Below are 65733 nucleotides of genomic sequence, written 5' to 3' on the forward strand. Positions count from 1 at the left end.
AAAACTTGATTAAGGAAAAAAGAGTACAGTGCACATATGTCCAATATAATAAACATTTCTAATCGATGCTCCTCTTGATCAATGCTCCCTCTCATAATTGTAAAATTTATTTAGTAACTTATTAAGCCATCGCATACCGATGTTATATACTAACTTTTCAAATGTTAATGTCGGTAAGGCCTTAGTGAATAAATCTGCAAGATTATCACCTGAGCGTATTTGTTTGACATCAAGTTCTCGATTTTGTTAGAGTTCGTGAGTGTAAAAGAACTTCAGTGAAATATGCTTGGTTCTGTCTCCTTTGAATCCTCCCCTGACTTAGGCAATACATGTTGCATTATCTTCATTTATAATTGTGGGAGCATCTGAGATACATGGCATTTCGCAAGTACTTTCAATATGATAGATGACAGATCTTAACCATATGTATTCTCGGCTAGCTTCATGAAGTGCAAGAATCTCGGAGTGATTGGAGGAAGTCGCAACCAATGTTTGTTTTGTAGAGCACCATGATATTGCAGTACCATTGTAAGTGAATACATATCCTATCTGCAAGTGAGCTTTATGAGGGTCAGAAAGGTACCCAGCATCTATAGAACCAACTAATTTAGGATCATTAACAAATTTCCTTGGATAAAATAATCTCAAGTCTTTTGCTCTACTAAGGTAACGAAAGACATGTTTGATGGTATAGAGTTAAATCTTGCCAATAGATTCATTGTAAATGTTATGTCTTGTTCATACATTGTGCCAAATATAATAATACACCTGTTGCATTTGGATACGATACTTCAAGACAAAGTATTTTTTTCGTCGTCTTCTTTTGGACGAAATGGATCCTTTCTAAGATTAAGAGACTGAACTACCACTGGAGTACTTAAAGTGAGATTTATCCATATTAAATTGCTTAAGGATCTTTTCAATATAATTTGATTGATGGAGCAAAATTACATCCGAACAATGCTCGATCTGCAGGCCGAGAAAATACTTTGTTTTCCTCATATCCTTCATTTCAAATTCTTTTTTTAAGTACTCAACAGCTTTTGTGAGCTCTTCAAGAGTCCTTATTAAGTTCATGTCATCGACATATATTGCCACAATAGCAAATCCTAATTCTGACCTTTTTATAAAGACACACGGGCATACAAGATCATTGATGTATCCTTCCTTCATCAGATATTCACTGAGACGATTATACCACATTCGTCATAATTGTTTCAACCCATATAACAATCTTTGCAATTTTATTGAATACGTGTTCCTTTTATATGTTTCTGACACTTAGAATCCTTCAGGGATTTTCATATAGATATCAGTATCCAATGTACCATACAAATACGTAGTGACAACGTCCATGAGATGCATATCAAGTCTTTCTGAGATTAATAAAGTAATCAAGTATCGAAATGTGATCGCATCCGTCACTGGTGAATAAGTCTCGTCGAAATCAATTTCAGGTCTTTGCAAGAAACCTTGGGCCACTAATCTGGCCTTATATCTAGCAATCTCATTTTTCTTATTTTGTTTCCTTATGAATACCCACTTGTACCTTGCAAATTTCACCTTTTCAAGCATTTGGACTACAAGTCCAAATACATTACGTTTAGCTAGAGAGATTAATTTTGTTTGAATTGTCTCTTCCCATTTTGGCCAATCATGCCTCTTTCGACATTCATCAACAAAACGTGACTCAAACTCATAATTCATAATTTCAGTAGCTATTGCGTGTGACAATATGTTATCGATAATAGTTGTTTCATAATTCCACATTTCTTTAATATGAGCATAGTTTATAGAAATTTCTTCATTTCTATGTTCTTACATTCCCTCAGGGATTTGTTCCTCTTTAGGGGTTCATGTCCTTTCAAGGACTATTAACTCTTTTGAAGTTAGTTGAGAAGATGTGGAATTATCTAATATTCTAGTATTTTCAACATTGGCACCTATTTGGTTTTGTCCCTTTCGTTTCCTAGGAACGGTGTCCTTGGCTCCAAATAGCCTCCCACACTTCTAGCGTACAACAGATGAATCAATCACTACCTATATGGATTGTTCATTGGTAAAATCAATCCTTGCTGGTGTGTTAACAGTAGGAATGTATGATCTAGTTATTTTTGTTGCATTTGTAAATGCACCAGGCATTGGTTGGCAATATTTTGCAAATGTGTTATTCTTTGCATTTCAATTTCAAATTGAGATGTGCAAGGATTTAAATGAGACATAGAATTTACTTTCTAAGAAAGTTCAAGCCTTACTTTAGGAGGCTTTACCTTTTCTCCTAAAGGAGGAAATATTGCCTCTTTAAAATGGCAATCCGCAAAACATGCAGTAAATAGGGCTCTAAATATATGATTATGGATGGTAAGTCATATCTAACATATATTCCTAAACAACGTTAGGGTCTCATTTTGGTGTGTTGAGTAGGTGCAATTAAAACTTGCACAGCACAACCAAAAGTTATTAATTGGGATATATTAGGCTGATTTCTAAATACAAGTTGTTTTGGAGAGTATTGATAATATGCAATGGGTCTTAGGCGAATTAATGCTGCAGCATGTAAAACAACATGAGCCCAAGCAGAAGTCGGTAACTGCATACGTAATAGCAAAGTTCTTGCAATTAATTGGATACACTTTATAAATGACTTCGCCATACCATTCTTGGTATGTACATGTGATACTGGGTGCTTAACATCTATTCCCATTGATGTACAATAATCATCAAATGTCTTTGAGGTAACCTCACTAGCATTGTCCAAACGGATTGTTTTAATTGGGTAATTTGTAAAGTGTGCTTGCAATCTGATAATTTGAGTCATCAATCTAACAAAGGCAATACTATAGGTATGTAGTAGACAAACATGTGACCATCGTGCTGATGCGTCAATCAATACCATAAAGTAGCAGAAAGGTCCACTTGATGGATGAAGAGATCCACATATGTCCCCATGAATTCTTTGCAAAAATGATGGGGATTCTAGACCAACTTTAGTGATGGATGGCTTAAGTGCCAATTTGTCTTGTGAGCAAGAATGCAAGCGCTCTCATTAGGTGACAGAATCTTCAAGTTTTTTAAGGGGTGCCAATGTGAGTTTTCTATGATCCTACATATCATGGTAAATCCTGGATGACCAAGGAGGTCATGCCAAATTTTATAAAGTTCAGGATCATTGAACTTCTGGTTCATAATTGCATAGATTTCAATATTCTTCAAGAATGTATAATATAACCCTAATGCGAAAGCAAGGAGTTTTTCCACAACATGCTTTTGGCATGAAATATTAGCAGTGATACATAGAAACTCTCCATCCTTTTCACTTAAAGTTTCAATTTGGTATCCATTGAGTAGTATATCTCTGAAACTAAGCAAATTTCTTCTGGATTTGCTAGATTATAAAGCTTCATGGATACTTAATTTAGTTCTTCTTGGTAACAATAGCGTTGCTCTTCTGGAGGCCTCAATTATGTTTGGAGATCTTGATATGGTATTTATTTTAGCCTCAGTAAAGGTCAAACCTGAGAAATATTTTCTATCCCGAAGGATGGTGTGTGTTGCACTATCTACAATACAAATGTCTTCATCATTATTGGATATCGATGTATCAGTTTCGAAGTCCGTCCTTAAAAAAAAAAAAAAAAAATTATTAAGGAGGTTTATAGAACTTCATCTTCATGATATGGAACTTCAGGTTCATTCTTTGTCTCTATTTTACAAACTTCATGTTTGTAATCTATACTTGGAACTTCGAGTTTTAAAACGATATTTATTTATGGAACTTCAAGTTCATTTATCATATATAAGATGGAAGCACAATTACTAACATTGGTTATCAAAAATATAATAAAATCAGATCCAACTATAAATGTTGTATTCAACAAGAATAAACAGATCTGACTATGAAGGCAGTATTCAAAAATAATAAATAGATCCAGCCATAGAGGTGAAATTTAACAATAATGAATAGATCCGATCATAGAGGCAGAATTTAAAAAAAATAAATAGATCCGACCATAGAGGCGGAATTTAACAATAATAAATATATTCGACCATGAAGGCGGAATTTAACAATAATAAATAAATTTTACCATAAAGGCGAAAACAGAGATTAAAGAATGCATGCAGGATTGAAAATATGTACTTTCAATAAGGGTACACACTTGTTAAACTCTTCGTGCTAATAACGTATTATAATTCTAGTGATGTTATTTAGTAATAACTCAAGAAAGGTAAAGTAAATAGAGTAAATAATAAGGACAAAAATGAAAGAATGAGAGGTTCCTCAAAGTTTTGGATTGATTTCAAATGAAAGGGATAGGGGGTTATTTATAGCCATCACACAGCCCCACTCGCAACGCCTCAATCTTACCTCCACCACTAGGTAAATGGTGGAGGTTCACTATTCACAATAAGTTTTGATTAACTGCTACAATTTGATTCGCACTATAAAAATTTCAAATATCCATGCCTAATAATTTTCACACCAGGATAATCAATCTAGCCTAATGCCCAATTCATGTATATATATATATCATTCTCAATTTGAAAGTTTGATTGATCCTATATATATTGTTCTATTTCCCATAGAGAGCAAAACTATTCTAATTAAGTTGAATTAGGGCTATTAACTGAACCGAGTCGCTCGCGAGTAGCTCGAGTGTCGATTTGAGTTGAGCCCGAGCCTCTACGAGCTCAAAAGAGCATATGCTTGTTTTACAAGTATGAGGGGGGCTTATATGATTTATCATTTTGCATATTAAATTGAAAACTTTCCAGATTCGCAAACTTCTTCTTCTTCTTCATCCGTCAACTCACTTATGCTTCTCAATCCTTCTTCTTCACTTTCTTCTTTCTTCTCTTTCTATTTCTCTCCCACTTCGAGCCGACTTACATGCTCTTTCTCTTTTCTTCTTCTATTTCCTTCTTCTTCACCTTTCTTCTTTCTTCTCCTTCTCTCTTTTTCTCCAATAGAGATCCATCACTAGAGAAAGATCCTAGAGGCATAGGTCTTCGCTAAGCTCTACTCAATACTGTTTTGTTCAAAGTGAATTGTTGAAGTTAGTGATAGGTCATTTTAGCTCTACATAGTTAAGTGCCGGTCTTTGTTTTAAAACCCAGACTGGACCAATTGGTCGGACTGATGTTAGAGTCATGAAAGTGACTCTATTTTGGTGATAAAAATACCTCATGTGTGATTAAATTGAAGTATATTGAGACAATTAAAGAATTTATGAATTTATTCACGAAAATCGCTTCCTAATATTTTTCTTATGAATTTAACGTGTTTGGAATGATTTTGAAAAGTATATGAGTTGATATTAGGTTATGGTTTATGGATTAAGGGTGATTTTGTCTCATTTATGTTGTTTAGGGGGGTCAAATGTCATGTTTTAAGGAGCTTATTTTGTCACTTTTCAATTGTACAGGGACCAAACTGATATTTTACCATATTTTGTATAAAACCACAGCTCAAAGATGCAGATTCGGTGGCTGCCGCCCACCAAAACTCTTCACCTTCTCCAATCAAGCTCCAGCGAGCCTCCATCTTCATTTTCGACGACGTTTCGGCTTCCCCTTGCTCTGGTCACCATCACTCCGTCATCACCACCGTGAAACACGCCTTCCATCGCGACGCTTCATCTTCCCACTGTGACGCTTCGCATTCTCGGCCAGTTTTGGCCATTTTTCGGCGACGGTTGGACTCCCCAGGACTTGATCTCACTTCCCCATGGCCGGATCTACACTTCCCTAGCTTCAGCCGCCGCGAAAACCGCCGGAATCCGCTACTTTGCTGTCGCGCCTGTTCATCTTCCAACCTAGATCTTGCTCATTTTTGGCTACTTCTCACCTCCCCAGGACCTGATCTAAACTCCCCATCACCAGAGCTTTCCATCGGTACCTTCAGATCCCATTTCTGCCACCGTTTTTCGAAAGACCCGCTGAAAAATTAACGTTTTCTGGTGAGTGCGGCTGTTCATATTCTGGGCTGTCCGTGGGTCGTTTTCGCCCCTTCTTCGCATCATATCGCTGTCGGTTACCTCCTCTCCACCATGATCAGCTCTGTTTCCACTATTTCAGCCTCCGTCATCACCACCATGAGCTGCTGAGTTCTCGGTTGTCTGTTACGGTGTAGGCGAGATCGAGATTGACTCCATTGATCTCCTCATCAGCTCTCGACTAGTTGGATGAGCCCAAATGTTGGATATTTAGTTAAGTTTCTTGTATTCATATTATATTTGTTTTCGTTTCAGTTTGTTTGCAATGCTTTAATATTATTTCGATGCTTGACGTGTTGAATTGATAATGTCCATTGAGAACGTTTATTGATATATAACTTTTTGTATAATTTAATGTCTTTTTGAGATTATTGAATGTTGATTATGACTTTAAATTGCTTCGGTACTGATTGCAATCAAGTTGTAGTAGCGTTTAATATCATTTCTACTAGGAATGCATTTATTGTGTAATTAGTTGATTGAATGATACAGGTTGATAGGTTGTACTTGTTAACGTTGTACCAACTAGTGGTATTTAAGGGTTTAGCATTTTTCAGTTAGTAGATGATAGTCTTAACCAATCGATCTGTAACTAAGACGATGGGGAGACAGGATAGATTATACCTAGATTGCCGAGAGATATTTTTATTGATTTGCCTAGCCTTGTAGGTTTAGGAAATTGAAGAGCGATGAGAGGAATTGTGAGAGTTGGTCTTGAGTCAAACCGAACCCGTAGCGACAACGCTTTTAATATTGTGTTTTAGTTAGCAATTTATTTAATGCTTTTTATTTTTTTGCAAGTAATTAGTTTCCTTAGTTTTAATCAATCATTTTGCCAATTTCTCTTTCGTTAACTCAAATATACATTAGGTCGTTAGTCTTGCTCTCTGTGGATTCGACCCTGCTTACCGCTAACTACGGTATTTAGGTTTAATTTTGTGACTGTGACGACCGGTCTGACAACTGATCCGACTGGGACCCGGTTGCCTCACCAGTCTAGGTTACCATTTTCCATTGTTCACAAAATCCTTAACTTGATTGTCGGGGTTAGAGGGGTTTTGTAAAGTGAAGGCTGATGGTTCAGGTAGTGGTGTTAAATAATTTTGGATGCCAAAATCAGCTAGAATTTGGCCAAAAAAATCAACCTTATCGCGGTGGTATACGTGAGTCACAGCTGGCAAACAGGGGGCTACCAAGTTTCGAGGTTAGACTTAGAGGGTTTTTGTAGAGTGGAGGACGGTGGTTTAGTTGGTGGTCTTGGATTGAATTTTGGCCACTGGAATCAGCCAAAATTTTGCCCAAAAAAAATCAAAACCCAATCATATCTCAAGGGCGTGTTTGCAAGATTTCAAACATTTTGGATCACCAGTCGGACCGCCGATTCAACCAGTCAGACCAATCAACCCGAGACCCGATAGTACCATGTCTCTTAAGGGGTCGAGTTTTAAAACAATGGTGCTAGGTAAAGACTCGAATTGATATGCAGGCTAAGAAATCTCACTCAGGCACTTCGTAATAGCATTGGTAAACTTGTTTTGATATATTTTTATTCAAGCTCGAGCTCGGCCTCTTTATGTGTGTGTACAATATGTGGGAGTTGTCAACCACTTCAGCTTTAATGGGTTCCAAGACATGCAAGATTGAATCTGTTTAAATGTTTGTAGATGATTTCAGAATGTCATCTCTCCTGAGTTTTTTTTTTTTTTTTTATAATTATTATTCTTTTTGGCCACGCACTCCTTGATCGAGAATGGATGCTGCTTACTTCTTTTATGGACAATACTCTTCCATGGAAAAAGATGTGTAAATTCTTGTTAGACCATATTATAAAGTAAAGAAACGGATCACCTGTTAACAAATAGTTTATAAGATTTGTGCAATGTGCAGTCATATTTTTTGTACATATTTTTTTGTTGGTTGCATTTGAAGCGGGTTTTTGTTTTTGTGCTCGGAAGAAGAATCTATAAAAATTAAATTCTTGAGTTTCCAAGGGATTACAAGACATGCAAAATTGACTTTTTTTTGTTGATGATTTCAACAATATCAAAAATGTATATATATGCTTATAAATTAGTTGTTAAGTATGATTAACAAGATTTATGTAATAAATATTACAATTTAATTTCTAAATATTCTTTGAAAGTTTAACAAATGTAATTGATTGTGCATATAATTATTTATATTCTTACGCCCGAAAAATCTTATTTGATTATGGCTAATACAATTTTAGATAATTTATATTAAGTAAATTTGAGATATTTTAATATATGTCCAATTTTATTTATTTTTTATTTTTTTGGGTTGAGTTGTCTATATTGTTACATCATCAAATTTAAAAAAGGAACAAAGTGACATGTAAAACTCTTAGTACGAATGTAACTATGCATTACGACACTTAATTTTGGTATGATATAAGTGGGATAAGGATATTAGGGCTTAAAAAATGTTTTTTATTTTTCTGTAAAATATAATGTTTGATTGTCTATTAATGCTCAGGAGAAAGCTTGTAAAATTTTACTTATTTTATATAATTACAAATGTATTCAAATAAGTATTATGATTATCAAAATCATGAGTTAAAATGTAATGTCTTTACATATGTGACAAACAATTGCTGGAAAACTTCTCCTCTTGTAGTCGGATGGCAAACCCTTTAGCCATTGGAGTTAGCTATACTTAAAGGGTCATGTGTTCGAGTCTTATGAGAAGTATCTATCACATATGTGCAATTATCTTGATCCATTAGGCTTGTCGGGTGTTCCATGGCTTTGAGAATTAGGCAAACTCCAATGTAAGCTTGGATACCTCAGATAACTAAAAAAAAAAAAAAAAAAAAACAATTACTAGAAACGAAATTATATATGAACCTTCCTTTTATAATCTTACTACATACATCAATAAATTTAATTCAATATATGCCATCCTTTTTCCATTCCTACTCTCACCATAACTTCACACCTTCAAACTAATCTAACATACCAACACTAAGAATAACAACATTATCTTGTTAGATTCAAAAATCTTTTTGCAACAAAAACTCTCCAAATTCCTTGAAGATCCCGAATTCGGGTAGTAACCTTAACTACTAATATTAGCTATATGCCAGTTAAGAAGTGCTTTTCTTAGTGTAAAAATAAATTTTAAATATTTAAGAATGCTATACTGATATTTTTCTTGTTATTGAAAGAACTTTAAGTAAGATTCCAACACACTAATATATTAGGAAATACAGATCTTTTTTTAACTATTTAAAACTCTTTGTATGAGCTCGGAGAGAAGAAAGTTATTAATGAAATTTAACTTCTCACAAGAGACATTCATATGATAACTAACAAAAACAGTAAAAAAAAAAAAAAAAAAAAAAAAAGCCAATTCACGTACATCAATATTGTTGTAAAAACACACACTAAGGCCTAATAAAACAAACTAATCAAGCAACCACACAAAACAACACCGCACTTTTACCGTGCTTCACCTTTCCAAGATTTGGAAAGATTACATTCACATTGAGCTCTAGAAATAGGAGAAGCTCACTGCACTATAAAGAATCAATATTTATAGATTACAGACTCCATATCAATTGATCTAAGAACCAACCCTTTAATCGAACCCAACTTGTAACTAATAACCTACAAAAGAAAATCCGAGATTCCCTAGCCCTTGAGAGACAAAACCCCTCACAGAATGACTAATCCTAATCACTCAAACACTAGTTACAAAGGTACCAATCAAGAACTCAAGAAACCTTAGCAGAGCTAATTTTTCTCTTTCTCTAAAACAGAATGAACTAAGAAGAAGAAAAACCCAATAACTTTTCTGCTTAAATACTGTTGACTAGGTCTGGAGTGAATTATAACCGTTGGATCTCATAACAACTAATGGCCTTGATTTATCTAGACACTTGAGACAACAGTGTATTACTCTCATGTATACGGCGTCGTTTCAGTCTTCACTCTTCTATCATCCTGATTCTCTACTAATGTTTTCCAAGTTTTAAATTTCGTCAAAGCCTCATCTCTGGATTTCAGTAGGTAGACCCAAACCTTCCTACTAAAGTCATCAACTATGGAGAGAAAATAGTTATTCCCTCCATGGGACCTATCCCTCTCGAGTCCCCAGAGATCTGCATGAAGGTAGTCTAAACAATTTAAGGATAGGTGTGTGCCTTTAATGAAGCTACCTCTATGTTGCTTGTCTAATACACATGTTTCAAAAAATCCAATGAGTTAATCCTGTCCTTACCAAACAACCCCTATTGGTTAAGGATATCCATACCCTTTTAACTCATGTGCCCTAGGCTCAAATGCCACTTATCAGTTACACAAAGATTGGAGGAGACCAAGGCATTGTCCCTCTTCTCAGGATGATAACTACCACACAGTAAGTACAATCCATTTTCCTTCAACCCTCTTAATACTATGTGATTATTCTTGAACACATTAATGCACTCCCTTTCAGCTTTATAGTTGCACCCTGATTCATCTAAGGTGCCTAAAGATATCAGATTTCTTTTTAATTCAGGAATGTACCTTACATTAGACAGTACTACCAGTTTTCCATCTTGTAATCTCAGAGTTATATTTCCTATTCCTAATACTTTACAAGTATTATTATTTCCCATGAACATTGTTTCATGTTCACCACTCCTAAAGTCTTGGAACCACTCTCTATTAGGGCTCATGTAAAATGACCAATTTGAGTCTAACACCCAATCTTGGATTTGATCAGTCCTAGAATCAGTAAGCACTTCAGGGTCAGTAGTACTATCCTCTGTACAGACTACATTACTCTCAGTATTCCCTGATTTTTGCTTTCTAATCCAGTCATAGCAATTCTTTTTTAGGTGACCTGCTTATTACAGTGGAAACACTTTCTGGTTTCCCCTTTCTTATTAGAACCCTTTCCTTTCTTCTTAATTTTTGACCTAGTGTTTCATTGCATGCCATTGAAAGAGTGTCCTGGTTCTATTTTACCCTTTACAAATAAATTGTTCCCATTTCTTTTCTGAACCTTCAACCCTAATTCCCTAGCTTTCAGTCCTGCTATGATTAGATCTATGTTACGGATAGTACCAGAGTATTTTAAGGCATTCTTGACTACCTGGTAGTCTTCAATCAATCAGTTTAAAAGGATCATGGCTTGTGTCTCCTAATTCTTGGTCAGTTCATTTCAAGATTATAGTCATTTTTAAGAATTCATCTAGATTCTCATCTATAGACCTACTATTATCCATTCTATATGAAAACATGGCACCTTTTAAGAAAGCAAGATTGGGTGCAGTTTGTAAAGCATACAGTGATTTGAGCTTACCCCACAGTGAGAGAGGAATCTCCGATCCATCCACTTTCCTCGGGACGTTATCAGCAAGGTTCATCACGATCAAGTTGTAAGCCTCCTCGTCGATTTCTGCCTTCTTCTTCAACTTATCCTCTGGCCACTTCTCAGTGTTCTTTTCCAGTGCAATTCCTACTTTATTGTGTGACAATAGGGCCTTCATCTTCTTTTTCCAAGAATTGAAGTCAATCTTCCCATCTTACTGGAAGATTTCCATGCGGGTTGAACTTATGATGATAGAACTCGAAATTGCTTTTCATTCTTGAGAACTAACAGTTTGTTGGTGATCTATAGACTCTTAAGGACCCTAGAACCCAACAACTCTAAAAACCCCCAAATTTTTCGAAACCCTACAAATCAAAATTTTCTAGATTAGGGAACCTAGAGTCACGACAAGCCTCAATGTAACCCGCTCTAATACCACTGTTGTAAAAACACCACTAAGGCCTAATAAAACAAACTAATCAAACAACCACACAAAACAACACCACACTTTTATCGTGGTTCACCTTTCCAAGAATTGGAAAGATTACATCCACGTTGAGCTCCAGAAACAAGAGAAGCTCACTGCACAGATTACAGACTCCAGATCAATTGATCTAAGAACCAACCCTTTAATCGAACCCAACTTGTAACTAATAACCTACAGAAGCAAATCCGAGATTCCCTAGCCCTTGAGAGAGAAAACCCCTCACAGAATGGCTAATCCTAATCACTCAAACACTAGTTACAAAGGTACCAATCAAGAACTCAAGAAACCCTATCAGAGCTAATTTTTCCCTTTCTCTAAGACAGAATCAGCTAAGAAGAAGAAAAACCCAATAACTTTTCTGCTTAAATATCGTTGACTAGGTCTGGTGTGAATTGTAGCCATTGGATCTCATAACAACTGATGGCCTTGATTTATCCTAGACCCATTTGAGACGACAGTGTATTGCTCTCATGTATATGACACCGTTTCAGTCTTCACATTTACAAATATTTTAAATTATAAATATGTACTCACGAACACTTCATTTTAAATATTGTCACAAAAAAAAAAAAAAAAAAAACATACAACTTCACATTCACTATTACTTCATATTTACAAATACCCAATTAAACTTCATTTTGTATATCATAAAAGAGAAATCAATAATGTTTCAAGAAACAAAACAATTCACCATTATTGTGAACGTCTTAACGATATTTTTGTTTTCCTTTCAGCTTTTTCCAATTGTAATTTACGTCACCAGACCTAATTCCTCAAATGATTTGAAACTCAAAAAATGGATTGACTATAATGTCAAAAAATTCAAGGAAGGAAAAAGTAAGTTAAATCATACAGGCTATAAGTCAACTCAGATGAACTCTAACTTGGACGGAGTTCAGATGAACTCTAACTTGGATGAAGTTTTGGTTGTGGCAGAGGCTGGTGTTAAGGTTATAACTGTAAAGAAAGATGGAAATGGAAATTTTTGGACGGTGATATATGCAATAAATAGCATTCCAAAGGGGAACACTAATAGGGTGATTATTAAAATCGGTAGAGGTTGGTATTGGGAGAAGGTCACCATTTACAAGTCAAAGAGATTCATAACGTTGTACAGGGAAGACCCCAAAGACATGCCGAAGATCTTTTTTAATGGGACAGCGGCTCAGTATGGCACGATGAATAGTGCTACAGTTGCTGTAGAGAGCGATTATTTTTGTGGCCACCAATATTATATATATTTCTAGTACGCACTTTTGTTAATTTATGCATCATATTTTTAACTTTATCTTCTATTTTTTAAATATATTCGAGAGACACATTACGATTTTAATCATTATAATTGACACAAAGCAAGTGATAAATAAGGTAAAGTGCATGGGTTGCATTGGAGAGTTCATCAATAATTAGCTTCATCCGTCTATATTGTGGTTACCTTTAATTTAGATATTTCTTCTTCTTCTTGATCTTTTCTTGTAGAATTCGGCTCCAATTCCAGATGAAAAGGAGTTGGTGCACAAGCAATCGCCATGAGAATATCAGGAGATAAAGCAGCGTTCAATAATTGCAAGTTTATAGGTTATCAAGACACATTGTGTGATGATAGAGGCAAACATATCTTCAAAAACTGTTATATCGAAGGGACCTTCAATTTCATTTGTCGAAATGGCCAATCCCAATACTTGGTATTTCCACATCTCTTATTATTATTAATACATTCTGAATTATGTTCATAGGTACATAGCAGATAATCATAAGTTTTATAACCAAATTGAAATAAGAACACATGCTTTTATGAAAAAAAAAAATCTAAGATCTAGTTAACCATATTTGTTGTAGTAAAATGCTTATTAATACATGTGAACTAAACATGATACGTTTTGCTGTGAATGAGACATTAAAATTTCAAATGGCATTGGATTTATTACAGCACACGCCAGACAAAATGAGACTAAAGAAAGTGGATTCGTATTTGTCCAGTGTAGCATAATCGGTACAGGTAAGGCTAAACTTGTCGAGCATGGAAGCAGAGTTCTAGGGTGATTGATGCTTAAACATACATGGATAGTCTCATCCTTGGCAAAGGATGGTCTGATGGCATGACTGACTGTTGAGTGAAGCTTCAAACGGTGTCGTATTGGAGTAATCTATACGCTATCGTTTTGAAGTTATATTAAGTGACAAATCTCAGCCATTGATTCCAGCTTAATCCAACGGTGCAAAATTGCCAAAGGGTCAACCTATTTAAAGTTGAGTTTCACAGAGAAAGCAACAGTGGAAATACACTCTCTCTCTCTCGTTCTTTGACTATGCTAGGGTTTGTTCTTAGTGTCATTAATCTTCAGTTTGTAATCGAGTCACAGTTTATTTGGTAAAATTGTGAGTAGAAGGAGCATTAGATTCTTCTGGTAGAGATTTGTATAGTCGCCTTGGTGTAGTGATTACAGGTGATTTGAAAGTTGTGTGAGTGAGAGAATTTGGGTTATTGCTATTGATTGAGTTGTAATCTATAACAAATTGATCCTTATAGTACAGTGAGCCTCAATTTACTTGGAGCTCAACATAGATGTAGTTTATTCCTTTGGGATAAATAAACCACGGTAAAATCTTGGCTGTGTTCTTGTTTTTACTTTCTTGGTGATTCATGTTAATTCTTGTTTGTATGTTGGTTGTGATTGGTAGAGGAACAGGTTAGGTTTGTGTTTGAGTGATTCTTAACAGTGGTATCAGAGCGAGTATTAGGTTTTCATGGTTTGTCTTGATTGTTTGTGTAACCTTGGGTTATACAAGTTGGAGGTTTCTTGAAAATCAGTCAAATTAGGATCCTATGGCTAGGAAAACCTTAGATTGTCTTGTCAATTTCTTGTAATTGACTCCAATTTGATCCTAAACAGATTAGGGTTTCTTTTGTGTCAACCCTAAATCCAAACACTATGACTACTACACGAGTTGAAATCACCCAATTTGATGGGAAAATTGATTTCAATAGTTGGAAAAAAAAAATGAAAGCGTTATTATCACATAATAAGGTAGTCATCACACTGGAAAAGGATGTAACCAAATGGTTAGAGGAGAAACTAAAAAAGAAAGCTGAGTTGGAGGAAGAGGTGTACAACCTGATCATTATGAATCTCTCCGACGGTTTCCTGCGGAAAGTAGATGGTTATGAAACTCTGACTACGGTATGGGGTAAACTCGAATCCCTCTATGCTTTACAGTCTGCTCCAAATCTAGCTTACTTAAAAGGTGTTTTGTTTGCATATAAAATGGATACTCTAGGACCATTGATGAAAATCTTGACGAGTTCTTGAAAATGACCCAAGTGTTGAAGGGTACAAATCAAGAACTCAGGGACTCTAGTTTAGCTATGATTTTATTGAACTCCCTCTCTGAGGATTACCAGGTTGTAAAAAATGCCCTACAATATACTGGTACTGTCCCAAGCTTGGACTTAATAGTTTCAGGATTAAAAGCTAGAGAGTTAGAGCTTAAGGTACAAAGGTGAACTGGTAGTAATCTGTTTGTTAAGGGAAAGGGTGAATCAAGCCATTTAGGCAATATTGTTATGTCTGACAGTGGCCCTAGGAACAAGAAAAAGGGAAAAATGAACCGTAAAACCAGAGAAGAAACTAGGAAGTGTTTCTTCTGTAACAAAACTGGCCATTTAAAAAAGAACTGCTATGCCTAGCTTAAGAAACAGAAACACAGGAACACTGAAAGCAACCTAACAACCTCTAAGTCTAACATTGAAGAATCTGAAGTATTAACAGTGTCCAAAACTGACAGTATAAATGACTGGGTAATGGATTCTGGGTGCTCATTTCATATGAGTCCCAATAAAGATTGGTTCAGGACTTTGAGGAGAATAGGTCAGAAACAGTGTACATAGAGAATAACAATGCGCGTAAAGTTGAAGGGATAGGTAAAATAACCTTAAGACTAAACATTGGAAAAATTGTCAAGTTAACTAAAGTAAGAAATATTCCAGAATTAAAAAGAAACCTAATTTCATTAGGCACTTTAGATGAATCTAGATGTAGTTACAAAGCTAAAAATGGGTGCCTTAATGTCTATAAGAATAACAATGTTTTGCTTAAAGGGGTAAAAAAGAATGGTTTGTATATCTTGTGTGGAACCTACTACTCTGATTGTTTAAATTTTGCACTGCTTTCCACTAACCTGGCTTCTACAGAAAAATGGCACTTAAGGCTAGGCCATATGAGTCAGAAGGGCCTTGAAATCCTCCACAAGCAGGGCGTATTTTGTAAGGATCCCATTGAACCCCTTGAGTTTTGTGAGACTTGCATCATGGGTAAGCAAAACAGGCTGAGTTTCCAAAAAGGAACTCACCTGGCTGCCAATTGTTTAGAATATTTATATGCTGACTTGTGGGGACTTGAAAGGGTAAAATCACATGGGGGGAGTAGCTACTTTCTGTCCATAGTAGATGATTATAGTAGGAAGGTATGGGTTTTCTTACTTAGGACTAAGGATGGAGCATTGGGTAAGTTTAAGAGTTGAAAGGTTCTTGTAGAGAACCAAACTGATAGAAAGGTTAAAACCTTAAGGACAGACAATGGCTTAGAGTTCTATAACCTGGAATTTGACTCCTATTGCACTGAACATGATATCCTAAGACATAGAACAGTTAGGAAAACCCCTCAGCAAAATGGGGTTGTCGAAAGGATGAATAGGACCCCCTTAGAGAAGGTGAGATGCATTCTCTTTATATCTAACCTACCAAAGTCCTTTTGGGGAGAATCCCTTAACATCGCTGCCTACCTTATTAACAGAAGTCTCTCAAGTACCATCAGTTTTATGTGTCCTGAGGAAAAGTGGAGTAATAGGAAACCTAGCCTAGGACACGTGAGGACCTTTGGATGTGTTGCATATGTCCATAACAGTGAAGGGATGTTAGAGCCTAGGTCCCTTAGGTATGTCTTCTTAGGTTATCAAGAGGGAACCAAAGGGTATAGACTTTGGGAGAAGAGTGCCCCTGGAGTTAGAATAATAATCAGTAGGGATGTAATCTTTAATGAAAATATATTCTTTTGCAAAATTACTAACCGTGATGCAGGATCAACTAGCAACAAATCCATAAATCAAGATCAACCTGAGAGAGTCCAAATTGAGGTGGAGCCTGCTGTAACTTAACCTGATTTGGAGCAAAAAGAAGCTGAAATCAATGGTTCAGACTTGGATCCTGAGTTGGAAGATAAACATGCTACAAAACCTGATGAACCCCATCCTGATCCCTTAGCACAATACCAGCTGGCCAGGGATAGAAGTAGGAGCGAAATCAGGCCACCAACAAGATATTCCTAAGCTAATCTAATCTATACAGCCCTGGTAGCAGGGGCTCAAGTCCAGAGGATAGAACCAGACTGCTATGAAGAAGCAGTCAGATCCAAAGACATAGAAAAATGGCAAGCTACAATGGAGGAAGAGATGTTGTCCCTAAAGGTAAATGGAACCTGGTCTTTGGTTCCAAATCCCAAAGACCAAAAATTGATTGAATGCAGATGGCTATTCAAGCTTAAAGAAGGTATGAACTCATTTGACCCTCCTAGGTACAGGGCTAGGTTGGCGACCAAAGGCTACGCACAGTAGGAGGGAATAGACTTTAATGAGATATTCTTCCCTGTTGTGAAATACAAGACCATTATGATCATGTTGGCCGTTGTTGCCCATAAGGATTTAGAATTAGAACAACTGGACGTTAAGACTGCATTCTTACATGGGAACTTAGAAGAAAGGATTTACATGAGACAGCCCATAGGTTTTGTAGATAGAAACCTGCCCAACCATGTATGCCTACTTCACAAATCCTTATATGGACTGAAACAGTCCCCTAGGCAGTGGTATAAGCGTTTTGATGCTTTTATTCTTAGCATTGGCTTCAATAGAAGCAAATATGATAGTTGTTTTTATTATGCTCTATATGATGACATGTCTTTATATTTACTACTGTATGTTGACAACATGCTTTTAATTTGCAAGTCTAAGCCTAGGATAGAAGAGTTAAAGAAAAAATTAAACTCTGAATTTGATATGAAGGATTTAGGAAGTGCTAAACGGATTCTAGGCATGGTAATAGATAGAAATAGAAAGAACTATGAGTTAAAAGTCCATCAGAGGTCTTACCTGCAAAAATTAGTGTCTAGATTTGGCATGGTAGGATCCAAAACTGTGAATGTACCCTTGGCTGGACACTTTATGCTAAGTAAATCACAATGCCCCAAAGCTGATGTTGATTTAATCAAAGTGGAAAATATCCCTTATGCAAATGTAGTTGGGTCAGTAATGTATGTCATGACTAGACCAGACATTTCCTTTGCAATTTCCCTCGTAAGCATGTCAAACCCTGGTTTTGAACATTGGCTTGCTCTTAGATGGCTTCTTAGATACATTAATAGTTCTGTGAATGTAGTCTTGGAATATGAAAAAAGATATGACTCACTTGATCTTGTAGGATTCGTAGATTCTGACTTTGCAGGTGACAAGGATTCAAGGAGATCAACCACTGCATATGTGTTTGCCTTGGAAAGAAACTGTGTGAGCTGGAAATCCCAGCTCCAGCCAATCGTTGGTCAATCCACAACTGAGGCAGAGTATGTGGCTATAACAAATGTTTTCAAAGAAGCTCTCTGGCTCCAAGGGTTACTGTCAGAAGTTAAACTACTTGAGGGTGTTGTCATTGTCTATTCTGACAGCCAAAGTGCCATACATTTGAGCAAGAATCCTGCATACCACGAGAGGACCAAACATGTTGATGTTAAATACCATTTTGTGAGGGAGCTGGTGGTTAAAGGGGTGGTCATTCTGAAAAAAGTGCCAACCAAGGATAACCCCGCAGATATGGGAACAAAGGTGGTCTTTCCAACCAAGTTCAAGCACTGCTTGAACCTACTGCATATTCAGTGAGATGCAGCAATAGACCTATGATGAGTAATTAGTAGGTGAACTACATTGGTAAGGTATCTGATTCTGTGATGTGTTGAAGCTTCAAGGTGGAGATTGATTGTTGAGTGAAGCTTCAAACGGTGTTGTATTGGAGTAATCTATACGCTATCGTTTTGAAGTTATATTAAGTGACAGATCTCAGCCATTGATTCCAGCTTAATCCAATAGTGCAAAACAGTGAAAGGGTCAACCTATTTAAAGTTGAGTTTCACAAAGAAAGTAATAGTGGAAATACACACACTCTCTCTCATTCTTCGACTGTGCTAGGGTTTGTTCTTAGTATCATTAATCTTCAGTTTGTAATCGGGTCACAGTTTATTTGGTAAAATTGTGGGTAGAAGGAGCATTAGATTCTTCTGGTAGAGACACTTTGTACAGCTGTCTTGGTGTGGTGATTACTGGTGATTTGAAAGTTGTGTGAGTGAGAGAATTTGGGTTATTGATATTGATTGAGTTGTAATCTATAACGAATTGATCTTTATAGTACAGTGAGCCTCAATTTACTTGGAGCTCAACGCGGACATAGTTTATTCCTCTGGGATAAACGAACCACAGTAAATCTTGGCTGTGTTCTTGTTTTTCCTTTCTTGGTGATTCTTGTTGATTCTTGTTTGTATGTTGGTTGTGATTGGTAGAGGAATAGGTTAGGTTTGTGTTTGAGTGATTCTTAACACTCACAATGAACACAAGTATTTACCTATGTCATCATATTCCATAGTTAACAATAATATTAATTCTTAACAACTTGGTGACAAACTATGTGTTTTGTTAATTTGAATGTGTAGTAGACCTGTTTATTATGGAGAGTACAAGTGCTATGGACCAAGGGCAAGTTCTTCTGATCGAGCCAAATTCATCAAGATATTATCTGATGGAGAAGCGAAACCTTTTTTGAGCACAAGTTTCCTTGATGGAAATAAATGGATCCTTCCACCTCTTAAGATGTAACTTATTCATGAAAAATTCTACTAGAACAAATGGAATACCTAGTTTGATTCATTGTTGGTGACTTTAATAATTTCCTTGTTCTTATATCTTTGCTTTGTATGAATTCTTTCAAAATATTGTATCGCAATTCTGTCTTTGGATCAATAAAATCTATTACATGTCCAATTAAAATTCAACTAAATACAGTTAAACTTCGATAAATTAATATCCTTAGAACCATGAAAATTTATTAATTAATCATTATATTATTCAATCGTATAAATTAATAAATTATTAATTTATCGAGGAGAAAACGAGGTAGTTGTTCAGTGAGGAGCAAATTATTGAGAACATGATAGGAAATGACAAAGAAGATGAAGTTGAAGAAGATAGTTCTGTACTGGAGCCTATCTCGCGCAAAGATGCACCCAAAGTAACAATCACATTGCATACTTTTCTCTTGCAATACGAGAACACTACACTACAACTTCTTAATGCAGTAGGAAAAGTTAAAGATGAGGTCCAAGTACGGACGTAGCCAGAATTTTGAGTCAGTGGGTTCAAAATATCGAAGTTGATAAATTTATAATAAAATATATACTGAAGTAATAAGTATAAAAATGTAATTTTAAAAGTTATACATACCAAATTATCAATTCTACAATTGTTCTTGATGATTTTTTATATTCTAAAAACGTTGTATAATCCCCAAATCTCTACAACTTAGGGTTTCATCAATTCTTTAAACTATTCAAAATTAACTTAATAACTAACCAAAATTTATCAAACCCAACTTAAAACAACAATTAATTAACCCATATCTCAACATGAACAAGATTAAATCAAAACCCACATCAAAATATAATAATTTAATCTTTCAATTTCAAACTCATTTATTAAACTTAACAAAAACTTATGGCTCATGATCTTTCATCAATTAAGAAAGCTAAAAGAAAAGAATTTTAAGTAAAAATAAAAATAAAAATAAAATGAGTATCATTTTACCTTGTAATCCAAAAGAGTTGTCTTTCTTGAATATCCAACCAAAAGGAAAAATATAATTTGAGAGAAAATGAGAGGAAACGAAGAGAAGAGAAAAGTTAAAAAAGTATTAATTAATAATTTATTTTGTGGGGTTAACATGAAGTTAACTTGGGTTGAAATTGTAAAATCTATAAAACATTAATACTTTTTAAAAGTTGAGTGGGTTCAAGTCTCTATGTGTCTACATGCTTGGGTCTAAGAAGACATCAATTTTAAGAGGAAACAAGTAACATTGGAGTCATATTTTACAAAGACTTCCTAATTGAGTCATGTATATATATAATTTTGATGTATAAGTAGATTATTAATTTATATATCAAGTGGTATCTATGTGTGTGTGTTTTTTAATATATTATCTTATAAATTTGGCAAATTAATAAGTTATAAATTTATCGAGGTTTAACTATATTTAGAGTTTTACGAAGAGATATATTCAACATATTAACTTTTGAGCAAGATTAACCAACCAAGTAGTGGTAATGGTAATGTTTTTATAATATGTCATAGAACTTTCAATTTTAGATTTTTTGTTTATAGTAAAAATTTAGAATTGTGATATCATATTAGATATACAATAATGTTATACAAATAAATAAATCTTACAAATATTTTTATACAAAGTGATATGATAGAAAATGAATGAATGAATGAGTGAATACAAAAAGTCAAACTCATCATATTCGCTCTTCTATTCATTTCCTACTACATCATTTTGTACAAAAATCTTTGTGAGATTTCTTTGTATGTCTACTATTACTTTTTTTATGGAGTATGATCTCACCATTTTTTTTTAGAAAGCATAACAATTATAATTGATTATGTGTCATGATTATTTATATAATTACAAATAAAAATCTTGAGTTGCCCATATTCTTATATCATTAAATTTGAAAAAGACATAAAAAGGCACAAATAAAACACTTAGTATAAGTGTAACTATATAGAACTACATTTTGTAAACACAGTGATTGCTTTTCCCGCGATTCTATGACAAGACCTTCTAAGTCCTGAGTATAACTAACTCAGGTGGTTAAAGGGATCGTCATTCGGCCAAAAGGGGACAGGTTGGGATAAGGATATTAGGGCTTCAAAGACTAATAATTTTGGTATGATTTAATGTGAATTGTCCATTTTATTAATTAAGAACAGTCTTGTAATTTCATTTTTATATATAAATCGCAAATGTATTAAAACCTCTTTATAGTCATAATGGTGGAACTAACTAATTTTATTACTATGAGGAGGTTATAACTTAATAGAAATGTAGTTACAAAAAATTCATATTTTATAATTCATGTTTTAATAATACAATATTAGGATTTCAATTCATGTTTTAATAGGATTAGGGTTTCAATTCAGCGCTTCAATTGCCTACTTTTGAAACGGATAGAAGATCGTGTCTTGGAGCCAACAAATATAAGTGTCCTTGATGAAACTGTAAATGCAGTTGCTGCTAGTCAATTGATGTGAAGCCACGAACAATTGCCAATTGTTTTAAGCATTGCAAAATTAGGACCCCCGATGTCAATGAATTGCAAGTTATAGATGAAATGGATAAGGAGAATCAAAGAGTCATTATAGAATTGAGTAATTAGATTCGGCAACTTCACTATACTAATTGAATGGATATTAATGTCTTCCTCAATCATCCAAATAAGCAACAAGTCACGTATGTTTTAACTGAAGAAGAAATCATTGTTACAATTAGACAAGAAAAGAAAGGAAATAATACTGAGGATGATAGTACAGAAATATAAAACGTCTCATGCCAAGAAGCTCTAAACATGCTTGAGACGCTAGAAATGTTTTGGCTTTAACAAAAAATTGTTAATGCCAACGAGTAATGAACCTGCAAGTTAAAAGATGTAATAACAACTCTAAAGAATAAATCATTGTCTCAAACAACTTTAGATAAATATTTTTATTTTATCTTAAATCTTTAATGTAACATAACATTTTTTTTTTTTTTGCAATATACAGATAATTATTACTATGCGTAGGCAACTTTCCTTAAGACGGGAATTAAAAACATTATAACTTATTACAATATGGAGTTTATTCTTATCTATAACTATCCCAAATTGGGAATATAAGTTTTTATGACTATATGGAGTTTATTCCTATATAGGATATCACTATAGAGAGACTTTACTGTATTTGGAACACCTTTCACAAGAGACATTAATATGATAACTATTAGGAATAAAAGCAAGTAAGGGTGCCTTTGTAAACTTTGTAAGTTATACTTAGGGTGTGCTTTGTAAAGTCTACAAGTAAGTAAGATGTACCGTTTTGTAATATCTCAGTCTCTATATAAGAGGCTATTACTTTTCTGTTTTGCATTATTAAAAGAATTCAGTTAATAAAAAAAATCACACTTTCTCTCCCTCTTTAGCTCGAGTTCTACTCTTGATAGTTATCGCTACATTTTTCTGATTTTAATTCTTTCTTTCAAATCTGCTAAAGAATCTTCGTGGTATCAGAGCCACCGACACACGTCTATGGTTAATCTGAGTTCTGAGATCTTGAATTCTGGTTCAAAGATTGTCAAAGAGCAAACTGACAGTGCAAGCGCAATGAGTTCAGTAGCTCACTCGTCTCTTCCATCTCTTTCAGTCAAATTAGGGGAAAAGAACTACAATTACTGGAGGTCTCATATTCTAAATACACTTACGTCATACGAGCGTGACGACTTTGTAACAGGTGTGAATACATGTCCCTCTATGTTTATAGTTGAGAAAACGATAGATTCTAAATAAACTGTTAAGAAACCTAATCCAAAATACTTTGATTGGAAGAAAACTGATCAATTTTTAGTAAGTTGGTTAGTGTCTTCTATTTCCGAGTCCATGTTTAGACATGTAGCCAAATGCATAAGTGTGTATGAGATTTGGAATACATTAGAGCTATACTTTCAATCGTTCTCTAAGGCTAGGACTCTGCACTTATGAAATTTGTTGCAAAGTACTAAAAAGGAGTCCATGAGTGTCAATGAATACATTTTGAGAATGAAAGAAATAGGTGATGAGTTGGTAGCAAGTGGAGTTCAAATTGGAGAAGAAGAATTACTGTTATATATTATGGATGGTTTAGGTCCAAAATATGATGCCATGGTAGCAAATCTTATTGCCAACAGTAGTAATACCACTCTTCAGGAAGCACAACTACTTTTAAATAAGCATGAGATGTGCATTGAAAAACAGAATAGTGTAATGTCTAGCTTCCATGAGCAAATGACCTCTGCATTACTACCTGCTAAGCAAGTTTCAATTGATCCCAATAATGTGTCGCAAATTTAGAATTTCAATAGTACTTCACCAATTCGGAATTTTGGTCCTAGAAGAGGCATCTTTCAGAACCCTGGATCTGCTCCTTTGGTTCAACCAAATATGACCTATACACATAATGAAGGGTATCCTCAACAACCTCCTAATATGGCCACGTATACTGCTGTATCACCTCACCTTGTTACTTCCTAATACCCTCCCACTAATGCTTTTCAGTTTAATAATAGTGGAATGAGAGGCAGAGATCGTGGTAAAGGTTATTTTAGGCCTAGACTAGTCTGTCAAGTGTGTGGCAAACCTAGCCATTCAGCTCTGCAACGCTACCATTGGTTTGACTATGATTATCATGGTTTTCAACCTCACAACCCCTCTCCAATTCAACCAGTTAACCCGCCTATACCTTCTCCTGTTACCAACACTCGGCAATATTCTGGAAGCTCTCATGATCCTGCTGCTCAAGCTCAAGCTCTTTATGCAGCAAACTTCCTACAACCAAAGGTTTCTGTTAGTTCCTATGAAGGCTTTCATGATTTCTCAACTATTGGTGGTACCAGAGGTTCCCCACCAAGCTACACTACTCCAGGACATCACTCACAAGCACCTAAACTTCAGTCTTTCCCTCATCCTGTTCCTGTGACCTCTACCAACAACTCAACCATGGGATAGTTATCTACCACACCTGTGATGTCAACCCTCAATCCACAGGTTGTTGCCACACCACAAATAATTACTGATAAATCTTGGTATATGGACTTTAAGGCATCAAATCATATGACTGTAGATGCCTCTAACTTGTTGTTGAAGTCCACTTATGAAGGAGGATCTCAAGTCCAGGTTGGCAATGGTCAGTCTATTCCTATCACACACACAGGTATGCTACTACTGCCTTCTACTGATTCTAATAGGATTTTACAGCTTCAAAACATTTTGTGTGTGCCCTATATTGCAAAAAAAAACTGTTGAGCATATCTCAAATCACTAAGGACAATCATGTGATTGTTGAGTTTCATGCTGATTGTTGTTTAATAAAGGATAAACATAGCAAGGTTGTGCTCTTACAAGGGATAGTGAAGGATGGTCTCTACCAACTTACTTTGCCATCACTTGATAGCTGCACTACTGGTTCTACATTTCAGCCTGGATATTCTGGTTCCACAGCCTTTACTTCTCATGCAATTACTTCACCTATGTCCAATAAAGAGCAGTCCTCCGTCAATTATCACAGTTCTGGTGTTGATTGTTCTACTGCTAATAAGTCTGATAATATTGTTGTTGATAAGTTATTGAACACTGTTTCTCTTTGGCATGCAAGACTAGGTCATCTTAGTCATAAAATTCTGCATAATGTACTTGAAATACTACATGTAAGGCATTCTACTTCTAGAAATAAAAAGTTCTTTTGTGAAGCCTGTCAATATGGAAAGCTATAGTAGTGTCACTTTCCAATTTCTACTTCTAGGGCTCTTAGACCATTAGAAATAGTCTATTCTGACTTATTGGGGCCTGCACCTCTCCTGTCCATAGAAGGATATAGATAAAATTATGCATAATGTACTTGAAATACTACATGTAAGGCATTCTACTTCTGGAAATAAAAAGTTCTTTTGTGAAGCCTGTCAATATGGAAAGCTATAGTAGTGTCAGTTTCCAGTTTCTACTTCTAGGGCTCTTAGACCATTAGAAATAGTCTATTCTAACTTATGGGGGCCTGCACCTCTCTTGTCCATAGAAGGATATAGATACTATATTATATTTGTTAATGACTTTAGTAGGTACACTTGGATTTACCCCTTAAAACTAAAATCAGAAGCATTTAGTGCCTTTACTCAGTTTCACTGTTTTGTTGAGTAAGAATTGGATGCAAAACTGAAGTGTTTGCAAACAGATTGGGGAGGAGAATTTAGACCTTTTTCTAGTTACTTACGAAAACATGGCATTAGATTTAGACATCCCTGTCCACATCTTCATCAACAAAATGGAAGAGTAGAAAGAAAATATAGAACTATTACTAAATTTGGTTTATCTCTACTTGCTCATGTTGTCATGCCTTTGAAATTTTGGTGGTCTGCATTTAGTACAGCAGTATATCTTTTAAATAGGCTTCTTTCGACTGCTATAGAGTTGGCTTCACCCTATGAAACATTATTCCAACAGTCACCAAGGTATATAGATTTGAAAGTTTTTGGTTGCTCCTACTATCCATTTCTTCGGCCTTACCAAAAACATAAGCTATCTTTCCATACTGAGAAATGTGTGTTCTTAGGATACAGCCTTGATCATAAAGGGTATAGATGTATGAATTCCTCTGGCCAAGTGTTTATAGTGAAACAAGCGAAGTTCCAAGAGACAGATTTTCCATTTAAATCAGGATTTCAATCTGCAGAGCCTGCCACTTCCACTACTGTATCTTTTGGTTTCAATATTGTTTCTCAGTCCTAGCCTCTCCCACAATACTCCTTAATATCTAAGGCCTCACCTTCAGATTCTGTTCTGTGTCCGAATGAACCTATCAGACCTACAGATTCCACTACACCATCTGTTTAGGACTACGCCTTTTCTTCTCCAAAAGTAGCTTCTCTTAGTAATGATTCTCATAGATTTCCTTCTCCTATGAGCATCTCTGAAGTACCTGCTACAGCCAAAAACAACCCTAGAATTCAACTTGAAGTAGTACTTCCCATAGCACCTTCTACATCTTCTATTCAACCTCTTGTCAGAACTGGAAATGTTCACCCAATGATTACCAGGTCTAAGAGTTGTGGACTTATTAATTCACCTCAAGTCTTCTCTCTACCAACACTATATTATCTTAGCCAAAATCTATTATTAAAGCATTACAAACTCCTGAATGGAAAGCAGCCATGGAGGCTGAATATCAAGCCTTGTTAAAGAATTAAACCTAGACCCTTGTACCCTATGAAGCTAGAATGACTATTGTTGGTAGTAAATGGGTGTTTAAAACTAAACTTCACCTATAGTTAAGGCAGTAACTATTCGAATTGCTTTATCTCTGGCTGCGTATAATGAATAAGAAGTGAAGCAACTAGATGTTAATAATGTGTTTCTTAATGGGGAGTTGACTGAACAAGTCTTTATGACTCCATCAGAAGGCTTCACTGATTTATCTCAGCCTAGGTAGGTGTGCCGACTACATAAGGCCTTATATGGTCTTAAACAGGCTCCAAGAGCCTAGCTTGAGAAGTTAAAAACTGCTCTACTTCGTTGGGGGTTTCAGAATTCTATCTCTGATATTAGCTTGTTTTTTTATAAGAAGGATTCTCATATAGTCTATTTACTAGTCTATATGGATGACATTTTGGTGGCAGGTAATAATAAGCAATTGATTAATGACGTGGTGACAAATTTGAACAATAGTTTTGCTTTAAAAACACTTGGTCTTGTAAACCATTTCCTTGGTTTTGAAGTCAATAGAAATAGCAAGGGATTATTGTTGACACAAAGCAAATATGCTCAAGAGTTGTTAGTAAAGGCTAATATGCATGAATCAAAGCCCTGTAACACTCCTATGGCTACTGGAGTTCAACTAGGAAAGAAGACAATGATGTCTTTGATCAGCCTTCATTATTCAGAAGTATCATCGGGGGCCTGCAGTACTTAACTTTGTCCAGGCCTGATCTTGACTTTGTCATGAACAAATTAAGTCAGTTCCTACAACAACCTATTGTTAATCATTGGACAGCCAACAAGAGAGTACTAAGGTATATGAAAGGCACTCTAAATCATGGCCTCTTATTTACTAAGAATCAACATTTTATGGTGGAAGCATATGCTGATGTAGATTGGGCCAGTGATATGGATGATAGAAGGTCCACCAGTAGGTATGTTGTGTTCATTGGAGGTAATCTGGTTCAGTGGATTCAAAGAAACAGAAAACGGTTTCTTTATCATCCACAGAAGCAGAATACGAGTCTCTAAGCCAAGCATCTACATAACTTGTGTGGATTCGAAATTTACTTGAAGAAATAGGTATCTTGGTGAATGGTTGTCCAATTATTTAGTGTGACGACATGAGTGTTGGAACCTTGTCCTCAAATCCTGTATTCCATGCTAGAACCAAGCACATCAAAATTGATGTGCATTATGTGAGAGAATTGGTTGCTGAAAAGAAGCTAAGTGTTCAATATGTGGCCTCTGAATATTAAATGGCAGATATTTTAGCCAAAGCCTTTCCCTGCAATTAGTTTAATTATTTAAAAGAAAAACTCAATGTGGCTTTTATGCTACATGCTTAATGTTGTGAGTATATGTGATATATGATTACAGGTTATAATTGAATTGTTTGCTTTAGCTTGATGTTCTGGATGATCAGAGTGCTAAGGTGCTGATGTGATTTTCAGTTAAAGTGGTTAATTTCTATTTCTGGTGTGCTACTGATGGAAAAATGTTGCTGGCATTGATGTTCTGGATGATTAGAGTGTTGCGGTACTGATGTGATTTTTTGGTTAAAATGGTTAATTTCTGTTTTTGGTGTGCTACTGATGGAAAAATGTTGTTAGCATGGTATTGGAATGTTAGTGCAAATGTTTGTTCTATTTTTCTTATATGGAGTGTTACTAATAAAGAATGTTGCTAGAATGGTAATGTTGCTGGTATGGTACTAGAATGCTAGTGCAAATGATGGCTCTGCTTCCTCTGCTTCTGGTGTGCTGTGCTACTAATGCAGAATGTTGCTAGAATGGTAATGAAATGCTAATGTTGCTGGTATGGTACTGGAATGCTAGTGCAAATGATGGCTCTGCTTTTGATGTTAAGATGGCTCTGCTTCTGATGTTAATGAAATGCTGTTCTATTTTTATGTTTTCTGATATGCTATATAACTGGAAATGATTGCTGGAGCATTTACTGACTGTGTGGTTTATGGGGAAATATTAAGCATAAGGATGGTGAAGCAAAGGCAGACTTGTGTAGCAGTTCTTTGACAAATGCTGAGACACTTTAGTTTAAGGGGGAATATTAGGAATAAAAGCAAGTAAGTGTGTCTTTGTAAACTTTGTAAGTAATACTTGGGGTGTCCTTTGTAAAGTCCATAAGTAAGTAAGACGCACCGTTTTGTAACATCTCAGTCTCTATATAAGAGGCTGTTACTTTTTTGTTTTGCATTATTAAAAGATTTCAGTTAATAAAAAAATCACACTTTCTCTCCCTCTTTAGCTCGAGTTCTACTCTTGACAGTCATCGCAAAATTTTTCTGATTTTAATTCTTTCTTTCAAATCCGCTCAAGAATCTTCAATAACTAACCGGAAAAAAAAAAAAAAAAAAAAACAATTCTTCTTCACATACATTAGCACTTTAGATTATAAATACTCGATAAATCGTTTTGAATAATAACAAGAGAAAGCACAAACAACTTCACATACACTATTACTTCATAGTTAAAAATACCCAAAAAAAGAAAATCATTCTACATATCATCCAAAAAAAAAAAAAAAATCAATAATGATTCAAGAAACGAAACAATTCATCGTTTTTGCGACCTTGTTAATAATATTTTTGTTTTTTTCTCAACTTTTCCCCATTGCAATTTGCGACACAAGACTCATCCCTCAAGCGAATCGAAACTCGACAAATGGATTGCTTATAATATCAAAAAGTTCAATGAAAGGAAGAGTCAGTTCAACAACAGTGGCTATAGGGTAAATCAGATGGACTCTGATTTCGATGGAGTTTTGGCCATGGAGGAGGCTAGTGTTAAGGTTATAACTGTCAAGGAAGATGGTAGTGGAGATTTTTGCACAGTGACTGATACAATAAACAACATTCCAATGGGGAACATTAATAGGGTGATTATTAAAATTGGTAAAGGCTGGTATTGGGAGAAGATCACTATTGACATATCAAAACCATTTATAACATTCCATCGAGAGGACCCAAATGACATGCCAAAGATTTGTTTTAATGGGACAGCAGCTCAATACGGCACGTTTAATAACGTTACAGTTCCTATACAGAGCAATTATTTTGTGGCTGTTAATATTGAATTTGTGGTACGTACTTTTGTTTTTATCGTACTCTACTTTATAGTTTCAAAACTAAGTGAGAATATTTAGGGTTTTACATTGTTTCTCTTTTAATTTAATCTCTTCTTCAAAGGGACATGTTGCCATCTTTATAAGGTTTTAAAACTTGACCCAAAGAGTGACCTAGTCAGGTTACAGAGTCACCAGATTGACCAATCGAACAGATTCAACCATCGGGTCAAACCGTGATGTCATCATGATGATGTCATTCTGACATCAACATGACATATAAAAAAATAAATAAATCAATCGCTGAGTCAAATTGGTTGGACCAGCGGTTCGTAATAAAAAATCCAGTCTAATCGTGGTTCAAACTAGGTCATTTAAAAATTTTGGTTTTTTAGTCAAACCGACCCAACTTGATCATCGGTTCCTGGTTCAACCAGTTGAACCGGTCAGGCCAGGCCGAGTTTTAAAACCATGATTATAACTGACCTGGCCCGACTTTTAAAACCATGATTATAACTGACATGGAGTCAAAAGTGCATGCATTTCATTTCAAAGTTCTTTTTTTTTTTTTTTTTTTTTTTTGGTTAAAGGTAAGAATTTTATAAAAGAGACAAAAAAATGTACAAATATGAGGGGCATACCCCAAGAGAAAGACCGATAACTCTCAGTCAAAAAAGTACATGGAAGAAAACCACAAAGCCATAAATTGGCGTAAAAGAGCATGCAGGCTCCCCACAAAACTAATCAAGAAGATGCCATAAACCACAAAGCCACAAACTAGCATAAAAGAGCACACAGGCTTCCCACAAAGCTAATCAGGAAGATGTCATATCGCACGAAGCTGGGCCAAGATCTCATACTTGGGCGCTAAACCCAATATCTTAGCCTGGACTAAATCACAAATAGCTAAGATTGTATCTCTGCGAGAGCTACAATGCTGATGAAACACATGGTTATTCCGTTCAAACCATAGGAAATAAACTATAGCTGAAAGGACTAACTAGGAAAGAAGGTGCCTGAAGTCCCCTTTGCGTCTAAGATGCAAGCTAGCCTACTGGAGCAAAGGGAGCCAAGAGAGAGCAAGCCATGTAGAGAACTGTAATAACCCACTTGAGGTACGTATTTAAGATTTTCTGTATTAGTTAAAAGTTTCCTGTTTCAGTTTCAATTGAGGTTGTATGTTGAGTTGGTTGAATGGTTGCCTTGAAATTGGTTGAATTTTGGTGAAGTTTGGAAATCCAATCTTCGCCGAGGCGAAGAAGAAGCTTCGCCGCGGCGAGAAGGAGCTACACCCATGGGTAGGTTCTGCCCTGTTTCGTCGGGGCGACGGAAAGTTCTTCGCCGCGGCGACGAGCCTAATAAAAAGTTTCTTGAGTTTTCTAGAGAATTCTCCTTTTGGGGCACAATGACCATTCTACCCCTAATTAGTAGGAAAAGTGGGGAGTAAAATGAAAGGAAATTTAGTAGAAATTGTGTTTGGATGGGGGTGTATTTGTAAAGAATCAAAGGATATAGATGGAATTTCTAAGGAAGGACAAGGGCAAAATGGGAAATGATGCTTATAATATGAACTAAAAAGGGTTAAGTGTAGAGAAACCCTTTAGTCCATCCATTCCACCGCCTCTTCCATTTGCCTACTTTCTCTCAATTTCTCCATCCAATCTTCCAAGATTTCTAAGGGAATTAAGAGGGATTTTGAGTAGAGATTTCATCTAAAGCATCTTAAGGTAAGGATTCATGCTTTAGATGTGAGTTTTCTTATAGTTATAGTGAAGTCTTATTTGGTTGTTATTGTTCTTGTTGTGGTTTTGAGTTATAGAGAGGAGACAAGACAACAAAGGAAAGGAAAAGTGCTAAAGAAGTCATCTTTTTACAAGGTAAGTAAATCCAACCAACTTGAGTTTTGAATAAGTTTTTGAGTAGAGATCTAGAGATTGAGTAGAGATGTATGCTTGCATAAGTATGTTATGTTGTTGAGAATTGAGTTGAGTTGAATATGTATTATGAGAAGTGTTTTTGATGTGTGATGGGAGATGAAACTTGAGATGAAGTTTGAGAGATGTTGTGTGAACCTATTTGGAAGTGCTTTTCTTGATAGGGATTATGAGTATTTGAAGGAGTTTTCCCCCATTTTGGATGGCTAGAGAATGAAGTATAGTAGTAATTATAGTAGAGTGTTTATATGCACATGAGTTGTTTGATGAAATGCCTAAGTGAAATCTGCCTTGTCACTGCCGTAACTTTCTAAGTAATTTTTGGATATCTTACGGATTGAACTGGGCTGAAACCAAAACATAGAAGTTATAGCCCTGTTTCTAAGCTTTGAAACGAGACCAAAACCGTAGCAATCTGAGGTGTATAACGCAAGTTATGGCCTTTTTAGTGTGACTTATGCAGAATGCCTGTTTTGAGGAAATCTTGTATTTGGCATTTCATTAGTGCATTAGTGAGCATGAGCTAGCTATACACATTTGTTTATACACTTAAGAAGTAGCTTGAGACATAGTAGAGAACTTGAGTATAAGTTCTTTAAGAGTAAAGAGAAAGAGAGAATGAGCATTAGAGAGCTAAGAGAAAAGAGAATAAAGTAGGTTGTGCGATGGGGAACCCGTGAGTAATGGGTAGAGTATTCCCGCATGTACGCCGTATTGAGAGAGCGGCATGAGTATGAGATAGAGAAGTGGTGTAGCCCGTGAGAGTGCATGCGGATGAGGGCTATACCTGAGTACCCGAGAGAGAGATTATACACTCACATGGCCAAGGGTTCTGAATCCATGCATAACCGAGTCCGATCGGCTAGAATGAGTAGAGGTCACGTAGAGTGGGAGCGAGTCCCGGCCGTGCTCCCGATAAGATGGGGCCATGACTTACTAAAGAGAGTTACTAGAAAAGAGTTCTAAGAGAAAGAGAAATAGAGAGAAGTACCCAAGAGAGAGGTACTAAAGAGAAATTGAATGAGAATTTGTAAGGAAAGAATTACAGAGAGAGAGTTACGGGGATAGATGAGTAGAGGATTTACTTACTGAGCATTGTTTTAGTGCTCACCCGGTTGTTTTCCTATGTTTTACAGGATCCAGGTGAGGACGCAGTCGGATGGACGTCGACATGCGAGGGGAAGCGGTTACACTGTCCACCATGTTTTAATATCTTTTGTACACATTATAAGTTTGTGTAAAAATGTATATATTTGTAAAGAATATATGTATATATATTTAATGCAAAGAAAATTTTGGGCCCAATTTCTTTATATTATTTTATATATATTTTGTTATGAGAATTTGAGTAGTAGTGGCTATTACAAGAACGCCCTGGTAGTGACCTCCCGCCAAACATAACTAGAGAAGTCATAGCTGAAAAAACAAATGGTCATGGGTCTTTGTAGCTGACCTGCACAAAACACATAGGGAGGACATAATGACACCATGAGAGCTGAGCCGATCCATGGTATGAAGCCGACCAAGAGAAGCAAGCCACATAATGAAAAAGTGGCGTGGAATATGCCTTGGAAACCACAAGAGATGATGAATCGAGTTCACATCCCATTTGTCCCGCAACACATTCCAAGCTGAATCAATAGAGAATCGTCCAGACGAGTGACCCTTCCACACAAGATGATCAGGAAGACCCACTGAAGCTGCACTGTAATAGAGTCTCACATATGCTAAAGTTTTGTACTAACCGAAGGAAAATCCCACAAACCATCTCGAATAATATCTGAAACCCGAGCATCCCATGGCAAACCAATAGAAGTCAAAGTCCTAAAAGGGAGCAAGTCACACAAAGGTCCCTACAGTAGCCAGTGATCCCGCCATAACAAGGTGTCCCTACCATCACCAATACAAGTCAAAATAAGACCTCGGCGCTAATCCGTGCTAGTAAGATCTTCCTCTAAGCCCATAAGCCTCAGATGTAACTCGAATATGCCAAAAAGACTTACCATGAAGGAGAACCAAACGAGCCTAAGAGGACCATACAGAAGACCTATCATTAAGTAGTTGCCAGATGTGCTTAAGAATAGCTGCTCTATTCCAATCTTGGATCCCCTTAATCCCCAGACCACCCTCTCTCAATGGATAGCAAACAGAAACCCATGTAACCTTGGCAACCGAAGGGGATAGAGAAGTACCCTTCCAGAAAAACGAGGCCAAAATACTCTCAATCTATCTAACTGTAGCTATCAGCAAAAGAAACATGAATGACCAATAGACCTGTATGGAGAAAAGCACTGACTTGATCAGCCAAAGTTGGCCTGCATAAGTCAAAGATGCCGACGTCCATAGCCTAATCCAAGACAAAATTCACTCTAACAGAGGCCTATAATCAGAGTGCCAAAACCAGGTAGAGATTAGAGGAACCCCTAAATATCTGACCGGTAACACCCTCAACTGGAAACCCAAAATAGACTGCAAACCAACTTGCTCCTCATCTGTAACTCTAGAAAGAAACAATTGGCTCTTCTCTGCGTTAGTCACCAACCCAAAAACCTTGGCAAAAGAATCCAAGGTCGATTTTATTAGGCTAACAGAGGAAGCATCTGCTCAACAAAACACCATCAGATCATCTGCAAAACACAAATGAGTAATAGCTACCTGCCTATACCTCTAATGATAATGAAACCCAAGGCTTTGAGAGGTTTCCTGAAGGATACCAGCAAACATCTCCATAGCCAACACAAATAAGTAAGGAGAAAGAGGGTCCCCAGCTGAACACCTTGGGAGGACCTAAAAAAACCATGAAGCTCTCTGTTCAGGGCAATAGAGAAATACGGTGTAGAGATACATGTCATGATCCACCTCACCATACACTCGGGAATCCCAACAGTACACAGCCCCAAAAGGATGAAATGCCAACTCATAGTATCAAAAGTTTTCCAAATATCAACTTTAAGGGCACATCAAGGTGAAGTACTCCCAAGATAATTCCTCAAAAGCTCCTAAGTCAGCAGAATATTATTAGAAATCTTTCGACCTAAGACAAAAGTTGACTGAGAACTCCCAATAATATCCGGAAGCACTACTTTAAACTAATTCACTATCACCTTACTAATGCACTTATATAGTACATTACAACAAGATATCGGTCTAGAGTCAGTCATACGACTCAGGTTCTCCACCTTAGGGACCAAAGCAATCTTGGTAGCATTAACACATCTTAGCATTTCATTAGTAACAAAGAAATATCTCATCGCGTCTTTGAAATCTGTACTAATAATATCCCATGCCCCTTAAAAAACAAAGAAGTGTATCCATCCGGACCAATGGCTTTATCATCCAGGATAGAGAATAAAGCAATCTTAATCTCATCATCAATGATAGGAGCAGTCAGGAGAGAAATCATATCAGAAGAAATACGCCCAAAAAAATACTTGGAAGCCTCCGCGATCCGAGGTTGAGTAGGGGCAGCAAGAAGATCCTTAAAAAAACCTACTACCAGGCACCCTAAACCCTGACTGTCAGTAACATGAGTACCATTCCCATCAATCAGACTGTGGATGTGATTCCCAACTTCCCTGTGGATCAAAGACTTATGAAAGAACTTAGTACTCTAATCCCCTAAGTTCAGCCACTATACACGAGATTGTTACTTAAAAAAACCTCTTCATCTCGACAAAGACTGAAATACCGGTTGGCAAGGTTCCTCTCCTGAGAGATGCACTCAGTATAAAGGGGGGCTCGGTTCAAATTTACTTAGGTTGTCGCCCGCTGAGCACGAGCCTCAATCACCCTACTGGAGATATGGCTGGAATCCCTAACATGTAAAGATTTGAGCTTCCATTTCAATAACCCCAATTACTGCGTAAGAGGGAACATAGGATTGCCTACAATAGGCTCATCCCAAACTGTCTGAACAATATCCATAAAATATGCACAATCAGCCCAAAAATTTAGAAATTTAAAAGGGGATGGTACCTTACCACAGTGAGAACCAAACCGGACAACTATAAAGCTATGACCTAAGACATCCCGAGGTCAAAACTCTAAAACTGTGGTCGGCCGATCAATGAACCAAGAAAGCGATGCAAAGACCCAATCGAGCTTTCGTAGAATAATCTCATCACCCTGCTGACTGTTATGCCAAGTATACTGAAGCCCAGTAAAAGGAACCCCAATCAACTCAGCATAATGAATACAGTGGACAAAATCATCCATAACACCATACCATGCAGGATCACCACCCACTCTATCATAGGCTCCCATAATGGCATTAAAATCACCCAACACAAGCCACGGTAACCCCTCCGAATCAAACTTTGTCGCCCGATCCCTAAGGAAATCCCACAGTTTGCAGCGATTCCCAAAGTCATTAGAACCATACACAAAAGTAATCCATGATTATATAATGATGAACTTTCAAATGAAATAGGGTTTAAGGTTTAGGGAAGTGTTTTTGCTCTCAATTCTCTCCCACTACTGGAACTTCATCGGCTTCCTTCGGGAGCGTCTAGTTTCAAAAATCATCGATCCACCCACCGTTAGAAAGATCGTGAGATGCTCTATCATCTCGTTGCATCACCATCTCCAGTTACTGCTTCGTTTGTCAAGATTTCACCGTGAAAAATCACAAAAACTGCAGAACTGGATTTGCCTTTTCGGTGCACTTCCCGATCGGGAATGGCAATTGATGGCGACAACTAACTCCTTTGGGCCTGCTCTTCAATCCCCACAGCTATTCGCACCTTGTTGACCTCTAGTTTCAGGCAAGACACTCTGTTTTTTTTTTTTTTTTTTTTGCCCATTTCGTGGACCTGATTTTGGTGTTTTTTTCACTAGTTTTTTGTGGTTTGTTGCTACAAATTCCTAGAGAGAGTGGTTTTAATTTGGTCATCTTTGGCTGACTTTTGAGGAAGCTTTTATCGTGCACTCCAACTGCTCGATAAAAGTCCCCTCTCCTGTAGGCTTTTCACATCCTCGTCCCTAAATCTGAAGATGAAGAAACCAGTACCAGTAGAGATAACATCCTCCAAATCCGCTGCTTCCCATGCATGGAAAGCAATCGAGCGGGCAGCATGAAATGGCATAGAATACCCCAGGAAATAACCCACAATACAACGAAGCCACTCAACATCGCTATCATCAATAACATCATCCGGAATATACAAAATGTCATCCTTAATATCAAGGTCCATAGCTTCAAGGGTGAAATGAGACCCAACCTTTGTCACTCTAACTTTATCCGCCCAAGAGGAGGACACTGATGATGTGCTCTTTCCCACACTTTTCTTTTCTAAATTGGCTTAGAAACTAACTTTTTTTCACGGGGCTCAGGAGACGCCCAATTGAGCTTGAAAAGCTTCTTAGATTTCGGCATTTTTAAGCCATCAAAAGATTGCAATGAGGAACTTGCAATATCGTTAGATTCAAACTCAAGAAAACCAAAGGAAGAGTTTTTATGATGAAAAACCTTGGTTCCTTGAATCACCACATTTGAGAAAGCGGATAACAAATACTTGTCATCCATCCATGGTTCCAAATCTCCAATCCATTAGGATTTCCCCAAATTTTTGGTAGTTCACGGCTGCTGGGAAGTGGTGGAAGTAGTGTTTAAAGTTTTGGTTTGGGTTCGAGGCAGTATGGTGTTATTTGGGAGTGAGGAATTTGGTTCGGGCATTTTGTCGAACACTTGGTGGCAAGGAAAAAAATGTGTGATGTGGGAGAGAATTGAGAGCAAAAACACTTCCCTAAACCCTATTTCATTTCAAAGTTCATCATTAGAACCATACGCAATATAAATTAGTTCTTTTTTTATCTTTTCTTGTAGAATTCAGCTCCAAAGCCAAATCAAACAAAAGAGGGTGGAAAAGCAGTTGCCATGAGAATATCGTTAGATAAGGAAGACATTAGTTTTTATCTGATAGAATATGAAGATTGATCCATTGTTGGTAACCATAATGTTTTCATGTTCTATTTTTATATCTTCGTACAAATTCTTTCAAATTTCAATCAATTGTATCTGTGTACAAATTATAAGTTCTAATATATATCCAATTAAAAGTCAACTATATATTTAGTCTTTTGCAAAGAGATTCACTCACTATTTTAACCTTAGAGAAAGATTAATCCACCAAGCGAAGGTAACAATACTTCTTTTACAATAATATTACACATACAAAGACCTTACGTATATATATCATAAAACTTTCAAACTTTGGATTTTTTTTTTTTTTTTTACATAAAAAACTATACATATATATTACTCTTAATGAAAAAAAAAAAGTGTGAGAATAAGCATATCTTAACTTTTAATTATGTTATTTTCTTGCCATTTCACGGAACATATAAATAATATACCAATAACTCAAGTAATTAGTAAATATATCTAAAAAAATTTAAAATATGTTTGACATAAAATTTAAAAATTGTTTTCAGATTAAAGGTAGTAGAAAACTATGAAAAGGACTTTTAATTATTTTTCTAATTTTACACTAGTTTTTAGGATTGTATTTGAAAACTTTTTCTGAAAACGATTCTTCTCCTTTTTACCAAATGCATTTTCGTAAGATTTGTTGTATTTTTTTAAAACAAAACAAAAAATTGTATTTAAAGACTTGCAAAATTGAATTTTTTTAAGAGAAAACGACGTGTTTCCACCCAAGGTTTAACGAAATGGCAAATTCCTACCTCTGATTTCATATATTCTAGAATCCAGATTTTCACTTTTAAATTAACACTGTTAGTGGAGTCTTCTTTACAATAATAAATCCGATCGTGAAAACCTTAGTATTGTGCCTCTTGTAAATGTAAAATTCATGTATAAATATGATACACATTGCGACTTACATAAAAGAACACTTATAATTTTTAATTATACAAAAAAAAAAAGCTCTAAAAATAGAATAAATAAATGATGAGGAAATTTCTATTGAGGATCATTTGGGATTTGATCTGGTCCAGATCCACTATTATCTTCTTCTCCCCCACTCTCTCGCTCTTGAGTGGCAGAAGCTAACTCATTGACCCGTCCCTCGCTCTCCCCAGCAGTTTGGGGTGGAGCCTGTGATGTTGAACTTGTTTGTTGTTCAGCCATCAAGCTTGTAAGACCATTTTGCTTTAAATAATTCTCCAAAGGAAGGGTTGCCACTTGAAGAAGTTTCATCATGCTCAGGCGGTTCGACCCGGCTTGTGCGTCTTCTCGATCGGGATGGCAGTTCAAGTCAATCTGTCCCTTACCAGCTTCGGCCGCTTTGTTGGGAAGATTGTTACTTTGGCTCTTGGATTCTAATTCATTTGCAGACCTGGCTTCGTTCTCTGAAGGATCCAGGTGTGGTGATGCATGCTTAGAATTGCTGTCTACTTCGGCTTCGGCTTCGGCTTCCTCTTTGGGAGCCCAAGTTGGTTGATTTCTCTGCGCAACCTCTGCTTCACGCTCAGATTGGCGTTTCTTCTTGCGCATCATGAGGGTTTTAAATCGACGTTTAACTGTCATACACACATTACATGTGCATGTAGGCTTGTGCTTGCCCTTCCCACTAGGGGGCTGAATGCATACAATACATGAACAGCCAGGACGATGCCTTGGGTGTTTAGTTGTCGTTGCGACTGATGCAGTGCCTGGGTCACCCATGTTGTCTCCAAGTATTGCCACGTTGGACAATGCATCCAGACCAGAAGGTTCACTCTCTTGGTTTGGCCTCTGACTTGTTGCCAGTCGCCGTTTTTTGAAATCTATGCAACAGCTAAGTGCAATTGTATCAGTATTCCAGAATTAACAGACAAGTATACATCTGAGAAGAACTCTTGCAACAAACTATGAGAACTTCCGACCAGCCACTTATCATGTATAAGAACATATAGGAGCACAAACTTATAATTCAGAAGACAATATATGCATACAAAGCACTAAAAAGGCCGTAAAACTGTGGCACTTATCCCAAACTCATGATCTCAAAAGCTTCCTTCCTAATGATTGAGCAGAGTTGAAGTTGAAAAGGAAAAACTCAATCCACATGCATAAAATACAAGTCAGCCTCGTTGGCCACCCACAACCTATATGGTTCTCTCTTCTTGTACATGTTCCAAAGAAGAGACAGAAAAGTGAAAAAATTTGGTCAAAACAGCCTTCCATAGGGAATGGAACTCTGATATACAGGGTTATCAAACAGAAATTCAGAATTGAATTCCTATTGTGCAGGCACGAGCCTATAGAACTATTGTTAATTTTCAAAAAAAGAAAATTCTCGTCCCTAGAGCTTACTATAGATTTATAGTAAAGAGAAGCTTCATTTACTTCAAGAGCAGTCTAGGTATGAAAACCTTGCAATAATCATATAACAATCTTAAAAGCAGAGATGCTGGCATCATACCCTTGTTTAGTCTGAGGAGGTTTTCCAGTTCCCCGGGAGTCAGTTCATCTGGTGCCGAACATGAACACCTGAGGATAAAAAAGCATTAGCATGGAAAGATTTGCTCAACGCTCATTTTTATTACACAAGAAAAAATTAATAATAATAAAAAGTATTGTTCACCTAGTCGGATCCCATTTGTTATCTATACAGGTCCATTTAGGTGGAAGAAGAACATCAACTGGCAACCTTCGCCATTTAGAACAACCATCACACTGAGTCCATCGCTCTTGTCCCCTGAACATCAAACTTAGTAATTCAAGATTAGATGAATTTATCCAACCAGGACCCTGAGGAAAAAATATAGATCCTTTCAAAATAATTTACAGAAATACACGATTGCATCAGGATATGAGATAAGTTGGCCTTCCTATGTCTCCAGAGTAACGGGAACCATGATAGGCAAAAATGTGACAATTTAGTACACCAATTTTCAAGAGAATTCGCAAGCAACATTTCCTGAAACTTTCTTAGCTCTAAATTACCTCAATAATTTCTACAAAGTGACATAAATTTCAGAAATATCAAGATAATATAGGTTTCTAGTGTGCTAAAGAAATTCCAGTACCTATACATCCAGATAGCTTTCGGATATTTGCATATTTATTAATTTCTTATTGGGTTAAATCTGCAGAGCACTACATGAAAACAAACTAATCAATTACAAAAATCCTCACCCATTTGTACGAACTACAAAAATGCTCCTCTTCCCGAAAACTGGAGGATCCTGCACGAACAAAATGTACAAGAAAAGAAAGTCAGTATTCAAGGTTCTGAAAAAAAAAATCAATCACAGGTCATCCTTGAACAACAAGACTAAACTCATACTTCGAAGTTTCTGAAAGGGATGAAGATAAAGGAAAAATTTTAGAAATGATACAGTCACATAAATGACAGTAGAATATATATTTTGGTGAATAGAGAAAAGTACTTGACATTCCATCTCAAAAGTCCTATTCAACCAAAGGACCATGCAAAACTGACAAGCTTTGTATGAAAAAGTAATCAAGAACAAGGTGCACAGTAATATAATAAATATGTTGGGAACCGTTATTTATAGAATATCAAAGTTCATTGTAGTAATTCATTTTCATCATTAATTGGTATAATAAACATTTTGGTTACCATAATTTCTGGTAAAAAAAACCCAGAAAAGCATCGCATATATATTTGCTATATACTAGGATCAATTAGGCATCACTGACTGATCTTTTGAAGTACATAAAGACATGCATGCTCATATTCTTCAGTAATTACATGATAAAATAAAATCAAACCAACTAACAAGTGTCTAATATGAGAAAATATTTAGTTCTTATGAGTAGCATATACATATTTCTGCAAAGCTATACTAATTTGCTCATGTTGCCTAAAGAGGGAAAAATGTTAATCTATCCGCCAATCCTTCAATGCCAATTTTTGCATGTTTGGCAAGTATTACCCAACCTACTAGTAATGTCCACGAAATTTCTCTGAGAGGTGAGCTCAGTTCCAAAATTTCAACAATTTGCATGGATCATTTACTCTCAAGAAGCCAGACCGTGCAATGACAACTAGAGGCTCAATATTGTACCAGAAAAGGGCCTTGTTTTTTTCTCTGGGTATGCCTTAAAAGAAAAATACATCAAAAGACTAACTTGTGAATATACTTTCATAAAAGATTGACTAATTGGTAATCAAAAGTCAAAAGCTATTCTACAAGGGGAAAAGTAAATGCATTAAGTGAATGAGGGAGAGAGTCAAGAACATCATAATGATCATCAACATCAGCAAAATGGCTTACTTCATATTCTTCAAAAACATGGTCTTCGATTGTGATAATGCTGGGCATGACACTGGGTGGTGAGCGAAGCATATCCTGTGCCTCTTCCCAAGTAAGTTTGAGCTCCAAAGCATCTTGTCTATCCATGAGCAATCTCTTANAGGACTCCGATAGCTCGCACTCGAGCAGGCCATAGACAATCGGCTGCAGGTACTCGGGCAGACTCCCCAATGAGTCTAGAACAGGCGCGTCCTTCGCCTTGTCACCGGAAACCGCCTCGCTCGCGAGCTCCTTGCCCGACCTCCGGGATCCCTGGCGCGACCTCAGAGGCTCTCCCTCAGATTCAGTCTCCGACTCTTCGGGCTGAATCTGCTTCCTCTTCTTCGACCTCTGGGCCGGAGCCTTCCGCTTGGGGCGAACAGTTGGCCCCTGAGCGGCCTGTTCCGTCCTGGTTGCTCCTTGCACAGGACGGGGCTGGGAAGCCGGGACTGTTCGCACCGGTTGTGCCGGGATAGGACGAGCAGCTTCGGCCGCCCTCTCACTCCTCGATCGAGGAAAGACGAATGGTGCTCGACGGGGCTGTCCGGACTCCTTTGGGGGCATCGTTTCTGTATTTAAGTTCGTTAGTAAACGAAATCGTTCTATGACCAGAAGGGAACCAGTATAACTTACCTTCTGAGGGTTCTAAAGACGCCTTGTCGCTGAAAAACCCGTACTTCCGCAAGTTCGCGGTCGTCACAAGCCTCCTCGCGTCCCGGCTCTCCTCGTCCAGTACTCCAAAGGATACGAGCCTGTTTGGGTCGGCGAGTAAGTTTTGGCTGGTCGTTCTGTTAACTGCAAAAGAAAGTAGGTCGTTACTATAGATCGCGCAAGCAGATAATGGACCCCGCGAAGAAAAACCTACTTGGATCCTGAAAGCGGCAGTAGCCGTCGTAGCAAAAGAAGAAGAACTTTTTCTCGTAGGCCCCCGCGTTGCTGGGATAGTTGTGTATTCCCGCAGCAATGGTAGGTCGCCGAGACAAATAATAAGAGTCCTTGTCCCTGCTCTTTTTGAGATAGTAGGCGATGCCGAGCTCCACTGCAGTTGGCTCGCCCAAGCCGCTTTCGCAGCACGCGATGTATATATTTGTGTTGCATTGGAGAGTTCATCAACAGTCTATATTGTGGTTACCTTTAATATAGTTATTTCTTCTTCTTTCTTGATTTTTCCTGTAGAATTCAGCTCCAATGCCAGATGGAAAAAGGGTTGGTGCACAAGCAGTCGCCATGAGAATATCAGGAGATAAAGCAACGTTCGATAATTGCAAGTTTATAGGTTATCAAGACACATTATGTGATGATAGAGGCAAACATATCTTCAGAAACTGTTATATCGAAGGGACCATGGATTTCATTTTTGGAAATGGCCAATCCCAATACTTGGTATTTCCACATCTCTTATTATTATTATTATTATTAATACATTCTGAATTATGTTCATAGGTAGCATATACATTTTTGCTGTGAATGAGACCTTAGAATTGGGATATTGATGCAGAACACTGCTATAAGATCAATTTCAAATGGCGTCGGATTTATTACAGCACACGCCAGAGAAAACGAGACTGAAGAAAGTGGATTCGTATTTGTCCAGTGTAGCATAACCGGTACAGGTAAGGCTGAACTTGGCCGTGCATGGAAGCAGAGTTCTAGGGTGATTTATGCTTACACATACATGGACAGTCTCATCCTTGGCAAAGGATGGTCTGATGGCATGACAGACAATGAACACAAGTATTTACCTCTGTCATCTTATTCCATAGTTAAACAATAATATTAATTCTTAAAAACTTGGTGACAAACTCTGTGTTTTGTTGATTTGAATGTGTTGTAGACCTGTTTATTATGGAGAGTACAAGTGCTATGGACCAGGGTCAAGTTCTTCTGATCGAGCCAAATTCGTGAAGATATTATCTGATGGAGAAGCGAAACCATTTTTGAGCATAAGTTTCCTTGATGGAAATAAATGGATCCTTCCACCTCTTAAGATGTGACTTATTCATGAAAAATTCTACTAGAACAAATGGAATACCTAGTTTGATTCATTAATGTTGGTGACTTTAATATTTTCCTTGTTCTTATATCTTTGCTTTGTACAAATTCTTTCGATAAATTGTATCACAATTCTGCCTTCGAATGAATAAAATCTATTACATATCCAATTGAAATTCAACTAAATACAGTTAAACCTCGATAAATTAATATCTTTGGGACCATGAAAATTTATTAATTAATCATTATATTAGTTAATCGTATAAATTAATAAATTATTAATTTATCGAGAAGAAAACGAGGTAGTTGTTGAGTGAGGAGCAAATTATTGAGAACGTGATAAGAAATGACAAAGAAGATGAAGTTTAATATGATATTTCTGTACTGGAGCTTTTCTCTCGTAAAGATGGACTCAAAGCAACAATCACATTGCATACTTTTCTCTTGCAATACGAGAACACTACACTACAACTTCTTAATGCACTACGACCTCGTTATCTAGGAGAAAACGAGGTCTTTGTTGAGGGAGGAGCAAATTATTGAGAACATGAAGAGGATAGTTCTGTACTAGAGCTTGTCTCGTGCAAAGATGCACCCAAAGCAACAATCACATTGCATACTTTTCTCTTGCAATACGAGAACACTATACTACAGCTTCTTAATGCACTACGAAAAGTTAGAGATGAGGTCCAAGAAGACATCAATTTCTAGAGGAAACAAGTAATATTGGAGTCATATTTTACAAAGACTTCCTAATTGAGTCATATTAGATTTTTTGTTTATAGTAAAAATTTAGAATTGTGATATCATATTAGATATACAGTAATGCTAGATGTATAAATAAATCTTGCAAAGTTTTCTGTACAAAGTGATATGGTGGGAAAATGAATAGAAGAGTGAATACAAAAAGTCAAACTCATCGTATTCGTTCTTCTGTTCATTTCCTGCTACATCATTTTGTATAGAAATTTTTGTGAGATTTCTTTGTACGTTTAACTTTTTTTGTGGAGTATGATATAATTGATTATGTGTCGTGATTATTTATATAATTACAAATAAAGGTCTTGAGTTGCCGATATTCTTATATTGTATCATTAAATTTGAAAAAGACATAAAGAGGCACAAATAAAACACTCAGTATAAGTGTAACTATATAGAACTACATTTTGTAAACACGGTGATTGCTTTTCCCGCGATTCCATGACAAGACCTTCTAAGTCCTGAGTATAACTAATCCATATAGTTAAAGGGTTCGCCATTAGGCCACAAGGGGATAGGTTGAGATAAGGATATTAGGGCTTCAAAGACTAATGGATCTATTTAGGTCATTATTCTGATAGTTTTTAGAATAATATTTTTTTAAAAAGATAAATTGGGCAGGTATTACGATGTAGGATTTAGAAATTAACAAAATATCCCCTATGTTTGTTTATTTACCCCTATAATAAAATATTAAAAGTTAACAAAAATACCCCCAACCCACCCATTAAATATGGACAGCCGGCCACCACCGTCGGAGGGTGACCGGAGTGTTTTTGCAATTTCTAAAAAAAAAAATTTTGGGGGTGTTTAGCTAAATTAACAAATTTATAAGATTTAAAAAAAATTGAAAAATATAGAATAATATTTTAGGAATAATGACATTTTGCTGTTTAATTTTTTTGAGAATACTAATAATAGTATTCCCAAAAACGAAACAAACAAAGCATGATAATTTTGGTAAGATTTAATGTGAATTGTCCATTTTATTACTTAAGGGCAGTCTTGTTATTTCATTTTTATATATAAATCGCAAATATATTAACACATATACGCTATTATTATTGAAATCATGAGTCTAAGTGTAACGTTTTTAACAATATGTTACAAATAATTACTAGAAATAAAAATTAAATGCAAACCATTCTTTTGCAATTCTACTACGATAAAATTAATAAAATATAAACTAATATACCCACATTAAGCACATCAACAATATCTTGTTAGCTTCTATAATCTTTTTATAACAAAAAATCTCCAAAATTCTTAAATATCTCTACAACAAATGATAGCTTTTGGAAAATTTTAAATTTTAAATAATTAAAAATATTATATTTATATATTTTTTTTAATTTTTAAAAGAGTTTTAATTTAATGGGACCCAAATGACATGGCGAAGATTTGTTTTAAGGAAAATAATATAGTTACCGAAAGGAGCTCACCGAATTCATGGACAGAATAACGTGACGCAATCCTGACCGTCGATTAATTATGAGTTAATATTAATCGAGGGTCAGGATTGCGTCACGTCATTCGGTGTGCTCCTTTCGGTAACTATAGTATTACTCTTGTTTTAATGGGACAGTGGCTCAATACGGCACATTTAACAGCGCTACAGTTGCTATACAGAGTGATTATTTTGTGGCTGTTAATATTGAATTTGTGGTACATACTTTTGTTCTTATCGTACTCTGCTTTATAGTTTCAAAACTAAGTGACAATATTTAGGGTTTTACACTGTTTCTCTTTTATTTTAATCTCTTCTTCAAAGGAACATGTTGCCATCTTTATAAGGTTTTAAAACCCGACCCGTAACCTGTTTAGGTCACTAGGTTGACCAGTCGAACCAGTTCAACCATCGGGTCGAACTATGATGTCAGCGTGATGACGTCATTCTGACATCAACATGACATATAAAAAAATAATAAAAAAGCGGTTCAACCGCTGGATCGAACCGATTGGACCGGCGATTCGTAACAAAAAATCCGATCTAACCGTAGTTCAAATTGGGTTATTTGAAAATTCTTATTTTTTAGTCGAACCAACTCGACTCAATCACTAGTTCCCGATTCAACCGATTGAACCAGTTGGACTAGGCCGAGTTTTAAAACCATGATTATAACTGACATAGAGTTAAAAGTGCATGCATTCATTTCAAAGTTCATCATTATATTGTGCTTATTTTAAATTAAATTAGTTATTTTCTTCGTAGAATTCAGCTCCAAAGCCAAATCAAACAAAAGAGGGTGGACAACCAGTTGCCATGAGAATATCGTTAGATAAGGAAGACATTAGTTTTTGTCTGATAGAATATGTAGATTGATCCATTGTTGGTAACCCTAATGTTTTCATGTTCTATTTTTATATATCCAATTAAAAGTCGACTATGTATTTAGTCTTTTACCAAGAGATTCACTCAATATTTTAACCTTACAGTAAGATCAATCGACCAAACGATGGTAACAATACTTCTTTTACAATAATATTACACATACAAAGACTCTGTGTGTGTGTGTATATATATCATAAAACTTTTAAACTTCGGAATTTTATTTTATTTTTTTTTTTTTTACGTAAAAAACTATACATATATACTACTCTTAGATGAAAATAGATGAATGAAAAAAATAAATAAATAAATAAAAAGTGTGAGAATGACCATATATCTTAACTTTTAATTATGTTATTTACTTGCCATTTCACTGAACATAAAAATACAATTATCACAATAAATAATATACCAATAACTCAAGTAATTAGTAAATATATCTAAAAAAATTGAAAATATGTTTGATATAAAATTTAAAAATTGTTTTCAAATTAAAGATTATAGAAAACTGTGAAAACAGCTTTTAGTCTTTTTCTAATTTTACACTAGTTTTTGATATTGTATTTGAAAACTTTTTCTGAAAACGATTCTTCTCAATTTTACCAAATGCATTTTCATAAGATTTATTGTATCCCTTGTTTTTTAAAACAAAACAAAAAATTGTATTTGAAGACTTGTAAAATTGAATTTTTTGAAGAGCAAACGACATGTTCCCACCTCTGTTTTAAAAACCGAACTGGATCGGCCGGTCGGACCGGGACCCCACAGTTTCTCCGGTCCGGTTCAGGTTTTAGGAGGGTTTTTTGTAATATTTCAAAAGTATAAGGGTTACTTTATAATTTTATAGGTGTGTTTTGGAGATATGTCAAAAGTTTAGGGATTAATTGGTAATTTTTTGGGTATTTTTGAAATAAATAAAAAATTTAGGGACTAATTAAACTTTTTTAGGGGAATTTTTATAATATTTTAAAATTTAAGGGATTAATATCTAATTTTTTTTAAATAAAATTGTCGCTGACGTTATCGGTCCAACTGATTGACTCGAGCAACAAAACGGATTCCCTCCGATCTGGGTTTTAAAACAATGATTCCCACCCAAAGTTTAGCGAAATGGCAAGTTCCTACCTCTAGTTTCATATATTCCAGAATCCAGATTTTCACCTTTAAATCAACACTGTTAGTAAAGTCTTCTTTACAATAATATATCCGATCGTGAAAACCTTAGTATTGTGCCTCTTGTAAATGTAAAATTCATGTATAAATATGATACACATTGCGACTTACATAAAAGAACACTTATGATTTTTAATTATACAAAAAAAAAAAGCTCTAAAAATAGAATAAATAAATGATGAGGAAATTCCTATTGAGGATCATTTGGGATTTGATCTGGTCCAGATCCACTATTATCTTCTTCTCCCCCACTCTCTCGCTCTTGAGTGGTAGAAGCTAACTCATTGACCCGTCCCTCGCTCTCCCCAGCAGCTTGGGGTGGAGCCTGTGATGTTGAACTTGTTTGTTGTTCAGCCATCAAGCTTGTAAGACCATTTTGCTTTAAATAATTCTCCAAAGGAAGGGTTGCTACTTGAAGAAGTTTCATCATGCTCAGGCGGTTCGACCCGGCTTGTGCGTCTTCTCGATCGGGATGGCAGTTCAAGTCAATCTGTCCCTTACCAGCTTCGGCCGCTTTGTTGGGAAGATTGTTACTTTGGCTCTTGGATTCTAATTCATTTGCAGACCTGCCTTCGTTCTCTGAAGGATCCAGGTGTGGTGATGCATGCTTAGAATTGCTGTCTACTTCGGCTTCCGCTTCCTCTTTGGGAGCCCAAGTTGGTTGATTTCTCTGCGCAACCTCTGCTTCACGCTCAGATTGGCGTTTCTTCTTGCGCATCATGAGGGTTTTAAATCGACGTTTAACTGTCATACACACATTACATGTGCATGTAGGCTTGTGCTTGCCCTTCCCACTTGGGGGCTGAATGCATACAATACATGAACAGCCAGGACGATGCCTTGGGTGTTTAGTTGTCGTTGCGACTGATGCAGTGCCTGGGTCACCCATGTTGTCTCCAAGTATTGCCACGTTGGACAATGCATCCAGACCAGAAGGTTCACTCTCTTGGTTCGGCCTCTGACTTGTTGCCAGTCGCCGTTTTTTGAAATCTATGCAACAGCAAAGTGCAATTGTATCAGTATTCCAGAATTAACAGACAAGTATACATCTGAGAAGAACACTTGCAACAAAGTATGAGAACTTCCGACCAGCCACTTATCGTGTATAAGATCATATAGGAGCACAAACTTATAATTCGTAAGACAATATATGCATACAAAGCACTAAAAAGGCCGTAAAACTGTGGCACTTATCCCAAACTCATGATCTAAAAAGCTTCCTTCCTAATGATTGAGCAGAGTTGAAGTTGAAAAGGAAAAACTCAATCCACATGCATAAAATACAAGTCAGCCTCGTTGGCCACCCACAACCTATATGCTTCTCTCTTCTTTTACATGTTCCAAAGAAGAGACAGAAAAGTGAAATAAAATTTGGTCAAAGCATCCTTCCACAGGGAATGGACCTCTGATATACAGGGTTATCAAACAGAAATTCAGAATTGAATTCCTATTGTGCAGACACGAGCCTATAGAACTATTGTTAATTTTCAAAAAAAGAAAATTCTCGTCCCTAGAGCTTACTATAGATTTATAGTAAACGGAAGCTTCATTTACATCAAGAGCAGTCTAGGTTTGAAAACCTTGCAATAATCATATAACAATCTTAAAAGCAGAGATGCTGCAGCATATCTGTTTAGCTGAGGAGGTTCTCCAGTTCCCGGGAGTCAGTTTGTTGAAGGTTGATGCTGTGCTGGGAGTATGTTTCGCTGGAACTGAAAGTTTGAAGCGGTTTACTGCTGCTCAAGTGACGTGCATGGTGCTGTTTTGAGGTGCAGTTGTTTAAGTTTTAGGGTAACTTGTGTGTATTTTGAATTTGATGACTCAGCTTTTCTCAAGTTGTAATGTAGTAATTAGATGTTCTGGATTAGCTGAGATTAGTAAAAAGTTTACTGACAGTGGTTATAAGTAAGCCAAAAACATGTTATATGCAGGCTTTGTTGGATAATGAATTTGAATCAGTTCGCTTCTGTTCTCCTTTTCTTAGCACATTCGGCATTAGCTTAAACACTAACATGGTATCAGAGCCGCATTACAAACTATCATCTAACAATCTCACTAAAAAAAAACAACCTAAATCACCATCAAACTTCAACCTTCCGCAAGAACAACACTTTCCAGAAAAACTGCAACCTGGTTTTGCATGGCAACTCAGTCGGCCTCTCTCTCACCCCAGTGTTCAATGGACCAGTATCACATCTGGGCTGTTAGAATGAAAGCCTACCTAAGAGGGCAAGGGCTGTGGCAGATGTGGAAGAGGAGAAATAGCCACCGCAGCTTGGTCCAAACCCAACCTTGAATCAAATAAGGATGTATGAGGAGGGGATGTCCAAAGCTCAAGAGCTCTTTCTCACATTCACTCTGCAGTAACAGACCTTGTATTTACAAGGATAATGGCGTGTGAAACTGCAAAGGAAGTGGGATAGATTGAGGAGGAGTTCATGGGAAGTGATACAACCCGAAACATGCAAGTTATGAATCTGCGGAAAGAGTTCGAAATGCTAAGAATGCAGGAGGTAGAGAAGGTTAAAGAGTATGTAGACAGGCTTATGAGTGTGTGAACAAGATTAGATTGTTGGGAGTTGAGATGAGTGACAAGATGATAGTTGAGAAAGTGTTAGTTAGCCTATCGGAAAGATTTGACTCCAAGATATCTTCCTTAGAAGATTCAAAGGACCTCTCCCAAATCAGCACATGAATTGGTTCATGCCCTGCAGGCCCAAGAACAGAGAAGGTTGTGAGGCAAGAGGACTCCAATGAAGGTGCAATGATGGCTGCTCAAAGGGACGAATGTGTAGGGAAGCAATAGGAAATATGCTGGAGATAAGAGAGGAAAAGAGAGAACTGGTGGACAATGGGGAAAACCGAGTGGAGGAAGGAATTATCCACCATGTTCCCACTGCAAAAGGAAGGGACATCTAGACAGTAAGTGCTGGTTCAGACCTGGGATCCAATGCAGGGGGTGCAAACAGTTCGGGCACATTGAAAAAGTGTGCAAGAACAAAAGTGCAAGCCATCACAGCAAGCACAATGCAGAAGACGGCAGCAGAGCAGTGAACCTGAGCAGCTGTTTGTAGCTTCTGCTACCCATGCAGACCACCGATGATGTTTGGCTAATAGACAGTGGTGTATAACCACATGGCAGCAAAACTGGAGAATTTTGTCAAGTGGACAGAACATAAGCTCCAAGGTCAAGGTGGGAAATGGTGAGTATGTAGAGGCAAAAGGGATTGGAGATGTGGCAGTCCAAACTCAAGCAGGTACCAAGATCATTCAAATGTTTTATTTGCCTGAAATGTACAAAATATGTTAAGTGTAGGTCAATGTTAGAGAAGAATTACACTTTACATTTTCAAAATCATGCTTGTGTAATAAAGGATGTGAGGGATGAATTGATTAGTGCTAAAATGCTAGGAAAAAGCTTCCCAGTAGAGTGGAAAAAACCAGATAGTTTAGCATTAACTAGCAAGGTTGAAGAGTAGGTTATGGCACAAAAGGCTTGGGCCATTCACTAATGGGAATTAAAGAACGCAAGACAAGAGACATGGTGTTGGATTTGCCCGAAATAGAGGAGAAAAGTCCTTATGCATAGCCTGCAACTGGCAAACTTAGTAGGCCATCATTCCCTTCGGATCAAGCCTGGAGAGCAAGTCACAAGCTGCAATTGATCCACATGGATGTGTGTGGTCTATGAAGAATGAATCTTTAAATGGCAGCAGGTACTTGTACTCTTCATTGATGATACTCAAGGGTGGCTTGGTGTATTTTCTGAAGCAGAGAAAATGAGGTGGCTACTGTGTTTAAGAAATTCAAGTTGTATGGAGAATGAAGCTGGAACCTTGATCAAAACTGTAAGAAGTGACAACGGGACAGAGTACACCTCAAACTGAATTTAACACAATCTGCAGTGTAGCTGGAATTTAGCAGCAGTTCACAGCACCAACCCCTCAGCAGAATGGTGTTTGTGAGAGAAGAAACCGAACCATTATGGAAATGGCTAGGTGCATGATGGCAGAGAAGAACCTTCCTAAAGTGTTCTAGGTGAAGTGTTAATACAATAGTTTTTCTCCTAAATAGGTGCCCACCAAAGTAATCAAACATCATACACCAATTGAGGCATGGAGTGGAGTCAACCAGTGTAGGGAGCTTGAAAATATTGGAAGTATAGCCTATGTAATGATCCAGCAAGCAAAAGATCCAAATTGGATGATAAGGTTGAAATTGGGAACTTATAGTTTACAGCAGCAACTCTAAAGCCTATGAGTTTACATCCTTGAGTCTAAGAAGATTGTAATCACAAGAGACATAAAGGTTAAGAAGGTGGAGTTTGGAACTAGGAAGAAAAGAGAGTTGACGTGCAGGCTGAATCAAGACAGAAGAGATGAATGAGGGGCTGATCCCAGAGGTAGATGAGGAAGAAGAACGTGCCATTAGCAGGACAAGATCACTGGCTGATGTGTACGAAAGGTGCAATGTGGCAGTGGTGGAACCAAGATGTTATCTTGAAGCTGCAAATCTGAATGTGGAGGGCTGCAATGTAGGAGGAGTCAGCATGAATGATAAAAACCAAAACTGGAAATTGGTACAAGACCTGAAAACGAAAAGTAATTCAGGTGAAATGGATTTTCAAATGAAAATCAATCCAGATGGCTCAATCTACAAGCCTAAAGTAAGGCTGGTGATGAAGGGCTTTGCATAGCAACCAGGTATTGATTTTCAGAAACTTTTGCCCGGTAGCTAGGCAAGACACAATCAGGTTGTTGTTAGCACTTGCAGCCCAGTTTAACTGGAAAATCTTCCAACTGGATGTCAAGTCTACATTCCTAAATGGGTGGGTTTCAGAGGAGACTTTGTGGAGCAACGGAAGGCTACAAAGTTGAGGGCAAAAAGGATCATGGTATCTGCTGAGGAAAGCCTTGTATGATTGAAGCAAGCCCTTAGAGCCTGGTACAACTAGATAAATGACCATTTGTGCAACCTTGGTTACACTAAAAGTCTAATGAACACACTCTCTACATTAGAAACTGACAGAGGATGGTTGTGATTTCTCTCTACGTTGATGACTTGTTGGTGACTGGAAGCAATCCTGAAGAATTGGACCTGTTTAAGTCAGCCATGCAGAGAGTTTGAAAGACAGATTTGGGATTGATGAAATATTTCCTAAGCATGGAGATAAGTCAGAATAAGGTGAGATTTTTGTGTGCCAACAGAGGTATGCAAATGAGCTTCTCATGGGTTTGGAATGGAGAATTATAAACCAGTGGTACCCCATGGTTCCCAACCTGAAATTGAGCAAAACTGATGGAGCCGATAGGGTAGTAGAAGGAAAATACAAAAGTTAGTGGGAAGTTTGTTGTATTACACAGCCACCAGACCTGGCCTTATGTTCATGCAAGTTATCTCCAAGGTTTATGAGCAACCAAGTGAACTGCACTAAGGCTGCAAAACGTGTGCTGAGGTATGTAAAAGGAACCAACATGTTAGGTATCTGTTTTAGGAAAGCTGAAAGTCTGAAATTGTTGGAGTAGTTTGATAGTGATTGGGGTTATCCCTGGATGATGCTAGAAGCACCTGGTTATGTTTTTTATCTGAATAAGGGTGCAATATGCTGGTGTCAAGGAAGCAGGAGACTGTGGCACAGTCTACTGCTGAAGCTGAATATGTCTCTGCTGTAGTAGCAGGGAACCAGACTATGAGGCTTAGGAAGATGCTAGATGATTTGCATCAAGTGCAGGATGGTCCTACATTAATCCTGTGTGATAACCAGTTGGCAGTGGCAATGGCAATGGCAAGAACCCTGTACTTCAAGGCAGAACTAAGCATATCAAGATTAAGTATCATGTGTTAGGGAAGCTGAACAGTGTGGAGAGTGAGCTTAGTGCACTGCAGAGGGGAAAATCAAGTTGCTAACATTATGACAAAGGCATTGTGGAAATCAAGTTTGAAGCCTTAAGACTAACTTTGTATTTCCAGCCAAAGCATCAGGGTGGAGTGTTGAAGGTTGATGCTGTGCTGGAAGTATGTTTGCTGGAACTGAAAGTTTGAAGTTGGTTTACTGTGCTAAGACGTGCATGGTGCTGTTTTGAGTGTGCAGTAGTTTAAGTTTTTTTGTCAACTTGTGTGTTAATTTTGAATTTGATGACTCAGCTAATTTTCTCAAGTTGTAAGTAGTAGTTAGATGTGTGTGCATGGATTAGCTGAGATTATGTAAAAAGTTTACTGACAGTGGTTGTAACAGTAAGCCAAAAACATGTATATTGCAGGCTTTGTTGGATAATGAATTTGAATCAGTTCTCTTCTGTTCTCCTTTTCTAGCACATCCGACATTAGCTTAAACCTACACACATTTCATCTGGTGCCGAACATGAACACCTGAGGATAAAAAAGCATTAGCATGGAAAGATTTGCTCAACGCTCATTTTTATTACACAAGAAAAAATTAATAATAATAAAAAGTATTGTTCACCTAGTCGGATCCCATTTGTTATCCATACATGTCCATTTAGGTGGAAGAAGAACATCAACTGGCAACCTTCGCCATTTAGAACAACCATCACACTGAGTCCATCGCTCTTGTCCCCTGAACATCAAACTTAGTAATTCAAGATTAGATGAATTTATCCAACCAGGACCCTGAGGAAAAAATATAGATCCTTTCAAAATAATTTACAGAAATACACGATTGCATCAGGATATGAGATAAGTTGGCCTTCCTATCTCTCCAGAGTAACGGGAACCATGATAGGCAAAAATGTGACAATTTAGTACAATTTTCAAGAGAATTCGCAAGCAACATTTCCTGAAACTTTCTTAGCTCTAAATTACCTCAATAATTTCTATAAAGTGACATAAATTTCAGAAATATCAAGATAATATAGGTTTCTAGTGTGCGAAAGAAATTCCAGTTCCTATACATCCAGATAGCTTTCAGATATTTGCATATTTATTAATTTCTTATTGGGTTAAACCTTTTATATATATATATATAAGGAATTATTTCGTTCAATTATTTTAGGGAATATTGACCTTTTAGGCAATCTTATTTATATAGAAAAGAAAGAGACAACTGAATTGTACTGGAGAAGTTAACAAAAAGTGTAGCATGATTTATTCTCTAGTAAAGAACTTTTATCTTTTAATATAAAGGAGATGGAATCAAAAGTTGAAGTGTTAACTTGATCCATATAGTCATTGTAATTAAAAAATAACTCAAGTTTTCATGAGGATGGAATTTTAGGGATAGACTATTTATTCAAATTAAAAAAAAAAAAAAAATTCTAAAATTAGATTGAAATTAAAGAAGCAGTGTAATCGGTAATGTAATTTATTGTTCATGTATTTTTAGATAAAAATTATTAATTTATTCAAATTTATATGCAAATTTGTTACAGTCTTGTTTGTCATTCAGTATTGATCCAAATTTATATATATCGAAAAAAAATTGCCAGACCCAAATTAATTAAGCCCAATAAGGCAGTCCATGAGATATGGGTTAATATACAGATAGCTTGTTTTTTATTAAGGTTAATTAAACATGATTAGGGATTAATTAAGATTAATAAAGTATTATGTAATCTTTAAAAAATTATAATATGTCCCCAAAGAACCGAAATTCTTGCAAACAAACCCAAACCAAACACCTTCTTCTTCCTCCTCCCGCCACATTAACGGATCCCTCCCCTGGTTGTAAGCTTCGTCTACATCTTCTTCTTCTTCTTCTTCCTGAACATCTTCTTCTTCCTCCATCCTATACATCTTCTCTTTCCCGCCATTAACACTATTTTCTTCCTCCGCCATTAACATCCTCTCCGCCACAGATCATCCTCCTCCTCTTCCTCCTGACATTTCGTCCAGGTATGTGTATCTCCTATTTCCATTTTATATTTTGATTTACAAAGATTTAATGATGGATTAGGTTTGGGTTATGATTTTGATTTAGTTGTTTAGGTTATTGGGTTGTGTTTGATGTAATGGAAGTGATAAGAGTGTAATTTATATATTTTTATTCCTTCCATATTATGTTTTTTGTTATGTTTTATGCCTATTTGAGTTGATTAGAGTTTATTTTGTGAGTTTGGCATAGTTGGATAGACTTTAGGAAATACAATAAAGTTACGAACACCAAAAATTTTGCACCGAAAATCTGTACCAGCCTACGTGTACCTCTGACTCACACCATGCCTGATTTTTCTATGATTATTTTTCTAGTGAACGGTCGTCCATAAAATATGGACGGCCATTCACTCACATGGACTCCCATCCATATGCCATGGACGGGCATCCCCATTTAAAGGACGCCCGTCCATAAGTAAAAAACAATAAAACAAATTTTATAAACATTATGGACGGCCGTCCATTACCTTTGGACGGGCACCCACAAATAATGGACTCCCGTCCTTGACCCAAAAATGAAAATTAAAAAAAAAAAACTTTTGGGACGCCCGTCCACCAATTGTGGACAGCCGTCCCTTACGTTTGGACAGCCGTCCATTCCTAATGGGCACCCATCCATACTTTTAAAAAAAAAAATTCTAAACAAAACTCTTCTTCTTCATCTTCATTCCCCATCTCCTCTCTTTTTCTTCATCTTCATTCCCCATCTCCAAAGCCCAAAAGCTTTTTCACAGATCCTCAAGACAGATATTGAAAGTCGAATAAATATAAGTTTTGGAGGTAGAGTTAATAAAAATAGAATGAAAAGGTTACTACAATATTTGAATTTCTGCCTCCTCTTATCTCTTTTCAAAGCAAGAAAATGCAGAACTTGAAGCGACCATAAATCTATCATTGCTGCAGGAACTAGGAAAAACCATTTGCGAGGAAGCCAGTTGACTGATGCCACAGACATATAATGATACAAGTGCTTTCCTCCGTCCAGCTTCTAGGAGTAACTATATGACAATTATCATAAACCACCAGAGAAAGGTTTTCTGATGATTGTGGCCAGTACTAACTTAAGATCCACCATCAGTATGGCCTGTACCTCATCGGCCGCCTGAATCTGGGAACCCTCCTGCGAATGTGGAGAAATAAGTGAATTCAAAACATGAACAGCCACAGAAACTGATAAATTTGATTTATATTTTTGGCAGCATGAAACAAGAAATATAAAGGCAAAGCTAGCAGTTTCCAAGCCATCAATCAAAAACTAAACTAAAAAAAAAAAAAATTTAATCTATTGCACTTCCAGTGGAGATTCAAAATGTTGCTCGAATGAAGCAAATATACAATTCATGACACGTACATGCAGTAGTTTCTAAATGTGAAGCAGGAAGAAAACGTAAAAGTATAAAGGACCCCTCCAAAGCCCAAAAGCTTTTTCACAGATCCTCAAGACAGATATTGAAAGTGGTTCAGTCTCTGCCCAGAAAGCTTGACTCTTCTGTTGAATGGGAACCTGTCAGAGAAGCGAACCAAGTGAAGCTCATGACGCGTTACGGTCATTTTTTGAGAGCCAATGGGGGCTTGCCGCCTTGGAGAAACTCTGTCACTCATGATATTCCTCATAGAACAGCAACTTACTTGGAGTTTCTGATAAAGCTGTCCGTGCTCTCCCTGTTTTGCTTCTGTAGTTTTTTGGGCTTTGGAGCCTTTGGATTCGGCACGCCTATCTCATAAAACAAAGACGAAGAAGAAGAGAGGAGATGGGGAATGAAGACGAAGAAAAAAAGAGGAGATGGGAAATGAAGATGAAGAAGAAGAGTTTTGTTTAGAATTTTTTTTTTAAAAAAAAGTATGGATGGGCGTCCATTAGGAATTGACGCCGGTCCAAACGTAAGGGATGGCCGTCCACAATTGGTGGACGGGCGTCCCGACAGTTTTTTTTTTTTTTTTAATTTTCATTTTTGGGACAAGGATAGACGTCCATTATTTGTGGGTGCCCGTCCAAAAGTAATGGACGGCTGTCCATCCCCTAATGTTTATAAAAATTTTTTATTTTTTTTTACTTATGGACGACCGTCCTTTAAATGGGGACGCCCGTCCTCCATATAATATGGATGGGGGTCCATGTGAGTGAACGGCCATCCATATTCCATATTTTATGGATGACCGTTCACTAGAAAAATAATTATAGAAAAATCAGGCGTGATGTGAGTCAGGGGTACACGTAGGCCGGTACAGATTTTCGGTGTAAAATTTTCGGTGTCTGTAGCTTTGTTGTAGGAAATAAGTGATAAAAGATTAGGAAATTCTAGATTTTTGTTATTCTGACCAGTTTTGCGTTTTTCAGGTTTTTCATGGAGTCAGAGTTCTCAATTGTAAAAGTGTTCCTCAGAAAAATAAAGTAGACGAATCAAGCTTTCCAGGAAGGTATTATGGGGGAGAATCTGAGTTCGTTTGGGTTTTCAGTAGTTGTTGCAAAACCGGACCTGGAATCCTAGTCGCGGAAGGATTCCTTGGTTGAGTATTGAATCTTCGAACGAGCCTAACTGGAGCATCAGATATCGAAACCAGGTGATTCAAAAGCCCAGATTCATCTACACATCCGGGACTAAAATTTTTATGAAGTGACCAAGCCTAGAAAAGATCTTTTACATTGCAAGAATCCTCGTGCAATCTGGAGACGAATTCTATTTTCCATATCTGATAAGATTTTGACAATTTTGGAAGTCTATCTTTTAGGAAACGTCTAGGAAAGATTTTCCTTGATTCCTGGGGTAGAATTAAGGAAAACACATGTTATTTATTGAGGAGTGTTAGGTTAAACGGAGGGGATAGAGAGAAACAACAGTAGAGTTTAGTTTTTAGTTTTTTTACTTTGTACGACAAGATGTGCGGCTGATCTTCTTCCTTCTTAAGTTCAAGGGAATTTTGAAGCCTAAATTCATGTCATTGGTGTAACCTAACTTCAGTAACATTGTTCTTAATCTCGTTTTTATTAGAATTGTTTATGTTATTTTGTTTTAATTGTTTATGATTCTTGTTTGAGTGATTTAGTTTTGGCCTGCTAAATTGTTTAATTGGAATTTTACCTGTTAGAATTAGGAATTGTGATCTGTAATTGTCCTTTTTCTATTCAATGAGTAACACATGATGATAGTTGATTATGGACAAGTTTTCAATTTGTCATCTTGAATAGCATAACCTAAGTTAAATAATCCAAGCGTACGTGATTGTTGCTTAGATTGATCTATTTTCCTAATTCTTAAGGCTGCCATTGAATTAAACTTAGAGAGCTTATTCTAGGTTGTTCGAAGGTTAGGATCTACTTGAAGAGCTTGTTTCAGTAGTGATAATTAAGGGAAAGTTCGGGTAACAGAGCTTGTTGTTTCCTAGGGTCAGTAGTTCCGTAATAACGAGATAAAATAGTGTTACGGTTAATTCATGTCCAATGCAAGTTTAGGTGGATCTTGAACAGAGAATTGGAGGTTTTTAACCTGATATTTTTTCCTACCATTAGAGATTTCTTTGTTTTACTTGTTTGCCTTGACTACAATCCCCTTTCATTACTATTGTCATGTTTACTGTTTAGGTTTTATTTTATTTTTCTGTTGTTTTCATTGTTTTAGAATATAGAAATTAATCAAATCATTCCCTGTGGGATCGACCCTTGCTTACCATATATACAGTTCAGTAGTTAGGTTAGGAAGGTTATTAATTTGGAGCATTCGGCACGCTACCAGGAAGTTGAAAGGAGTGAAATTTGTCGAATATTTTCTTGCATTGTGGGTAGCTGGGGGTGGCAGCATTGATTGTAGGTGGAGATGATTGAAAATGTATTCTAGATATGATGGATCGATTAAGCGATCTGGAACATTTAGTAATGCAGCAGGTAGATCGCTTAAGCAATCAGGTATGTGGCATAAGATCGCTTAAGCGGTCTGCTAAAAGTCTATTTATAGCAGCAGATCGCTTAAGCGATCAGGTAAATGGCATAAGATCATTTAAGCGATCAGGCTTATTTATACTACGATATACCAGATCACTTAAGCGATACACTAGATTGGTAAAATGACTGTACAGATGCTTTTTAAAATATTTCAACCCTTAGTACATCAGTTAATAATATTTTTTTTTTCTTGCATAATAGGTACTTGGCTATTATTAAACATGGGACAAGTTGTTTTGGGTGTTGGATATTTTGGTGAGTGGGTGGAGGAAGAAAGTTGCTGGAAGTGGATTGGGAAGAGCAAAGAAGTTATACCAATTGTTGTGAGCACAGAGGTTAGTTTTGATGAGTTGATTGATGAAATAATCAGAAGAGGTGATTTGAGTTGCTCATGTAGCGATATATTTTGAGTATGTTTTAAGCAGAGTTCCTAAACATTATAAGGTACCTCCTGCTATATTAAAGTCGGATGAAAGTGTGAAGTTATATATGATTGATGTGGCCGATAATGGTTCGAGGCCGATTTTAAGGGTTTCTTTTGTAGATAAATCGTTGGAAGTTGGTTGAAAGGATGGGGATAACGAGGAAGTTGGCAGAGATTTGGTTGGTTTTAATTTGAACTACAAGGGCATTGATTTGTTAGTTGAAAAATCAAGAGTAGACGGTGAATTGGGTGGTGAGGAGGACACTGTAGAAGAGGTTGGTCATGTGTAGCAGAATGAAAACATTGAGGAGGAGGACCCCGTACATGCTCCCATAGATGTAAATATTCCTTTAAATACAGATTATGCAGAAGGTGTAGTTTGTGAGGAAGAGAACACTATGGTTGTTTATGCAGGTTCAGAGGGGCAATTGCAGGTAGTAGTGAATCAGCTCATGTTTTTACGGATCGATCGGAGTTGCGCATAGGGTATTTATTTGACAACAAAGATGAAATAGTGAGGAAGTTAAAACTGGTTGTAGTGAGAGGTAATTTTGAGTTCATCACCAAAAATTCAAATTCTTTATTTGTGACGATTGCATGTTGTGATCGAAAGTGCAAGTAGCGGGTTTATTGTAGAAGGTTGGCGGAGTCCGAAAAATTTATTCTTAGCCCATATAGTCGTGAGAACGCATGTGGTTTGAGACATATTATAGGTGAGCATGACAAGCCTTCGCTGATGTTATTGGACAATTTGTCAAAAGTCAGTTCGTTGAAGGGAAAGGTCCATCTCCAAAAGATATTTAGAGACTTGTGCGCACAGAGTTGGGATGTGTTGTTAGTTACTGGAAATGTTGGAAAAGGAGTCAACATGCACAAGATTTTGTGAGGGGCAAGCCGGAGCACGGGTACGCAGTATTAGAAGCGTACCATTATATGTTTGAGTTGACAAACCAAGGTAGCAAGATAGCTTTGAAGTGGGATAGGAATATGATGTTTAAATATTTTTTTGTTGCTTACGGTTCTACTATAAGGGGTTTTGTAAACATGAGAAAGGTGTTGGCTGTTGATGGTTGCTTTTTGACGGGAAAGTATGGAGTTACATTGTTGGTGGCCACTGCACAAGACAGCGAGAATCACACATATCCTGTTGTATGATGTGTGGTTGACTCTAAGAATGACAAGTTGTGGACTTGGTTTTTTCAACAATTACGTACGATAGTGCCTGACAGTGATGAGTTGTGCATAATATCCGATAGGCACAACTCTATAAAGAAGGGGATTGCCACTATTTACCCTCAAACACATCACGGATTCTATATGAGGCACCTTGGTGAGAACATAAAACAAAATTTTAAGTGTACTGGCCTCCTTCAGACATACCACATGACAGCAAAAGCTTATCAGGTTGATGAGTTTGAGGAGTTCGAGGAGCACTTCCGGCAAATCCGAATCAAGGATGATAGAGTTGCTAAGTATCTTGAGCATGATGTTGGTTTCGAGTGATGGAGTAGAGCTTACTTTCCTGGAATAAGGTTTGATGTCATGACCACGAACATAGCTGAGTCCATAAATTCGAAGTTGTTAATAGAAAGAGAGTTTTCAATAGTTGCATTTTTTGATGCAATCCAAAAGACATTGTCACGGTGGTTCCACGAGCGTCGTACGGAGTCAGATAATTTTACTACAATCCTTGTTTCGTTAGCTGAAAAATTATTGCGAGAACGTATGGAACTGTCAAATGCACTGTTTGCCTATCCTCTTAATGCTCAAGAGTTCACTGTGAGAGGCTATGGTCTAGATGCCCTAGTTAACCTTTTTAGTAAAATGTGTAGTTGTAAAGTGCTTGACATTCAACGTTTACCTTGTTCTCATGCACTAGCAACACTGAAACACCAATGGAAGCCGGATTTTGGTTTAAGAATTTACATGGAACTTTGCTCCCCTCTCTATATGGCAAATCACTATATGCTAGCTTATTCAGAAACGATATATCTAGTTTCCCCAGAAGAGCAGTGGGTAGTGTCGCCAGAGTTGGCTGACATTATCATCCATCCGCCATTCATGAAGACAGCAAAGGGGAGAAAAAGAGTTAAACCTATTCCATCAGCCTTTAAGGTTCCCCGGAAGATGAATAAGTACTCAATTTGCACACAATCTGGCCACAAGAGAAGCAGTTGCCAGAATCAATGACATGCAGATCCAAAAAATTAGGTTCGAAGAAGGATGAAATCAAGAGAGTTGCCAAGGCCAACCGTTTATGAGTTATTGTTTTCAATTCTTGATGTTTTAAATTTTATTGTTACCTTGAATAAATCATCCTTTATATTTAGTATTCTTGTTACATGGCCTAAATATGTGTTGGTGATTTTAGTTTGGAATTAGGTTGTCAAATTGAGGAGAAAGTATGGACTTAATATTTGTTGGTAATTTTAGTTTGTCAAAATTCAGGAGAAAAGCTGAAAAAAATATGTATTGCTCATGATCGCTTAAGCGACTACATATATCGCTTAAGCGACAAATGGTTTTTCATTAAAGATCGCTTAAGCGATCGTGCATCTGGGCATATATTATTCCGCCTCTGACATGATCGCTTAAGCGACCGAGGGTAAAAGCGAATAATCGCTTAAGCGATACCCCTAATCGCTTAAGCGATCGTACATCTGGTAGATATTGAATCTGCCTCGAACTTGATCGCTTCAGCGATCTAAAATCGCTTAAGCGACCCTGTGTAAACGCAAAGAATCGCTTCAGCGAGACCCAGTGTAAGATTTGAAAATTACAAAACACCCCCTAGGTTTGTTAAATAACTAACACCCCTGTAATGAAAACATTAAAATTACAAAAACACCCCCGCTCACCCATTAAATTTTGGTAGTCGACCACCACTACCAGAGGGTGGCCGGAGTCACCGTATCGACGCACAACTGGCTAAATCTGGTAGGTCGTACGTCGAAATGGCCTTTTTTAACTAGATTCACAATAGATTTGGCTAGAAAAGGCCAGATCTATGGCAGGATCTGGCCTTTTCTAGCTAGATTTGGCCATGTTTGGTCATCAACAACTGCCAAATAGATGGCCTTCATTGATGGTCAACGACGGACATACCTTGGCCATCGTTGATGACCAGTTACAGCCAAAGATCTGATCGTCAACAGCCAAAGATCTGGCCATCAATGGCCAGATCTTTTGCCATGGATGTGGCCGAAAAATTATAGATCGACGCAATACTGGCAAGATCCAATCTGTATTGGGCCATTATACCAGATTCTAGCCACCTTCAGGCAGTGGCCGCCAGAATCTGGTCAATGTGGGTGGGTGGGGGTGTTTTTGTTCATTTTTAAACCTTTTTTCTTAGGGTGTTTAATTATATTAATAAACTTAAGGGGACTAAAAGTAATTGAACAAAATATGATAGTATTTCCTAAATAATGAAACAAACAGTTATTTTGATAATAGGATTGGGAATACAGTAGACAATAATTAACCAAATGGATAGTAAATGATCTATGGTTATTCTATTACTGTTGTTAGTCCTTTTTTATTTAATATTTATTATTATTAATTATTTTTTTCATTTCAATAGAATGTAAAAATAACACTTTGGTCTTTGTCGGTCAGCACCATACATAAAACTGAATGATCTATTGTTATTCTATTATTTTTGTTAATTCTTAGGCTCTCAGCAAGAAAGTAATATATAAAAAATATAATATTGATATAAAATTGAACTTTGCAACCATCTGCTCTGCACTCTGTAGACCAAGAGAGTGCCAGAATTTTCAGAAACTTTTTGACTGTGAACAGCGACTCTTGTTATCACAATAAGTTTTTCAACACAATAGCTATAACCTTATTAAGTGACCAACACTAAATAGACAGGATTGCTTAAGCGATTAAGGGTAATTTACTTCATAATTTACTTCAATATTTCTTTTCCAAGTTTATGGATATATGTTTAATATAGACGTAAAAGAAATAATTTAATTAAAATATAATCACGGTCATGATCCACTGAACTTATCGTATACCTTATATGTTTAATATAGACGTGAACATTCTATACCATATATGTTTAATATAGACATGAACGAATCGTACACCTTATATGTTTAATATAGACGTGAACGAATCGTACACCTTATATGTTTAATATAGACGTGAACGAATCGTACACCATATATGTTTAATATAGACGTAAGAGAACTAATTTAATTAAAATATAATCATGCTTATGGTCCACTGAATGAATCGTACACCTTATATGTTTAATATAGCGTTAATCGTTTAACCGATCTTGCGAAATTCAATAAAAATAATCCGAATACACTGGATGGCTTAAGAGATTTAATTTCTCGCTTAAGTGATCCTGTGAATTTAGACTTAGTTACTTAAGCAATCCTGTGAATTTAGACTTAGTCACTTAAGCAATCTGATGGTATTTATGTTATTGCTTGAGCGATTCTACACTTTTACACTTGGTCGCTTATACGATCACTTTAGCGATTACAAAAAAGAATCAATAAGTGCCAGAGGTACGATCGCTTAAGCGATCCTTTACTTTTAACCTAAGTCGCTTAAGCGATCATGTCTAAGGCAAAATCTACTGCCCAGATGCACGATCACTTAAGCAATCATGTCCAAGGCAGAATGTACTTCTGCCTAGATGCACGATCGTTTAAGCGATTTAAATCGCTTAAGTGATCATTACCGAGGCAGAATCAACTTCTGCCCAGATACACGATCGCTTAAGCGATTCAGGGTATCACTTAAGCGATTCTTCGCTTTTGCCCTTGGTCACTTAAGCGATCTTAGATTGCTTAAGCGATCTTAGATTGCTTAAGCGATCATGTTTGAGGCAGAATCAACTTATGCCCATATACACGATCACTTAAGCGATTAAGGGTATTGCTTAAGCGATTCTTCGCTTTTGCCCTTGGTCTCTTAAGCGATTTAAAATCGCTTAAGCAATCATGTCTGAGGCAGAATCTACTTCTGCCCAGATACATGATCGCTTAAGTGATTAAGTATATTGCTTAAGCGATTTAAGTCTTTTACCCTTGGTCGCTTAAGTGATCATGTTC

General features: G+C 36.7%; 2 protein-coding genes across 2 annotated transcripts; one reads left to right on the forward strand and one right to left on the reverse strand.

Moving 5' to 3' along the window:
• Window positions 1-38822: 38822 nt before the first annotated feature.
• On the reverse strand, window positions 38823-42712 carry LOC116116026 (B3 domain-containing protein Os07g0679700-like). The gene is made up of 5 exons (XM_031402130.1): window positions 42131-42712; window positions 41025-41074; window positions 40471-40584; window positions 40309-40376; window positions 38823-39670 (listed from the first exon to the last, which is right to left on the reverse strand). The coding sequence occupies exons 1-5, from the start codon at window positions 42710-42712 to the stop codon at window positions 38865-38867; spliced, it is 1620 nt and encodes a 539-aa protein (XP_031257990.1). The 3' UTR covers window positions 38823-38864.
• Window positions 42713-43336: 624 nt separating this feature from the next.
• LOC116116036 (putative pectinesterase 63) lies at window positions 43337-44142 on the forward strand. Its single transcript, XM_031402140.1, has 3 exons — window positions 43337-43531; window positions 43647-43882; window positions 43983-44142. The coding sequence occupies exons 1-3, from the start codon at window positions 43337-43339 to the stop codon at window positions 44140-44142; spliced, it is 591 nt and encodes a 196-aa protein (XP_031258000.1).
• Window positions 44143-65733: the final 21591 nt, after the last annotated feature.

The sequence above is a fragment of the Pistacia vera genome, unplaced genomic scaffold (assembly GCF_008641045.1).
Source record: "Pistacia vera cultivar Batoury unplaced genomic scaffold, PisVer_v2 Contig1227, whole genome shotgun sequence".
Taxonomy (NCBI): domain Eukaryota; kingdom Viridiplantae; phylum Streptophyta; class Magnoliopsida; order Sapindales; family Anacardiaceae; genus Pistacia; species Pistacia vera.

Coding starts and splice junctions, on each gene's coding strand:
- LOC116116036 (XM_031402140.1), top strand. CDS start 43,337: ATGCCAGATGGAAAAAGGGTTGGTGCACAAGCAGTCGCCATGAGAATA. Junction 43,532..43,646: donor ATGGCCAATCCCAATACTTG/GTATTTCCACAT, acceptor ATATTGATGCAG/AACACTGCTATAAGATCAAT. Junction 43,883..43,982: donor ATGACAGACAATGAACACAA/GTATTTACCTCT, acceptor AATGTGTTGTAG/ACCTGTTTATTATGGAGAGT.